Genomic DNA, 72,089 nt, shown 5'->3' on the forward strand with positions numbered 1-72,089 from the left:
CATGCCATTTAGGGCTGTCAACGGATCAGATCTGAGGTTGGGTAAGGTCGGATACCGTCCGACCCAGATTCAAATTTTTGGGTTTGACTGAAAATTTGTGAACCCGGAAAAAAAATTGAGCGGGTTTTGGATTTAAATTTGGAACCCGATTGGGTTCGGATCCGGGTATGAGAAAGTTTCAAACGTATGGGTCGGGTACCCGATCCAAATATGGAAGAACTCGGATATGGGAAAGTATCATGCACATCTGGTACCCAACCTGATAATCTATATATCCATATGCATGAATAATTGACCAGTGATCACTAAGAAAAAAAAATCCAACAATACCTGGATTTGAACTAAGGTGCCCTATGAAGAAGCGCATAAGACAATACTAGAACACTAATGAGCACTTGAAGGTATTGTTGCAAAATATTTTAGAATCAAATATTTACGAAAGAACGTTTGGGTTTAAATTTGAAAATCCGATCATATTGGCTAATCGATGTGGATTAGATTTTCACTAAATGAATATTTATGGAAGGACTTTGATTGGCTGTTAATTGTTGAAAGAAAGTACTGGGAATTGGAACGGTTATCTCTTTGAGTCATTGGAAAATAGAACAATTAAATCTTCCATTCTAAAATTATTACATTAGGAAAAAAAAGAAAAAAAAATTACTTTCACTAAATAAATATTTATGGAAGGACTTTGATTGACTGTTAGTTGTGGCATGAAAGCGGCAATTGGAACGCTCATCTTTTTCAGACATTCGAAAGTGGAAACAATTAAACCTTTCATTCTGAAATTCACATTAGAAAGGAGCAAAGAAGACGAAAGGTTAAGCTGACTCCTTCATCCACCCATCCAGAGTCAGCTGTAGGCTTGCAAGTCTCTCTCTCTCTCTCTACATTCAAGCAAGTGAGAAGTGGGTACTCTGATGCAAGAGCAGAGTGACACATATCCGGGTTCATATGGTTTATTTGATTATTTGAGATTCATATTATTTTAGTTTAGATATTTTCTTGTTTTGGTCATGTAATGGGTATTGAATAGCAGCAGGGGTTTCTTCCCTTTATCTATACAAAATTAAAACCGAACTTTGGAGCTCATAAAAGTGTCCCTACATTAAAAAACCCACCATAGATCAGCTTAAGCAGGACACTATGTACCCAATAATCAAAAGTCAAAAGGAGAGCTAGCCTCCCAGGTCAACATCTTCATAACTTGAAGTGAACCATTTCAATAGATTTTGATTATGGGTATTGATGAAGAAAGGAATCCCATTCTCAATCTCCCATGAAAAGATTAGAACAAGAACGTGGTTTTTTCCCCAAGAAAAGTTAGAGATCTTTTGTTCCTAGAAAACCCACTCGCTATATATTTTCCTCTCCCCATCTTCCATTTCACAAATGGAGAGAGCTGGAGGAAGAAGATACCAACCGGTTCAACGGTTTCCTCCAGTATTTACCTATGAGGATTTCTACCCAACATACGGTTGGACTCAAGATAGTTATGGTCACATCCTCATCATTAAGCTACCCGGTATTATCATTATTAAACTTCTATCCTTTTCACTTTGAGCCTGGTAATATGAGAGAGAGAGAGAGATCAAAACGATCCAGACTGTGCCTGGTGGACAAGTTCTATTTAGCTACCATACGAACACTTTAATTTTTTTTTATTTGTTGTTTTTAAATAACAAGGAAAAACCACCATTATAATTCAGACGTCCTATTACAGGCCAATAGTAGCCTTATTTACCATGGCTCTGTTTTTGTGTACACGGTGTAAAACTCCACAAGTACTGGAGGGAGGATCAGGTGCAATGTAATTGCACACTCTTAGTGTGCTGCTGTACTTGATCACCCTCCATCATTGTTTGGGCCTTCCAGCTGACAAGCTGTATCCCAAAGATGAAGGGTGATTAGACACAGCAGCACACTAAAAGTATGCAATCACATTGCACCTGATCCTCCCTTCCTGGTCCAATATAACCCTTTCAGGGCTCTCATTGTTAGCCTTAATTGCATTGTAAACGTTTGGATGCTAGTGATCATAAACCATTATAGATTAGGGTTTAGTCTTAGTATCACATTGGTCCTCCTCAAAACAGCTAAAGCTTGACCATAACCCATGGATAGCATAGCCAGCATGGTTTTGCTGATCTCATTGCAGAGGCATGGTCATGGATACTAAATCGTTTTCCCTTTATAGGATCTACGTGACATAGCCTTCGTATCTAGGGATGTAAACGGTTCTGAATCCGATTAAAGCGGATGCTGACTAAACGGATTTGGATTTTGGATGGTGAAAAGCTAATATCAATATGTAAACGGATTCAAATATCCATCAAATCTGGATATCCGTCAGTCTCAGTAGCAAAAAATCAAAACCCATCCAAATATAAGGGGAGATAGTTTTCCATTACCGAATCCAGCCAAACAGAGTCGGATTTGGTTGAATGTTTATTTTATTTTTTGGGGTCAGGGTTCACCAAGGAAGACGTGAGGGTGCAGCTTGACAACTTCGGGAATGTAACGATTAGTGGAGAAAGGGTGAGCGAAAGCAAATTCAGCCGCTTCAAACAGGTTTTCAGCGTGCCAGAAGATGCAAATTTCCAAGGCATTTCAGCGAGATTCGACAACGGCCTGCTCTACGTCATTGTGCCAAGGGTTTTACAGTCGATCAAGGAAGAACAAAGAGGTGGCGGTGAGGGTAGCGGGAAAGCCCAACAGGAACAGGAACAGAAAGGCGTAGGCAAGCTCGCCGAGGAGAAGAATGAAGGGATCAGGGAGAGAGTTGGCGAGCAAGGGAGGGAGAAAGTTGGTGGGGAAGGGAGAAGAGAGGAAGAGAGAGAAAGAATCGATGGGGAAGGAGGAATAATAACGGAAGAGAGGAGAGAGAAAATTGGTGGGGAAGGGAGAATAGAGGAAGAAAAGAGAGAGAAAGTTGAGGGGGAAGGAGGAATAATAAGGGAAGAGAGGAGAGAGAAGGTAGATGGGGCAGGGAGAAGAGAGGAAGAAAAGAGAGAGAGAGTTGAGGGGAGAGGAGAAATGAAGGAAGAGAGGAGAGAGAAAATTGGTGGGGAAGGGAGAAGAGAGGAAGAAAAAAGAGAGAAAGATGAGGGGGAAGGAGGAATAATAAGGGAAGAGAGGAGAGAGAAGGTAGATGGGGCAGGGAGAAGAGAGGAAGAAAAGAGAGAGAGAGTTGAGGGGAGAGGAGAAATGAAGGAAGAGAGGAGAGAGAAAAATGGTGGGGAAGGGAGAAGAGAGGAAGAAAAAAGAGAGAAAGACGAGGGGGAAGGAGGAATAATAAGGGAAGAGAGGAGAGAAAAGATGGGAGAGAAGGGAATGGAGCAACAAAGCAGAGAGAAAGTTGGTAGGGAGGAAGCAACGCGGGAAGGGAGGAGAGAGAAAGAGTGGGCAGAGAGTCAGGAAAGAGAAAGTTGGGGGAGAGGAGGGCGTAAGGGAAGTGAAAAGAGACAGAATTGGTGGGGAGGAAGTGAAAAGAGAGGAAATTGGAGGACAGAGAGTGAAGCGAGAGGGGAGAGTTGGTGGGAAAGGGGAGATAAGAGTGCAGATAGAGAGATGGTGAGAGGAAGGAGGGTTGAAGGAAGAGGAAAGAGAAGCACAGAGGAGGGGGAAAGCGAGGTAGGAGGAGTGAGAAAGGGAGAAAGTATAAAGGGTTCGACGGAGAAAAAAACGGGCACAGATGAAGGAAGAGCAGTGAGAGGGATGTGGGAAAGAGTTGGTTGGAAGCGTGCACTGGAAAGCGAGATGGTTGGAGATATTCTCACAAATATCAGGAACAACAAGGTGGCGGTTGCATCAGCTTTGGTGGCGTTATCGGTTGTGTTGTACTTATCCTGCAAGATCAAGTCATCCGGTGATTAATGTAATGGTACTTGTAGTCCGTTCCCTAAAATGTATTACTCAATAAATCCAAGTATATAATAATAAAAAAACATTGATATATAACAACCAAGGGGGGGGGGGGCTGCTTGTCTGGCAGGAGCAGTTAGTGCACGTCACCTTGTGTTGGGACATTGCAAGTTCGAACCCCAATGGGGGTCTGCCCTAACCCCAGCTTTCTCTGTCAGAAAAAAAAAATACATTGATATATAACTAATTTGAAATGTACGTGTGTGTGTCAGTGATGTATGTTCACTGTATATTACTCACCAGGTAGTTGGATGTCCACATTCATCTGAGACTCTAATGAATGCATTCAATTAATGAATATTTAGGTCTAGAGAGAGAGAGAGAGAGAGCTCCAAGAGATGGAGATTAAATTAAAAAAATTAAAAGGAACGTAAGCCTTCATTTACAATAATGATAACAAATGATTTAATTCACTAATCATAATTCCTTCATTTATACATATATATAATTAGCTAATCATAATGCCTCCCAAACTTTATAATCCTTCCCTTGAAGGCTTGAAACCCAATTCTTCGAACTCCTTGGGGGCTCATGATGACCTGGTCCAATTTTTACCATTACTTTCTCATCAATAGTCGCTGCATACACGTCCCTCTCTGCTCTATTTATTTCAACCTGCAACATGAGATCAAAAAATAAGCAAAAATGCAGCATATATATATATATATATATAATGGATAATCCAAGGGAAAAAAACCCATCAGCGACCGCACATTGGCTGGCCTCCGATTGGTAAAACCCTTGAGGTCAACCTGCCCAACAGGGAGTACACGCAGCTTCGACCTTGTGGAAGGGACACCGGACACCACCCATGAGTTGAGTTTAGAACTTGTGACATCCCGCAACTTAGTGGCATTCACAAGTCGCCCCTACCAGATGAGTGGAGCCCTTGTGGGCAATGCATATAGTTTTATAGTTTTCCATACTGCTATAATATGTAGTATTAGTGTCAGGAGGTTTACTTACAGTACTCCGGCAATGGATCTGCGCACGGTTTCGCAATGATATGAGAGCTGCAATTTCTCCTTTTAAGTGTGAAAAAATGTGATCATAGAATACCGCTGGTGTACCTGGATGCGTCAAAATGTACGCATATCCTTGCATTTCTTTCCCTGGAGGAAATCTCCAATGCCCCTTTAGAAATAAAAGTTAATATTATAAGTGGATTGCATAGCAAGCAGTAGACTGAGACATCATATGGAACTCTTCTCAGGATGAGTAAATCAAATTCAGGGACAAAAACAAGAAATTGTGTCATTAAAGTTCCCTTTTAGAAACAAATTCCATCATGTGAAATTTGTGAAGAATCCTATAACCACCATTGAACTGGTTTTTATGAAAAAGAAACAAACATCCAAAAAGAAAACAACAAAATTAACAACCTTTTTCTCTCCATTCTTGGTGATTTTAAATGCACTACTGGAGCAAGATGCAAACGATGTCACAGATGGCATGCCAAAGGCATATAGTTAACTAACGATGACCAACAAGATGGTGAGCATAAACTACACATTTTGGACCATAAGATAGATAATGGTTGTTAAGTTAAAGACCCAGATAACCCGTACCCAGGAGTATCCAGTAAAAGTATGTATACTACATGGGTATGACACCGATATGGAAGCCTGGTAAAAGTACCCATATTACATAGTTGACCGCACAATCATTTAGTAACCAGCAACAAGAAAGGATAAAACGTTGAGAGTTAATCTCAAAACCTGTGTAGAACCAGTATCGTGATTCTCGATAAATGTAACAGCGCGTGAAGGCCACCAACCAACTACTCCTGGAGGCTTCCCCTTCTGATCGCATAACCGCCAATATTCACATTTTTCCAGAGCCTAGGGAGAAGAGAAAGAAAACACTTATCACTTCACAATATAAAAAACATGAACCTAAATTTCCAAGTTGAGATGCATTGAGAAGTGACAAAATTCAACTGAAAATGTCGGAGAGCCCCGGCTTCATACAAAGCAATCATATGCAGGAAACAGAAAGAGTTTGGACCACAACCACAATGCATCTTATTGATTATCTATAAGTTTATAACGCACACACACATATATATACATGAACCTAAATTTCCAAGTTGAGATGCATTGAGAAGTGACAAAATTCAACTGAAAATGTTGGAGAGCCCCAGCTTCATACAATGCAATCATATGCAGGAAACAGAAAGAGTTTGGATCACAACCACAATGCATCTTATTGATTATCTATAAGTTTATAACACACACACACACACACATATATATATATATATATGAACCTAAATTTCCAAGTTGAGATACATTGAAAAGTGACAAAATTCAACTGAAAATGTCGGAGCCCCAGCTTCATACAATGCAATCATACGCAGGAAACAGAAAGAGTTCGGATCACAACCACAATGCATCTTATTTACAATCATCTATAAGTTTATAACACACACACACACATATATATACATACATATATATATATAGAGAGAGAGAGAGAGAGCTCATCTTTGGTTCCTTCTAGGATACTGTATTCTAGTAAAAATCATAGCTGCAGGCATTATTTAGTCAAGCAGTAGATGTTTTGTCATGCTTGGTTTAGTACAAAACATGCTGTGGATATGATTTATTTTTACATCAAAACTGGTTTTCATTTTGAAGCTTCGTTGTGTTGTGGGCTATTGATTTTACATAAAAAATCTGACTACATGTCAAAATCTTTTTACTGCATGTCCTCCACTAAGAAAATTATGAATATCATATCTATATGGTTAGATCCATAAAACAGTCAATAGCAACATTAGAAAAACAATGGGGTCTAACAGCAACGTTAGAAAATTAATGGGGCTATTAGAGAGTATGAAACGGTTATCATAAGCTTGTACCTATCTTGAGAAGCATGCTTCTTAGGCAGTTGCTTTGGAAGATGGAAGTTAGGCACTTCCAAAACTCAGTTCAATTCCCATAGAAAGTACTTTCAAAGATATCAGTTTTTCTACATGAAAACTGTACCTTTAATAAGAAATAACACATTTACATAATTAATGAGTTGTAACTTTTATAAAAAAGGCATAGTTAACTTATTTTAACTAGATTGAAGAGTAAATCTTAAATGATAAAATGTTCTCTATAATCTGTTTAAAACACGAGCATGTTTTAATTTTTATTAAACTAAAACGTATTTCAGGTTATCCATTAAAAGTCAAGGTGAAAATGTTAAAAAAAAAATGCATTATACAAGGATGTACATCATGTACTTTCTTGTATATAATTCATAAGCATGTTATGTCAGCATTTATTTATTGATTGTTGCTTACTAGTTGTTAATAGTATTAATAATAAACGACTTTTGATTCGAAATGAAGACACCAGATTTCTTTATCTTTGAAATATTTATAATAGACTGAGACATATAATCAAAATTATTTTAGATTAATCAAAATTATTTTAGATCCAACGAGTATTATATGAACAAAGGCTTTACGTATTTAAAACAAAAGGATCTTGATGATTAATAGTATTTTCATATGATATAACTTTGACTCTTTTATTTATAAATTTAAAAAAAAATCTTAATTACTTTGCAATGCCTCCTATTTACTTCTCATTTTTTGGTTTTACATGGAGTTACAAAGCCCTAGATTCTGCCTTCTACTTCTTCGGTTGCTTCTCAATTTCACTTCCCTCTTTGTTGAACTTGGTAGAAAACCTTCCGGAGGCATTTGAATCCCTATCTGCTGGATGCACTGAGTGAGGGCCCCACACGCACCCACGCGAAAGAGGGATGCATGGACGCTAAAATGGCGCATCCCGTGGAGGCATGGATGCTGTTTTGGTGTCCATCACTGCTCCGTCCCCCCCCTCCCCCCAACACACACACACACACATGAAACAGTGGCGGACGGACAGGAACAGATGCACTCCAAAAAAAAGTCTTTTTTGGTGCGTGGGCAGGACAGGACAGTGCATCCTGTCCTGTCCGCGAATGCGCGTGGACATCCCGTGCTGTCCTGTCCACGCACGTCCGCTATTCAAACGCACTCTCAAGGGTACACACACATGACAAAATTGTTTCCATGTAGTTGGATAAGGCTTGATGATGATGATAATCATAACACGCATAAAGCACTGACTCCCTATTTTGAGCCATTTGATTTGTTTACATCCAACAACTAACAAGGCTTCAAGATCACTAAATGACAGGTAGATAGAGATGATATGATTTTAGGTTATCTATGAAGTAGCTTAAACGGCAAAATCCTTTCACCAACAATTGGATCTAAACTAATCCAATGGCTGGTAAAAGGGAAAAAGTCAATAATGAAAGGAGTAAAGAATGTCCCAACCTAAAAAATTTGAAGCATGGATGCAAGTCAACAAGATATTCTAATGCAGACTCTCAAAGTATGGGATCAAAAGAATGATTCTAAATGTGAGCTTACAGAATGAAGAATCCCCTTAGTGGTGACATCAAATGCCCCTGCAGTTCCATTTGTAGCATTAATCCAATCAACGATGCGTTGTCTATGTGCATCTTGATTGTGATCCATGTTACCATATGTATAACTGAGGGAGTCCCAATACTCCCCTACAGAAAAATATGGCTCACTTGCATTCAGGTAGTCCTTGACATATCCTCCCCAAAAGCCCCTAACAAAGTCCAACCTCCATCCATCATATCCAATTTCTTTCCTGCATAGCATGCAATTAATTAGAAGCTGTCATTTTACATGGAAACCTATAAAAATAACAATTCTTTGCTAAGAAAAAAGAAAAAATTGTGGCCTGGTAATCAATATTACAATTACAAAAACAACAATTTTTTTTCCTTTTTTTCTTTTTTGAGATGACAAAAACAACATAAGTTAGATATGTTTATGTTCAAAGGTCAGTACAGGAATTTTTGGTTTCAAAATTCCATGATGTCAGCAAGCACATGTAGTGCAGGTGACATGTTCTCTCATGTGCAATACCAAGGGTGTTGAGGGCACAGGCGATTATACTATTTCACTATTTCCCTTATGGGCCACAAACAGTACTGGAAAATGGCCAACGGCTATGCAGTCCTAACAGTGTATAGACAGATGGGTACTCGTCTAAGTGAATAATTGAGCATTACTACTTAAGTTTTGTTTGGCGGTCTTAACCGTGTTCCAGTCCTAACCATGTTCCTCTAGACAGCTGCCTCTAAAGATTCGGGGTGACACTTCGAGTCATCCAACTTGAAGATCCAAAACAGAAGATGAGTAGGAGATGCACCTCCATGGTCATGCTGTCTTTTGTGCATGACAATTCAAAGCTGGAAAAATCACACATTGGGCAGATCATTTATCCGATTGGTTTGAATAACCTCCACATAGGAGACCACCTCTCATGGCACTATCAACTTCTGTAAGTAGGCACATCCAGAGAATGAATTGAGTTTGAAAAGGTTTGCTCTGGCCCAGAACAGATCAGGCCAAGTGCTACACATACCACGTGGCTAGGATTGTGTGACAATCACCCGATTCCTTCCACCATCTTCTATTGCATGTTAGTGCATAATAATGCCTTAAGTGCATCTTGTACTACCTGACATGCACCCCACATCTCATTATGCACACTACTACCTACTACTTGTTGATCCCGTGCCAACCCCCCACTAGTGGCATGCTCTCTGTTCCAGCTTATTATGTTGAACATAATGGCACTACTTGTGTCCAAAACCTCGTGCCCACATATGCAAACATGCTTCAGCAGTCAGCACCCAATGAGAAACAACACCTTGCATCACATCGTCCACAATCATGCCTATCGACTGTGGCCAACTACACCCGTGTGACACATGATGTGGCCCCTTTAGTAACAAGGTTTAGGAATAAACAACTTCTGAGCATTACAGGTAAATGTTCCAATAACACCCATAGTCAAGTTCATTATGCATGTTGCTAGAAGATTAATCAGATAAAAAAAGTCAAGCCACATTCAAAACCATGAATAGGCACCATTCTGCAGTAAAAATTAATCTGAAACACATAAAGCACCAAACCTTAGCCAATGGAGCCATTCTTTTATATCATTCCTCACAAACTCCTGTGAATGGTCTATATTTGGGGCAGCATGAAAATTATCACCACTGCTTTTGTTACCCCTCCCCTGTTGAACATAAGAAACCCAGTAAGAAACACTTTAAATTGACACTGCTTATATTCAAACATGCATTTTAAGAAACTAGAAAATGGATAACCAGATTTCACAATATATATATATATATATGAGTTCTCTTGCATTTCAGACTTAAACTAGTGCAAAATATCCCTGGTTTGATCAATCAGAAAATAATAATGTTCTTTACAAAAAAAGGATACAATATTTAATTTTGAGACATTTCCTTTTTGTAGAGAAGAGATCAGCAAATTATAAAAAGTGATTTGAAGATTCTTAATTCATGAGCGCTATGTATACATAGCAAGGATATTTCTGTCTTTTCCATGACATTATACACTATTCTCTTCATATTGGTTTCAGGCAAGGTTGTTTAACCCTGTGCATAGGGCAGCACTGGGCCAGATGGCCTGGGCCATTTTTTGAACACCACTCTGCCTGTCAATAGGCCGGGCCGCCTGGTCCAAAATGGACCCGGACCATCCAGTGCCCATCTCTTTGAAACAACATGGGCAGCCCAGCCCATTGCCAACTCTCCTATGCATACTACATCAGATTAACATTTATTACCAAACAAACATTATTTTCAAAAGGCACCGAATAAAATTTTCCAGATCTGATTTGCCTAATTGTGATAATGAACACTAGATCACCATTTTTTTTCACTTCCATCCCATACCACACACACACACAAGCCCAGGACTACATATGGAATTGACTGCTAATTTTCTTTCTTGATCCTAGCAATATAATTGGCATTCGACCACATGGGTTTCTAAAGCTTTTTAGTTCTGATTTGAAGGATACAATTTTATGGATCTACTAACACTTTTCTTGTTCCATGTAGGTTTCCAAAGCTTTTCAATTTCAATGTTTGGAGGTTATAATTTTACGGATGTCCTTATACTTTTCTGGTTTTCTTATTCGCACACCGCAACATGTGCATGCAAGTGAAAAGATGCCTCCTGAACATGTAGACATGTAATGTTTATTGTACAATGAAATCTGACTGTTAAACTAGGAGTAGATACAACACTTCAAGCAGAAGCTGAGAAAGATTGCCTTGATTTTGTAAAATACAAATGATACTTGAACTCTGAAACCTTCCCTTGAACAAGATTATAAAATAACAGGTGTCCAGAGAAACAAGAGAGGTTGCTAACATGTAAAATGCATAAAGGAAACCAATAACATTCGGAATAAGTGCACCTGTTGACAATTTAGCTAATATGACACAATGACTAACTTGTGACACGAAAAAACATTAATAATAAAAGTGACAGACTATATTGTTCATGTTCAGAGATGACCAATATTCATGTACCTGAACCTTTATACCATTAGCTGGTTCAGAATTAGCATAAAGAAATCTCATATCAGTGCAACATAACATAATCAAGAACCCTCAAATAACACTGCCAGAAAGTAAGATCAAGTATTCATACTTGTCTACCAAAAGAAACAAACTTTCTGCAAGGAAGCCCATACATTTCATGTTCATTGTCCTCACAAGTATTTCACAAAATAGTATAACAAGCTGAAGATTCAAAGCATCATTAGGTTTGATTCAATACCTGGAAATGTGGATCATCAGCTACAATAGCTCGATCATCCCAAGCCAATTTACCTCCAAAGACATTCCAGATACCATTTTTATTCTGATAGTGTGCACACCGATGATTTAAGACAACATCACCAAGAACTTTAACACCAACATCATGGAATCTCTCAACAAGGCTTTTTAACTCTTCCAGACTTCCATACCTAAAATATATGACAAGTCCATATGAAATTCCTAGTTTTTTATAACAATGAGATCCGATGTGTGACTTAGGCCATGTTTTTATTAGAGAAGATGATGATGATGAAAAGATAAACTGATCTAATTACCACAAATAAGAAAGAAACCCGATAACAGAAAATGTCATCATTTTAAATAACATATCAATTAGCTAATGCAAACATAATCTAAATATGAACACAGTTATTGTCATATAGGCATAAAATTAGCAGGGAATGCACATCTGTTTCCATGTAGTTACAGTGGCTATATAATATTGCACCAGTGCATGCATAAGTAAATGGCATACGATTTGAAATAGGTTATGCTCAGTCTTATTGCTCTAACTTATTCATAGTGAATAAAAATCCTGTAGATGTTGCAATTAAAATTCCTTCACCCTGTCTATTGTTGACCAAAGCACATCCAGCAATAACCAAGAAAATTTTGCAGTTCAAGTTGTACTCTGTGCATTTGAAATTTTTTAAGTAAAAAGCAGAAACTATCAAACTTTTTAGTAGATAATTTATTCCATTCATGCACAGAAATGAATTGCATGATACTTTGTTCATGCAATTCAAAGCATTATTCGTGAAGAATAGAATGCAATACAACAACGTGATGCAAGCATGACAGCAGTTCACATTTCCCCTTCCAACAAAATTAACTATGGCTTGAAGTCATATAACAATAGTAAATTTTGAAACCTAAATGATAATATGCATACCTTGAGTTCAAGTTATATAAATCCTTTGGCATGTAACCTTCCGGTGACACAGATTCTGTTGGAGGTGGCAGCCAGATTACTGTGAAACCAAGTGAAGCAATTTCTGCTGCTTTGTCATAAAGTTCAAGATACCATCTTCCTGATTTATTAGATTCCCAGTTGAAACCCTGGCAGAGTATTTCATAACCTGATCCTGTTCCAGAAGATATTGTTACAGTCTTTAAAGTCTCAGCATCAGCTATAGATTCCTCTGTAAATGTGGACCGAGAACTTCTAAAAATACTATACGCTTCAGAAGCCAGCTTTTCAATTTCTTGAAGAATGCTCTCATGTGTTTCCTTGATAGTAGTATTCATGCTCCGCTCAGAGGAAATATCGCTTACCAAGTTCCTTATTTCATTAATAATCTCATTTGTATATTGAACTCCAGTGGCTGATTGATCTGCATCTCCAGATGTTCTGACAGCAGTCTCATCTTCAAGAGATGATTCTTCCTGATTCCTTCTCTCATCACTCACGATTGCTAGATCAGAATCCACTGTTCTCACAAGATCTTTATCTTCAGATTCCTCCAGAACCTCTTCAATCTGAGTTGACAGGATGCATTGACTTTGAAGCGGGATATAGAAGTCGTCCCCCACATTATTCACCCAAGTGTACCCATTAAGCTTTAAGACAAATAACAGACCTGCAAGCTTCCTATCCAGAGAGAACACACCCCAGCTTCCAGTCCCAGCTTCCTTCGGCTGTACAAGGAAGAGACCCCTTTTAATAAGAACTACCAACAAGATATAAAACAATGATATTCCCTAACTCCATGTTGAACTTGCTGCAAAAATTATTGCTTCAAAAGATGGAATTAGGAAACAACTGACATCATCAAAATTGGCAATGGAGTAAAATCAGCGTATTGAATGACAAATGCAGAAGTGAAAATGACCATACCCCAATCGTAGGCCAGGCAGAAGAGATAAAGTGACACTCCACTCTCTTTTTCTTTTTACCTTTTTAATAATAAAGAACCTTGCCTAAGGGATGCTGAGAAGAGACAGTCTTCGGTTACCATACTTGAGGAGGTATGGTCATATAGATGCCAAAGTGGGAAGCAAAAATAGGAGGCAATGTAGGAATCAGAAGCAAAAAGTGATGGTTGTAAATCTTAAGAAGATTCAAGAAGCACAAAGTAGAAAGGAAGCAGTGTGGAAAATTTATGACAAGCATAATAGGATTTGTTGTGAAGTGATAAAGAAGGGGACTAAGAAGAAAATTAGAAAAATAACAAACATCATAATCAACAAGCTTATACTAAGAAATCCCTAAGGCCCTGTTTGGATGACACCAAAACCAGATTAATAACCTGGTTTTGTGCACCATTTGGGAGATACAACCAGGTTTTACAAACCTGGTTTGGATAAAAAACCAGATTTGTAAAAAGATGATGGGGACCTGTTTTTTCATGTCCCAACTTGGTTTGTCGGGGGTGACTGGTTAGGACCCCCACTTCCACCTCCCATCCCCTTCTACCACCATTACCAACATTATATACCAGCCATTTCTGTCTGGCAGCTTGTGACTAGCCAGAAAATGGCTGGCCTGGTACCTTGCAGCATGGGCAGACCCATGATGACCATTTTTCATCCAGTTACTGCCCAAAACGACCAGAGTTTTTGTTTTTGTTTTTGCAGCCCATTTGGCCATTTTCCCACTGCCCAATGTATGAAAAATAGCCCGGCTAGCACCACCCTTGCTGGATAGTGTCATCCTGGCCATCCATTTTCCAGCCACCCACCAGCCGGAAAATGGCTGGGCTAGCACCGTCCAGCATGTGTGGTGCCAGCCTAGCCATTTTATGGCCGGCGGATCACTAGAAAAAGACGAAGATTTTTTCCTTTCTTTTTTTTTGCTTATTTTTTCAACCATTTTTCCGAAGACCCACCACCCGAAAAATGGTTGGGATGCATTGTCTGGCATTAGTAGTGTCATTTGGGAATTTCTAGCCAGTGGGTGGTTGGAAAATGGTAGACCTTTTCTTTATTTTTGGAAACCAAAAACATGAATAATCAGGTTATTTGTCATCAAACGCATAAAACCCAGGTTTTCGGCAATCCAGGACCCCAGGTTTGCCAAAAACTTGGTTTTAACTTTTAAGACAAAATCTAGATTTCTCACACCCAGGTTTTGCTTCTTGTCTTCCAAATGGGGCCTAAATCAGTTTAATTACAAGAATAACATATGCTTATGGAGAAATGGAAGAAGCAGACAAGTCTTACGATGTTTGGAAAATAACAGAATATGTTTCAAGTTGGACCAAATCCATATCATCAGGAAATATGCACTTACAGCTTAAGAGTGTCGATTTATTTCAATTTGTTATAAATACATTCAGGTTGCATATGTGTGATTAATTGCTTATTAGTTATAATCTTTTTCTTTGTGTCAAATAAATATTGAATATTTATATATTATTTGTTTTTTTGTTATGAAACATTCAAAAACAATAATTATTTGTTAAATATTTGACACAAGAATCATATTTATGTATTAAGCTTATTTTTAAGGCATTAAAAGTTATAAGAATATTTGATGCAATAATTACTACATATTGTATAAGGTCGAACAACACATTTACTTAAACATCATTATGCAATGTGAAAATTACTTTCTAGTAAAAAATTAATAAATTTATCAAATACCCAAGAACAATATCTAAATTTGGAGAACTGTAATTCGCAATAGCAGGAACTGCAAATTATCATTATTTCTACTTGTTCGAAAGCAGGATGCTTCCCAATTTTGTTTCATGCTCCCCAGGAAATGCACTCTCCCCTGCATGAGCACTTAAGTAATAACCCCATCCTACTCTCTGTTCAGGCAACAAGTTTTGCATATTCAAGACATGAAGCTGCAAACAGTAACAGATTACGATACAGAGACCAAACAGATTTCGTGTTTAAGCAATTTAAGGATTAAACCATAACACATTAACCTATTCTACATCCTAGCTAATCATAAATTCGATGTTGCATTGCCTCTAAATGCATGTTATCCTCGAGGCTGTTAACCAGGTTGGTGAATTGGATAGGCCAGAGCATCACCATGTCATGTCAAGTCAAGTGATCAGACTTGTCCAGAAGAGTGCTTGCCCATAGAACAGGTCATACATCAGACATTACCAAACTTCTCATGGTGAAGGCTGCTATTCATTGTCACTAGGCCATTAAAGTGAAGGCAAGTTCTAATGGTATAGGCAGTTATAAACATAATGATTAAAAGCATGAATAACAACTGACTATAAGGAGACATTACAACTTTTATCTCATATAATAGCTAGTGAGATCATTCTTAGTTGGTCACCAATTCACCATTAAAAGATTCATTCTTCATTGTTACATCATTTCTTGGTTGGCCAAGTTGCATTTTTAATGGATGGGCTATTGCATCAAATGTGCAACAAAATGTTTTTCTGAATAAAGGTTTCTATAGAAAAGCTTAAGATGCAGTTTCTTTAGGATTTCTTTATTCCTTTTGACTCAACTAATTGTCCAAAAATGCCCGAACAGTGAGCCACCATACACTTGATTTGGAAAATCAGTGATGAACTCAAGCCCGCTTTCTTTTCCATGATATACAAAGGTTACCCTCATTGTTCAGTCTTATGTGTGTTGAGTTGCTATCCAGTGAGTAAACAGTTTGAGGGCAATGACTATTCTCGTGAGATTAAACTTGCATATTCCTTTCCAGGATCTCTTATCCCAAATCCTACACGATATCTACTGTGAATCCAGTTGCTCCATCTTATATGACTGGATGGGTGATAGATTGCTATCGACAACTTACTGTCAAGGACCAAGCTTTGGATGATAAACCACTTTATAACCTGTATGCACCAGTAAAGGAAGTAAGAGCTAGTTAGTCCTCTTACCTACCAAGCCATAAGAAGCCCAACATCATGCATATACTCCTAAGCACTAATCAATCTCAAAATGCTATCAAAACATAGCAGCTATTCCCGAGTATTTCTTCTAATTCTACTTTAAAGTTCACAAGTACTGACTGCAATTGAAAACCCTATAAAAAAGATACTTCGTCAAAGGTTTCTGCAGGGGCACTTTACATCCATTGGAGATAGAATTGTCCAGCTCTCTACCATCAGAGAAAAATACATAGCTATATCTTGTTAAAATGTAAAATATATATATAATAATATTCATATTATTATTATATATATTTATGTATTTTTATTCTTTATTTTTCCTGTATTTTTTTCTATTTTCTTTTTAGTTTTTTTAGTGTCTAGTTCTAATAGAACTAGACAACTTTAACTAGTTAAGTTCCACTTGGAACTTAACTAGTAAAGTAACCGTTGGACTAGTCCAACGATTACATTTATAACCATTGGACTAGTCTAACGGTTACAAGGAGAGCTCTCCTTTCTCTCTTGTATATAAAGGGGTGCATCCCCTCTTGTAAACTCACTCAATGCTTCTTAAGCATTTTATCATTTCAATAAAGATTATTTTTATTTCTTTTTTGTTCTCATTATACCCTTTTTAAGGGTTATGTTCAAGTGTCTCTCTAGACACTCTCTCTTGCGGATCTAAGTACTTTTGTGGAAGATCCTCACTTCATTTCATGGTATCAAAGCAAGGTTCATCCTATATTGTGAAGATTTCTTGCCTCGTTTTCCATGCCAAGATTGCAAAGGTGTTTCATCACCTTGGTTGAGGCTCCTAAAGTTCTTTTTGAAGAAAGGAAGATTCGTTGCAACAAAATATTGAGTTTGTGTTCTCTTATTCTCCTTTTTTTTCTCTCTTTATCACCCTTGTAAGAAATGGATGATCATGATAAAATCATCATCATACCCATGAAATTAAATAACACAAATTATGTCATGTGGGCTTCGATAATGAAGCAACACATATGGGGAAAGGGGCTTTGGAGAATAGTAGATGGTTCTGATTCGGAACCTAAACTAGTCCTCACCAAAATGGAAGGTGATAAAGAGGTTCTCCTAACCGAAGGAGAGAAAAGCAAAGCTTTGGTCAACTATGAAAAAAGTTGGAAGGAATGGCCGATAGGGCATGCAAAAATTATGTCATGGCTAATCAATAGCGTTGACATCAAAAAATGCTCTAGTCTTGCTAAGTTTGAACATGCTAATAAGGCTTGGGAATACCTCAAAAATATGTATTCCCTCAAAGATATTGCACATGTTGCAATCTTCAAGAAAAAGTTAGGTTTATGACCCAAAGTGACAAAACCATACGAGAATATTACAATGAATTGTCCAAACTTTGGGGAGAATTGGCTCTTTTAGAGCCAAAATGGCATTATCCTAAGAACATTGAGCTCTGTCAAAGGCAACTTGATATGAAGCATTTTTACCAATTTGTAAATGGTCTAAGACTGAAATTCGAGTCAACTAAATTGGCTCTTCTTCATCGGGGAAAAGTTTCCTCTATTGGCCATACTATAGAGGAACTAACTATGGAGGAAAACAGAATACAACAACAAACAACAACAACTACGCTTTCATCCCAAAACAATTGGGGTCAGCGATATGAACCAAAAAAGAAATTCATTTTGGGTCTTCCACATGAATCCTTTTCCTCCAATCATTTCTATCCAATGCCATGTCCTCGGTGAGGTTCAAAGCATTCATATCCTTTCCTATCATCTCCATCCAAGTCTTCCTAGGCCTACCCCGACCTCTTTTAACTAATATATTTTCCCATTTCTCCAACCTTCTAACTGGAGCATCATTAGGCCTTCGCCGAATATGTCCAAACCACCGTAAACGATTCTCTCGCATCTTATTTTCAATGGGTGCAACACCTACCTTCTTACGTATCTCCTCGTTCTGAATCTTATCTTTTATTGTATTTCCACACATCCATCTAAGCATCCGCATCTCAGCTACACTCATTTTTTGAATATGATGTCTCTTGGCAGCCCAACATTCCGTACCATATAGTAAAGCGGGTCTAATAGTCGTCCTATAAAACTTTCCCTTCAACTGCAATGGCATTCTACGATCGCACAACACTCCAGTTGCACTTTTCTATTTCATCCACCCAACCTTTATCCTATGATTTACATCTCCATCAATTTCTCCATACTTTTGAATGATGGATCCCAAATATTTGAAATAATCATTCACCGGTATTTCTTGCTCGCCAAGCTTCACTACACTCCCATCACTACTTCGTTGCTTACTAAACCGACATTCCATATATTCAGTCTTACTCTTACTCAACTTAAAACCTCTAGCTTCCAATGTCTGTCTCCATAATTCTAACTTAGCATTAACCCCAGCTCTAGACTCATCAATCAAAACAATATCATCAGCAAACAACATACACCACGGTACATTTTCTTGAATTGATCTCGTAAGCTCATCCATCACTATCGCAAATAGGAAAGGGCTTAAAGCAGATCCTTGATGTAACCCAACCGTTATCGGAAAATTGGTTGTCACCCCTCCACAAGTGCGGACATTGGTTACTACTCCTTCATACATATCTTTAATTATACTAATGTACTTGAGAGAAACACCTTTCTTCATCATTGTCCACCAGAGAACGTCCCTAGGTACTCTATCGTATGCCTTCTCTAAATCAATAAAAACCATATGCAAATCTTTGTTCCTCTCTCTATATCTTTCAATAAGTTGTCTAAGAAGATGTATAGCTTCCATAGTTGATCTTCCAGGCATAAAACCAAATTGATTCTCCGATATCATGACAACATTCTTCAACCTAGACTCAATCACCCTCTCCCAAAGTTTCATAGTATGACTCATGAGTTTTATACCACGATAGTTTGTGCAATCTTGTATATCACCCTTATTCTTATATAAAGGCACCAAAGTACTCTTCCTCCACTCATTAGGCATCTTATTTGTTCGCCAAATCAAGTTAAAAAAATTTGTCAACCATTCTAAACCTTTCTCTCCCAAGCATTTCCAAGCCTCGATAGGTATACCATCTGGGCCAACTTCCCTTCTTGATTTCATTTTCTTCAAAGCCTCTGCAATTTCTTTCTTTTGAATCTTGCGCATGAAGTCACGATTGATCTCATGAAAAGGAATGGAGAAGTCTCCAAGATCTTGAGCATGACTATCATTAAATAGCTTATCAAAATAATCTTTCCATCTCTCCTTAATCTCCTCATCTTTGACTAAAACCCTTTGCGTTTCATCTTTGATACATCTAACCATACCCAAATCCCTCGATTTCCTATCTCTCATCTTTGTAAGCCTATAAATATCCTTCTCGCCTTCTTTGGTATCCAACTTGTCATAAACCTCCTTATATACCTTAGCCCTCGCGTTTCGAACTACTTTTTTAGCTTCCTTCTTTGCTATCATATACTTCTCCAAATTCTCATTATCCTGACTCTTACTTAAATTTCTATAACACTCTCTTTTAACCTTAATAGCTAAGATGATTCTGTTCTAGCAGTATCTAAACCGAGTAATCATGTATGTTCGTACAAACCACCTCACTTTAACCGACAAAGTGGTGACTATGACAAGAAAAAGGTTATTTGTCATCATTGTCATGAACCAGGACACTACAGGCCTTAGTGTCCCAAGCTTAAAGAACTCAGAGAAAAGAGAGCTACGATTGCTAGATCGGAGCCCAAAGATCAAGATGTATCAGTTTCTATGGCTCAGTTAATGGAGATTCTTCAACCACTCATCAAAGAAGCTTCCTCTTCATCTAAAGCTTCGACTGGGGCAGTTGCTTCATCTTTTTCCGATCCAGGTAACTTCCCTTGGCTTCTTGACTTTGGTGCTTCATTCCATATGACTCCAAATAATAAAAGTTTATCTGAATGTGTTAAAAATAAAACAAGTATGTCAAAAGTAATTACATTTGATGGAACTTCTCTAGAAATAGAAGGAATAGGAAATTTTGAAAAAATCCATAAAACTGAGAAATTTTTTATCCCAGAAGTCAGATATATTCCCAAATTAAATTTGAATCTCTTATCCGTTTCTCAAATATCTGACCATGTTTGTAATATTTTATTTTCTTCTCGTGGTTGTTGGGTACAGGATCGCCAGTCAGGAAAGCTGATTGGGGAAGGCCATAGAGAAGGAGAAAATTATTACATGGATTTTTTAGAAATACCGAAGAATGCCTTTTGTTATAACATTCAGAAAATCGAGTTGAAGTTATGACACAAAAGACTTAGTCATCCACATATAGCCAAAATCCAACATTTTCCAAATCTAAGAAAATTTTATAATTCTGAAAATTTTACTTATTCTTGGTAAAATGAAAAGATTACCATTTCAGAACAGAACTTTTGTTTCTTCAAGACCACTTGAATTAGTACACTCGGATGTTTGGGGTCCTGCACAAATAATTTCTAAAGGTGAATTTGCCTATTATGTATTCTTTGTCGATGATTTTTCCAGACATGAATTTATTTTCTTAAACATAAGTCTGAAGTATTTTCATACTTTCAGACATTTCATAAAATGGTTAAAAATAAGTTTCAAAATGATATTTTCATTTTTCGCACAGATTCAAGGGAAGAATTTTTGTCCACAAATTTTAAAAATTACCTTAACTTATATGGCATCACACATCAAAGGTCTTGCCCATACACACCTCAACAAAATGGGCTGGCAGAATGTAAACATCGTCATATTATGAAAACCACTAAGACTTTATTAATAGCAAATCAAGTCCCAAAAGATTTTTGGGCAGAAGCTGTCTTAACTGCCACCTATCTGATTAATCGAATAGCATCCTCTTCTTTGCAAAATATAACTTCAATCAAAAAACTTGTGAACCTTTCTCCATATTACTCTAGACTGAGAGTATTTGGATGCAAGTGTTTTATATTTACGGACAAAAATGATAAACTTTTTCCTTGTGTGATTCCCTGTGCCTTTTTAGGATATGCAGAAAATGAAAAAGGTTATAGGTGTTTTGACTTCAAGAATGATAGATTATATGTATCAAGAAATGTCTCTTTTTTAGAAAAAGAAAGCTTCTTTGATTTTAAAAAACCAAAGGAAGTTACTGAGTAATCCTTTTTGTTAGATTTAACATCTAAATCTAACGAATATGATCTTGACTATAGCTTTGATAATGATCAAGGTATTATTGATCTTGATCATAATGTTGACAATGAATAAGTCCATAGAGACACGAGTATACAATATTCTAGACGAAGAGAACCTAATCTTCCATGTGCACTTGAAAGATATTATAACATTCCAACCAGAAGGTCATCTCGAGTTTCGAGCCTCCAAGAAAATTTGTGTCATACAAATCCTTCTCACCTACATATAGGGCAGTCATTGCATTAATTCACTCATATGAGGAACCATCTTCGTACTCTCAAGCCAAAAATGATATCAAATGGATAGAAGCCATGAAAGCTGAGTTAGATGCACTTGAAAAGGCTTCTACATTGACTATTCAAGACCTTCCTCTGGCAAGAAACTTATAGGATGTCGATGGGTTTATAAGGTTAAAACCAAGAGTTAAAGCTAAGAGTGATGGCACTCTTGAAAGATATAAAGTCTAATTAGTAGCCAAAGGTTATGCCCAAGAATATGGCATTGATTATAAAGAAACCTTTGCCCTTGTTGCTCGTATGACAATAGTCAGAACCTTAATTGTCTTAGTTTTCATCAAAAAATTGTTCATATTTCAGATGGATGTCAAAAATGCATTTCTAAATGGAAACCTAGTTGAAGAAGTGTACATGAAAGCCCCTCTAGGTCTTAGTATTTCTAAGGGTAAAACTCTTCGTTAAGAAAAAGCTCTTTATGACCTTAAACAAGCACCAAAAGCTTGGTATGATAGGTTTAGTCGTGTTATGCTTGATATTGGTTTTCAATTTTGTTTAACTGACACTGCTTTGTTTATTAAGAATTCTGGTGCAGGAATTATTGTGCTTCTATATGTAGATGATATGATCATCACCGGAAGCGATAAACAGGGAGTTGAAAACATCAAAACACTTCTCAAATCTCACTTTGAAATGACTGATTTAGGTTTATTTAGATACTTTTTAGGCATTGGAGTCGCCTATTCTCCTAGGGGATATTTATTATCTCAAACTAAATTTGCTTTTGAGATTGTTTTTAGGTCTGGAATTACAGATGATAAGAAAGCAGACACTCTAAAAGTTGTCAATGTTAAAATAAAGATTGATGATGGAGAACTTCTTGAAGATCTTACTCCTTACAGACAGTTTGTCGGGGCACTTTCCTATCTATCCATTACCAGACTAGACATAGCACGTATTGTTCACACAGCAAGCCAGTTTCAACATGCTCCCACCTCTGTTCACATGGGAGCAATCATGCGTATTATCAGATTCATCTAATCCTCTCTTTCATGAAGACTTTTTTTGTCTTCCTCTTCCTCAATTTAATTGTATATACTGATGCTGATTGGAGAGGTGATCCCAATAACAAATACTCAACCACTGGTTTTTGTGTCTTCTTAGGTGAATCTTTAATCTCGTAGAGGTGCAAAAAGCAGCAGAATGTCTCTCTCTCATCCACCGAAGCCGAATACCGAGTCATGGCAACCCCGACCATGGAAGTAGTTTGGCTCTGACGTCTGCTTGCCGACATGAAAGCTGAAGCAACAAAAACTTCAAGACTGTGTTGTGACAACACGAGTGTGATCTACATTGCAAGCAACAGAACATTCCACAAACGCACCAAACATATTGAAATGGATTGTCACTAAGTCAGAGAGGAATATCTACATGGGACAATTGATCTGTCATATGTTACTTCAAAATATCAGTTAGCAGACTTCTTTACAAAGCATCTCGCTGCTCCCAGATTTCACTTCCTCTTAGATAAACTTTCGCTCATTGTATCGTAAGTTTGAGGGGGAGTGTTAAAATGTAAAAAATATATATAATAATAATATTTATATTATTGTTATATATATTTATGTATTTTTATTCTTTATTTTTCCTATCTTTTTTTCTATTTTCTTTTTAGTTTTTTAGTGTCTAGTTCTAATAAAACTAGACAATTTTAACTAGTTAAGTTCCATTTGGAACTTAACTAGTAAAGTAATTGTTGGACTAGTCCAACGGTTACATTTATAACCGTTGGACTAGTCCAACAGTTACAAGGAGAGCTCCTTAAGAGCTCTCCTTTCTCTCTTGTATATAAAGGGGTGCATCCCCTCTTGTAAACTCACTCAATGCTTCTTAAACATTTTATCATTTCAATAAAGATTATTTTTATTTCTTTTTTTGTTCCCATTATACCCTTTTTAAGGGTTATGTTCAAGTGTCTCTCTAGACACTCTCTCTTGCGGATCTAAGTACTTTTGTGGAAGATCCTCACTTCATTTCATATCTTTCTTGATTTTAGATGTCTTTTTGATATTTTCCCAGATAACATCAATAACTGAAACCAGAAATGCATTCGAGTAATTCACAAGATTTAAAAAATTTAGCTATTCCAGGGTAAGCCACAAGAATAAATATATATATATATAAGAAATGAATATCTCAAAGATATGGCCCAAATTCATTAAAATGGTCCAGAAATTTACCAATATAAACAACTACAACATGCACAAGAATTATGATCTCCTATAACTACAAAATGTGATGAACAAACATAAAAGTGGTCAATAACGTAAGAATGCACCGAGATGCAGATACACAATACATTATAAAAGATGCCCTCAATTGTTTCAACATATTGATATTTTTAGCTTTTGTAGCAAAGGATATTTTTCATTGCTATACTAAATACTATGAATTCAATGAAACATACATCACAACTTGGAGTAAATAAGGATAGCAAAGGTGCCAGTTTCCAATTTTTCAAATGAATCAAAACTTAAAATTGTAATTATTCTCAGAAGTCCAAAAGACAGCACCTTTACCAATATAAACAACTACATCATGCACAAGAATTATGATCTCCTATAACTGCAAAATATGATGAACATAAAAGTGGTCAATAACATAAGAATGCACTGAGATGCAGATACACAATACATAATAAAAGATGCCCTCAATTGTTTCAACAAATTGATATTTTTAGCTTCTGTAGCAAAGGATATTTTTCATTGCTATACTAAATATTATGAATTCAATGAAACATATATCACAACTTGGAGTAAATAAGGATAGCAAAGGTGCCAGTTTCCAATTTTTCAAATGAATCAAAATTTAAAATTGTAATTATTCTCAGAAGTCCAAAAGACAGCCCCTTTAGCAAATAAACTGTAGCATTAGTCAAATATTTGTTCAGTTCTTTCTGAAGGATATCTAAAACAATACCAGTGGACTAAGAGCATCCATATACAGACCTGCAAAAAAGTTTGAAGTGCCTTTTTCCTGAAAATCTGTGTCTTTGGAGGATGAGGACCAATCGGGACTTCCCATCTTTTCTTGCTGTCTTTGCAAACACCCCAGTGAACAATGACATCACCAGAAAGATCAGTATCAAAAAATACAAGACTTTTATCCATCTCTCTGCTCTCCTGAACAGAAATGCTCAAAGAATTGTTAACAATTGTCTCTTTTACAATGGGGTACTCCTCACAGATTCCCTCATTTCGCTTAATCATCTTCTTCTCTCCTTGACCTTTTGATTGGGATGCTTTTGTTTTACGCAGTATGTTAGGCACCTGGTCAAAAGCTGCCAACAGCATAATAGAGGGTCAGAGAGAGAATCAGGCTGATGATGTGTTGACCATGTCATTTTAGTCGTTCTATTAGAAACATCAAATAAATAAGATATAGACAGAAAGGAATGAGAGTTTTATTAAATCATACTAAGGCATATGCTGCATTCATTTCAATACATTGCCTTTATCAAAGGATTCTTACTAAAAATATAAAAAGAAAATGTAAAGGATTGCAATAAATTGACAACAAAAAAAACAGAATAACGAATATACCACATAGTATCATCACATTTTTTTTAGATTTCCATTTTTTATAAGAAATACAAATCTTCAAATTTTTCAATTTTTACTATTGATCATCTGTTATATTTCCTTGTGATCTTCCAAAAAAATCACCTTTCCAATTCTCCCAAGAAAAAAACTTGCCAATATTATTGTAAATCCATATGTGTAACCAAGTTTCTAGACCAAACTCAAACGTGAAAAAAACTCTTGCTGAAGTACAAAGAGAAGTGAAAGAATAATACTGCAATTCACCTGGCCATATCTTAAAGCCTTTATTATCAGAGGCAGTACCACCATTATCCTCAACACAGTCAATAAAATGCACTCTAAAATCCCGCCCTCGATGTTGATACCATGCCCCTGTTCCTTCTTCCTACAGGAAAGCATAGGATGCATAAAAAGGAAAAACTGAAAATGACAAGGAAATGCATGGACATGTACATGAATCAGAGAAAGAGAAAGAGAGATGCCAAACCCTTAGAACAAAATGTACAGCTGCAATTGAGTGGTTACTGCTGACATCAATCTGAATTTCATAAAGTACTTGCCCTTCCACAGATGATGGTGATTGCCTCAAAGGTGTCTCTATTGCGTAGTCCTAAAAGCACAAAAAGATAAATGTTTCTAGAGCCACCAAAACGAAAAGAGCTGACAAGAGAAAATTGAACCAAATTTTGATAGTGGTGATGTTTTCCTTATTTTATAATTAACCACCATCTTAGAAGCATGTTACTGCCAGCCTACGGAAAGGTAGAAACTTTGACTGCTACATACAAGGTAGAAACTAAAACGATAATTGGCATCTCCAGGTCAGTGCATTAAAAGCTACTTTTCTATATCTAAAGTCAACATTTTTATCTTCATTGCAATAATCTAAATCTTTTCTACAACTTTCGGCAAGTGAAATCCTTTCATTCAGACATACCTTAATAGGAATTGATCCTGGAGGTCTCATCTCAGCAGGAGGTCGATCCCATTCACTGGAAAAATAAAAAAAAATAGAGAACTCAAAATCTATAAAGAGGGTCAACTTCAAAGAAAAAGAAAGACATGGATCTACACATCAAAACACTGTACAAAAAAAGTATCATTAGAAGTAGCATGAAAGAACATATTCTATTGTTCATTTTCAACATACCATCGTCCCATTGCAAATGCATGGTACAAGAGATTGAGCAACTATGTTCAGTTAAAGACTTTATGTTAAAGCAAGCCAATTAAAGAAAAAAGTAAGACATAAATATTCCAGAACATAAAAAGCTCTGCTTCTTGATTTCCATTTTAGTGGCAACATATTTAAAAATGAGAATAAGAGGCTAAGTTTCTGAATAAGCTAATGTAGACATCCTAAGTTAAAAAATAAAGACAAACAAATTTTAAGCAAGGGAATGTACCTGCCAAGTTCATCACAGTAAGTAACACCCCAATGCAAGACCCACTTCCCTGGCAGATTGCATCCTATAGTAAGCTTCCAATTCAAATCATCCTTTCCATTATCTACCCTCACAGATATCTTCCCCTCTACCTATTAAATTCAATAAAAACTTCCTATTCAGAAGAAAGTAAAGCACAACTGACAACCAGAACAAAAGAATTGATCCTACACAAATGATGCAATATAAAATGAGATGATGTCTTGACACAGATGTCTACAAAACCAACATGCATGTGCACACTATGTTCACATTTCTCTACAACCATGCTCTGATTCAACATTAGGAAGCAATAAACTGGTGTCAAAATTATGATTAATGCAAAACGCTGTCATTTAAAAGTACATTATACCATTAAGGGACACAACTTTCTGAATGTTAGTAAGAAAAAGAAACCAATTCTTTATTAATATTTAAGAGTGAATAGTGATCACATCAATGTGAAAAATACCTACCCAAGTTTTGCCCCAAACGTTGCCCTTGCAGGCCCATTTCAGGCCCAGATAAACTCCATATGATATTCTGTTTCTACTATTGTTTAAGGCCATAATGGTAAGCTATGAAAGCATACAGGTTTGAATTTTGTAACTAATGGTTTAAAAGGATCAACTTTGCTGACTTAATGTAAGATTCGAGAGTCTCAATTAGAAGTGACCATCAAGAAAACATTATAGTAGAAAAGATTATTAATAGATACATGAATATATATATATATATATATTTATTTATTTTGCTACAATCGATTGTACCTAGAATCTAGTTGTAATCTCACGATGCAAGTTGTTTTGACTCAATCTAACCTCATAGATGTGTTCCACATGGTTGATTTGGTAGGAAATTAGGAATCGACCCTAGGATCAAGTTTTTTGGATGAAAAAAAATGTCTTTTGAGTAAGGAGAATTGATGCATTCATAGCCACCGATTTTTGGATTACCAGGAAAACCTATATACAAGTCGAATTCCGGCAATCCAAAAGCCGGTTTCCATTAAATAAAATATGTAGATCACATCTACGGTGTTAGATGTGACAAAAAAATATTTTTAAAAAACAGGTTTGCTAAATCAAATATATATATATAGAGAGAGAGAGATCAAGTCCATTGGATCTGTTTCAATCCACCAGTTGTGATTATGATAAAAAGATGCACTACATTTAATATGGAGTACCTTTTCAACTATGCACCTTTATCAGATTATTGAATTCAACATAGGTTCAGTCACTCTTGGTCAATGTAATATTCTCATAAATGCAATGCATTTTTTTCTGAATGATCACAGCCATTGGATCAAAATAGACATGATTAGGTGTAGGAGCACATGATGCACTATATAGAGAGAATCCAAAATCTAAAAGCTTGTTATTTACAAAATTATTTGAGGCATTAATGGTGATGATATTTAGCACATAGAAATGGGTAAAGGCTGCCTAAAACTAAAAGTACAAGGCTGATCAGTTAATCCCAGCATCCAGTCAAAAGAAACAAATGAACACTTCCGTGGATTCCTTGTACAAATTTGCAATCCCAAATGATGATACAGATTTGCTGCTCAAAATACAAATTGCCTATTCTAAGTGACAGCTTACCGCATGGAAAGATGCAGACTCCGCCATCACATGTTAATGAATCTGAAGTAATTGGCATGCTATATACAAATGTTTGAAGATCTAAATCAGAGTTCTGTTAAATAAAGTTGTCCATATTCAGCAAGCCAATTTTCCTGGCATGCATAACGTATATGTTGCATCTATCTCTGTGTCTATACCTAAGCTGAAGCTTTGGTTAGGATATTATCGAACTAACTACTTGGGTCACATACACATACCGTGAGAGGCAAGCATAACAGGCACGATTTTTCATCCTGATAGCCACTTCATGTACTATTTGCATCAAAAGAGGACCTTGTCATCATCATAATTACCATCAAGCAATTCGTTAGGTCTTCCTACATAATCATTAGCAATTAAATTCAAGTGTCCCTTCAATTTATTTCCACTTCTCATCATCATCATCATCGTTAATAGCAATCAGATTCCGGTGTAACATCATGATCAATAACAGTTAGATTCAAACCATCGCCAACGATGATCATCATCGACAAATCTAGACTCAAAACAAATAAAACAAACTTTAAAAACCTAAAATAACAAACAAATTCCACACAATCATCGATCATCGTTGTCCTCGTCGATGGAAAATCGGACAAAAAAAGGAAAAAAAACGAGAATTCATTCTGATACCTTCTGCGTGACCTTCAACGGATACGTCTCCCTAAAGACGACGTCCTCCGACGCGGCCGCCTCCGACGCTTCAACGAACGTCTCCGCGAGGCCGGCACTGACCCTGAACCTACCCCTAAACTTACAGAAACACCGGAAATCCGGCACTTTCCGGGAGAAACTGATGCCGGAAACCCTCGGTCCGCCCAGTTTGTGGACGAACCTAGGGCTCGATCTCCGGAACTGGTGCAACGGAGGTCTCACTCTCAGAGTCGCCATCAGAATTCTCTCGAGCTCTCAGGGGAAAGAGAGAGCCACAGAAAAACAACAGAAAAATCGGAGGGAAATTTCTTCCTTCTTATTCTTCTTCGTTCAATAGTTGGGAACTTGAGAGAGGTATTTTTTTTTTTTTGGATAAAATTTTCCGCAATTTTGGCTGAATAAATAGGGTATTTATAGGGAGAGGAGGATGAAGGTAAGGAGGCCTCATCATTGATCGAGGCTGGCAGAGCAAAAAAAACGGGTGGCGTATATTCTGATCATGTTCATCTGAAAGCGAGAGGTGTAATGACCGAAAAGTACATGACTTTTTTATTTCGGGACGGAAACGATCACTCCTTTATTACTTTTTTTTTAACGGATGTGATTAAGACATAAATGGTACGTGGATCTTTTGACTCGATACGGTGCATTCAAATCCAGACCTTTTTAGGGGTGTCAACGGGTCGGGTTTACCCGGACCAAACCCTATAGGGTCCAGGTATGGTGACAAATAAGAATATCCAGGTTCAGGCCCCAAGATCTGATTAATACATGGATTCAGGTATAGTTTGTGAAATTTTATACCAAATCCGAGCCATGACCCTAGTTTAGATTAAGACCTGCAAATTTTCAATGTAAAAATGATAAAAAAAATATTATTTTATCGGGTATTGTCTGAGTTTGGTTCATGTAGTTCTTATGGGGTCCGAGTATGGTTTCTCTTATAATAGACCCGATTAGACCCTGATCCAAACCCAATACCATACCTGAACATTTAATTAGTTCAAGTCTTCTTTCACCTGGGTCTGAACCAAACCCGACCTATTGACACCCCCTATACCTATGTCACAAGGATACTCTATTTTGTTCGTGTGGTATGTCCTCTTGTATACTATTTATAACAAAAATTTTACATAAAAATGGTGTTAGGTATCCATTTTGTGGTGTTCTTGTGACATAGATCTAGACTTGAGTATAGGCATAGTAAGGTTTATCTTATTAATTAACGCATACTAAACTTTTAAAAAACACTAATAATTTAAAGTATGCCACCTTGACCTGGTTGCAAGCTTGACTCCAAGCCAACAAGCCCGAGCTCACAATGATCCCAATTTAACTATGAGTCTTAAACAGACCGAGCTTGATCAATATAAGTTTAAACAAAAAGGTCTAGGGTTCAATCTCCACAAGGGCTATCCTCAACTTAAGTGGCGAAGCATTTGGTATAATTGTATAACTGGTAGGGGTTAGCTTAACCCCAGCTTGCCTTTCAAAAAAAATAAAAACATTGGCATGTTCGACTCGCACGACAAATGCCGCACATCTCTCTCAGAGATTCTTGAAGAACCAAACCACGTAAATCGGGTGTACATTGTGTATGTTTGGTGTGGTTTCAAGTTGACAGAACATCACAAGTTTGAAACCCACAAGTGACGTTCCTTGTTTCAAGGTCGAAAACGGGTGTACCCCCTAGTGAGCAGGAGAGACCTTAAAGAGTTTTACCAGCTAGAGGCCAATCAAGGTGCAGTTGGTGATAGAATTTTTTCCTTACAACAACAACAACAACTACGCCTTCATCCCAAAACAATTGGGGTCAGCGATATGAACCAAAAAAGGAAATTCATTTTGGGCCTTCCACATGAATCCTTTTCCTTCAATCATTTCTATCCAATGCCATGTCCTCGGTGAGGTTCAAAGCATTCATATCCTTGGATTATAAAAAAAAAACTCAAAAATCTCAGGCAAGTCACTAAGTTTTTGTAAATATCGAATTAAAAAGGCTTGCTCGGCTTAGATGAGCCAAGTTAATCAGACGTTAATGTCAATTGGGTTAAAGTCAATGACCCACCAACAGGGGCTCGGCTTGTCTGGTAGGAGCAGCCATTGCAAGTAACCCAATGGTATAGTTGTATATCTGGTAGGGGTCTGCCTAACCGAACTTGCCTTTCAAAAAAAATAAAAAATAAAGTCGATGACCCGTTATTTTAAATTGAAAGCACCACGAGTTGAATAGCCTTATTGGTCATTGACTAAGATGACAAGGGCAGTGTAGGAATTTTGAATATAACGACCTACTCTTTAACGGTAGCGGCCAAAAAGATTTTAGGACACCATCCAAAAGGCTGCGTCGTAAGCGCTCTCACTGGAAAGACTTTTCTACCCCTATTATGGTAATGTTTTACTGCTTTGCTATTCTGTAGGGTGCCCATGGGTCGGGTTTGATTTCGACTCAAGTAGAACCAGACCCAAACCTGATTTAAGAAGATGGTACCGGGTCTGGATCCGGGTTTAATCAGACTCACAGTAAAAACTATACCCGGATCTTATAAGGATTACATGAACCGGACTCAGTCCATACCCTGTAAAACAATATATTTTTATCATTTAAATTACGGATCTTAATTGGAACTCGGATTGAGCTTGGGTCTGGTATGAAATTTTACAACCCATACCCGAGTCCATATATTAATTGGACACTTTAGGACTAACTTTAATTCTAATTGGACCATCTTATTTATCATCAAACCCTAACCTTATAGGGTTTGGTAAGGGTCGGTTTGGGTCAAACCCGACTGGCCATAACCACATGGGGGGATTGATAGCATCGGGGTTACAGTTCATTTGATAAAATCATAAAGGGAGAGTCGTGCAAAACTCTTTTTGAGAAAAAAAATTGGCCTCATGAGATATATGGTTTTTTTTTTATAGGATAATTTACGTATAGGCGCCTAGTGCATGACAAATTTTTTATTTAACTACTTTGGTTTTTAAATATCTAAAATAAACACCTTATTTTTAACAAATTGCTCTATTGGTCGGTTGAGGCTGAATTAACTTTTATATAACCCAACTTAAGTTAATTACTCAAAATGACATTTTTTTACCTTTCTTTTTTCCCTTCATATTATTGAATGTCACTTTTGCAGTTCTTTATTTTTGTAGGTATAATTTGGCTCAAATAAATGTTTTCTAAGGGTAAAAGTAATACAAGCAACCAATTGAAGAAATTTTGAAAAGTGAAGCATTTTCTGTAAATATCCAAGACAATAGGAATCTAAATATCAATTCACCATACATCAGGTGCCTGTATGTAATTTACCCACCTCAAGAAGTAAACTACTTTATCAAGTCAGAAAAGTATTCCATATTGTCCACGTTTGCATCAGAGGACAAACACCACGTAGGCATAACGTGTGGCACTTATCTTGGACTTGTGAGTCGCACCCTTGTGTACGGGGGTGTCAACGGGTCGGGTTTGGTTCAGATCCAGGTGAAATTGGACTTAGATCAGATTTTTGGGTATGGTATTGGTTTTGGACTCAAGTCTAATTTGGTCTACTATAAGAGAAACCATACCTGGACCCGATAAGAACAACATGAACCAGACTCAGACCATACCTAGCAAAATAATATTTGTTGCCATTTTTACATTGAAAAATTGCAGGTCTTAATGGGAACTTGGGTCAGGCCTGGGTCTGGTATAAAATTTCACAAAGAAAAAATTGTGTTTCATGTCCAATTGCTTCACAAAAACTTGGGTTAGCCTTATACTTCACAGGCTTCTAGAGGCCAAGATCAGGTGCCATCACATGGCATACTTTGAGTGTGCTTCTCTGTACCTGGCTGCCCTCCATCTGCTTTTGGGCTCCACAACTGACATACCATCAGCCAAAGATGAGTCTGGACTGGGTGCAATATGATTGCACGAAAAATTGTGCATTAAACACCCGATCACCCATATCAGGTCTTGAGCCCTATACCTGACAGGCCTTGTCGAAAAGATAGAGGGCAATCATGCACAAATATTTGTACAATCATATTGCACCACCTGATCTTTTCATGCCAAAAATGGAGGTGCATAGGCACACTCAAAGTGTGCCATGTGACGCACCTGATCCTATCTATCTCGGCTTCTAGTGATTCACATGGCAAATTCATCAAATGGTATAGTTATTGTCTCCTTTTGATTTAAGGCCAAAGTTGGTGTACTTTTGGCGAGCAAGGGAGACTTCACCTACCCAACTTTTTGGTTCTTCTGCGTAAGTCCGTTTGTTTTTTCGTGTTAGTTTTAAAGGCATGATTGATCCTAGAATCATTGACTTGACCATTATTTAGTCAAAGAAAATAATTAAAATGTGATGTCATTAATTATTTGTTTAATAGAAAAGCACAAGATGGTTTGCACAATTACATCTAGGTTGATTTTATGTTTGATCAGTATTTATGACAACTATAGCATCCACATCTGACGCGAGCCAAGATCAGGTGCCATCACATGGCACACTTTGAGTGTACCTTTGCACCCGGCTGCCATTCATCTGCTTTTGGGTTCCACAACCGACATACCATCAGCCAAAGATGGAAGGCACCAAGTGCAGCGGCACACTCAAAGTGTGTCGGGATGGCACATGATCCTGGCTCATCTGAGGCTGGTAAATGAGCCAAATGAATCGAACAGAAGGTGTTCAAGCTTGGCTTATTTGCTTTGTGAGCCCGAGTTAGATGAGCTGAATTCGGTAGCTAGTTAACAAAAAAAGAAAAACTTTTAAATTGAACTCTAAAAATTACTAAACCAAGCTTAAACTGGCTCATTTCTAAAATAAGTATATTGTCTCAAAGATGAGCAATAAGATTTGAACTATAAACTTATTGCTTGCAAGCAGTGTGACAAATATTAGCAATATTTTTTTAAAAAAACACAAAAAAAATGAAGAATTACCTTACCATTTTTTGGTAAATATTGGCAGAACTTTTTGTTTTTTGTTTTTTATTTTTTATTTTTTTATTTTTTTGTTGAAAAATGCAAGATTTATAAAAAATAACAGTTTATCACTCTGATTGCAAGTGAAACACTTGAACCATCTATATACTCTACGATATAACATATACATAAAATGTATTTGTTACTAGTTAATAAGTCTATACGAAACAAGCTGAATCAAACACTCATTGTTCATGCTCCGCTAGCCGAGCCTCTTTCACGAGTTCGAACCAGCTCTTCACAAGTCGAACACGACCCAAGCCACAAGCAGCTCATCTTGTTTCCCAACCTTACGTATTTCTGGCAGCAGAAATACCCATACATACTTGAAATGGGTACGGACAATGTTGTCAGTATCGGCACCAGCCCTGAATCGTTTGGGCAACAATTCAGGTGAATCGGCCAATACCAATTATCAAGTGAAATATAGTTCCGAATCTGCTAAAAAATAATTAAAAATATTTTGTATCAATCCAAACGTTAAAACCATTAAAAATAATATTAAAATTAATTTTAAGATTTTTTATATTTATTAAAAAATAACCGATTCAGGTCAGTATCGTATCGATTTCTGTGGATACGACACGTATCGACCGAGTATCGTTCTATACCCACCGATACTGACAACAATGGGTACGGGTCGGGTACTTGACCCGTTTCCAACTGCAAGGGCAATAATGTAGATTTTGAAGATAATGATGCTATTCTCTTAGACATTTACCAAATATACGTACGTACCTTAGCCTTTTACGCGGCTAACTCGCACGTGTAACCGATGTCATTTATAGAAAGTCAAAAAAAAGGGGAAAAGAGAATCCAAACGATTGACACGTGTGATTGACGGACACCAGACAAAGACAAGTCGCCGAGCTGCTGACAGTGTTATCGTAGAGGATCCAGCATGGCATAACGGTGCTTGAATGGTGACAAACGCATCCCCCGGTCACCGTCGTGACAAATATCAGAGATATTTCGAAAAGATGACCAGAAAAAAAAAACGATATTTTAGCGGCCGTTCAAACCGATCAAAATAACGCGATATTATCATTAAATTAGAAATATTGGGATTTTTATTGGTAAAATCTTGTAAAAAAACGGTTAGCGTATTTTTGCATATATTTTTTCAATTTTTTATGCTTTCAGCTGTGCTGCTTGTGTCAAGATTTTCTGAGTTGAAAAATATGAGAAATATAAAAAGTTCAATTTCCCACGATAAATTCAGGACGGTCTAATTTTCTGTCTTAAACGTTTTTCACTATGCTCGATTCCATACACCCCATCATGGTGAGTAACATTGCTATGTTAATTTTGAAAATCTCACAAAAATTCTGCTGTTTTTTACGCCCGGTTAAAATGCTCAAAATATTGCGATATTTTCAAATTCATATCATGATATTTATCGCTTAAATGAAAATATATTGGTTTATTGCCAAAATATCGGAAACATCTGTTTTATTTTTTCGTTATTGTTTTTTTTATATTTACACGGAGAAACCATTCTCAAGATCAAAGATCTAGCGGCGCTGGCTTTGCCTGCCTGCTTGCCTTATGGTTGCTGTCCTGACACCGTAAAATTCGGGTTTTGTACGGATATTACTTATGCCAGCCTACCATACTCTTCCGGAGACGGCCGTCAATGGATCGGGTATCAGACCCACCAGGGTATACTCTAACCCGCCCAAATAACAAGTGGTCACATTCGGGTTTTATCGGGTAATCTCAAACCCGGATTCATATAATTTCAGAAGTTTACTTTTACTAAAATTACATATAAAACACTCGGGTCGGATCAGATATATGGCAAAAATCATAACCAAAACCCGGCCTGGATATTACTGTCTCACTTTTTATAGCCTTACTCAAAAATTGGGGTTGGGTCCGGTCGGGTACCCAACACAAACTTGACCCATTGACAGCACTAGTGCTCCTTAATTTTAACACAGAAAATGGCTTTGAGGAGGGTTACCCAGCGCCCATGTCGTAGATTGAGAAACGAGGGCCGTCCATCTTCGAGACTTGACAAATTTTCGATGGATTAGCTAGAGAAAACTAGTCGTCCCTAAAATTGGAATTAGTTGTGGTTCTGGAACCTGATCCATCTTTGAGGTGCTGTTACTAAGACACAGATCGGTCAAACACGGGTCCTGGTTCTGACAGCCCACGCAAACTGGACCGTTTTAAATCTTTATTTTTATTATATTTTCCATTGGAAACTTCTGGCTCTTAATCCAATTTCAAGTGGGACCTGGGTCTGGTCTAAAACTTCATAAATCAGACAAGGGTCCCATCGGATCGGATCTTGGTTGGTATCTGGTCATTTCTGAACCGTTGTCCATTGATAGTCAATCAGAACATTTGGACCCATATGTAGACCAGGAACCGAAGAAAAGAAGTTTGATTTGGATAAAACTTGGCATAATATTTTGGATTAGAGGAAAGATGATTCATTGAGGACACTAATCATACTAATTGAACGCCCTGCCCAGCGATGCAAATGGACCAGATTCCATGGGACCTCCAACCCTAATCTGGCACATTATTTTAGAGCATTGATCATCAAATAAAGAACTCATATATTTGACACAATAGTTTGTATGTACAACCTAGTTGGAATCTTATAATGCAAGTTGTTTTGCCTTGATCTAATACCCTAGATGTGTTCAATATGCTCCAATGAGTAGGAATCGACCCTTGGATTATGTTTTTTTAATGAAAAACATGCTTTCTTGAGTCAGGTAAATTTGATGCATTTACAGCCGTTGATTCTTCTATCACGGAAAAATCTGGTGATCCAAATGCTGATTCCCATTAAATAGACCATGTAGATCACATCTATGGTGTCAAAATGACAAAAAATAGAGCCTTGTAAGTTTTTTTTAAGTTTGTACATATAAACGAATGTAGCAAACTTTGGATGCACAAGAAAGAGAGATTGTTTTACATTGCAATATTATTGTCTTTTTTTTTTGAAAAAAAAGTGTAATATTATTTTGTCAAACAAAATTTGTGGTTAACTCTCTCTCTCTCTCTCTCTCTCTCTCTCTCTCTCTCTCTCTCTCTCTCTCTCTCTCTCTCTCTCTCTTATCAATTAGGTGCTGTAGGTGCAGGTACCGGGTCAGGAACCACATCTCATCACCGGGTTGGCTCGGTGCTTATGTTGGACCGGACACAACGTATGCTTAATGCTCATACCCAGCTTGACATACCAGGCATTACTGGGTTTGGACAAGGCTGGCAGTGGTCCAATTAGAGCTGTCAACAGGTCAGATATCTGATCCATCAAGGTGCACCTAAACCCGCTCAAACGACAAGCAGGCTTGTTGGTTCAGGTTATGATTATGCCTGGCTGAGAAAATGGAAGCCCAAACCAGATCCGTATAATCTAAAGAGCATTTAAAATGCATACTATACCTAGTGCCATTAAGAATAGGGGTGTCAATGGGTCGGGTTTACCCGAACCCTACCCGGATCAAACCCTATAGGGTCCGGGTATGATGATAAATAAGAAGACTCGGTTCTGGACCCAAACGTCCGATTAATACATGGATCCAAGTATAGTTGGTGAAATTTTATGCCAGACTCAGGCCCGACCTGAGTTCCGATTAAGAACCGCAAATTTTCATTGTAAAAATGATAAAAAATATTTTTTTACTGGGTCTAGTTCATGTAGTTATTATCGGGTCCAGGTATGCTTTATCTTATAGTGGACCCGATTAGACTTGGGTCTGGACCTGATACCATACCCAAAAATAGGGTCCAATTCTGGTTCCACCTTGGTCCGAACCAAACCCAATGCGTTGACACCCTTAACTAAGAATATGTAAACTGGAAATATGAGAACTAGAGTGTGAGCTGAGATTTTCATGGGTTTTTTTTTCCTTAAGTCTGACCATAATATACTTCGTTTTAAAGGGACTGGCTCTTGAATAATTTTTTGCGATGCATAAGCAGGATTTTTTAATGCTTGAAAATCGATGGCTAAGAATTTTGAAACTATTCAAGTGTCCTTGGTCGAAAAACATGATCCAATAGTGGATTACTTGCAAATGAACTATGTTGAACACATCTGCAGGGTCAGATTTGCATAAAAAGTATGGTATAGGGCCAGTAGAATATGAGAAATAGTGTGAACTTGGCATTTCCGATGCTTTTTTTGCAAATCCGGCCATGCAGATGTGTTCAACATGGTTCATTTGCTAGGCTTTGACTGCTGGATCATGTATTTCCGACAAAAACCATGATTTTTGGATGCTTGAATGCTTATAAAAATTTTGAGATGCCAATTTTTAAGCCTTAAAATATCCTGCTTATGCATCACAATGCCACAGAGAGAGGACACTATATATGTTTTCCCATCTCTAGCGTGATTATTAAAAAAGATGAAATGGGTACAGATATACAAGACTTAATAATGAAAACTTCCCATATAGAGTAAATTCCATGGTGCACATATTCCCTTTCTTTTACCCATTTTTGCTAAAAGGCTAACTTCTTCAGTGTTAAAGATCTTTTACTTTAGTGTCTTGCTTACCCATGAATTTACTCCTTTATTCCAACCAACATGGATTCCTGACCACGAATTAAGACCTGAAACATTGATATCAACCACTAGGAAAAGGCAGCTAACGATTCCAGCCAGATCTAAGCGGATAAGTGTCATTGTAACTAATATAAATATGCAATTCAAATTGGTAAAAAAAAAAGTTACTGTTCTCTCATACTATGAAAATGCAGATATATAAAAGCACACCATTGCACAGATTGATCAGATAACGCTAAAGGATTTTTATAAGGTTCTACTATTAGTTAGTTGCAACCTTTACTTTCTCACAACACTCGATTATACTTTTCAATGCTTAAGCAAATGTATGGAAAAGAAAACAGTAACAAAAGATGTCACTCGAGTTTTAAATCTAAAGGGCATTAAATTTTAGTTCTGCTAACAGATCTTTTGAACAAATAGCTCCCAATATTAGATGGCAGCATCACCTTTCTCCAATGACAATTGTACCAAGGAAATATTATTGCCAACTTTAAAGTGAAGCTGAATGTGTCAATTATCCTAGAAAATAAGATTTCAGAAGAATCATTTACTAATCACAGGATTACTGCATCACCCAAAGCGGCAAAGAGTAAAAGACTATGAGTCAGGCCAAGCCAAGTGGACTAAATAGAAGACCTGCTCATGAAGAATCAGCAACTTTTCTTTCAGTAGCTCTTTCTTGTAGGCTCAGTCACATCTTTGTCTTTTGAACTGTATAATTAACAAGACATCTTTTCATGTATAAATCGTTAGAAAACCTAAATCATATTGGAAAATCTGCAAGACATCTTTAACATAGCTGTGCCAATTCTGTCCCCTCTGAATTCAACTTTAGTCTGGTAAATAAATCAAAAGAACCTGTGTGGTGTTTTAAAAGTTTCTTTCAGAAAAAAATAGGGATGCCCAGTGACTACAGCCAGTTCTTTTCTCCAGATATTTTGGTGGGGTTTAGCAGAATTTCCTTCTGGTCAGCATCTACCAAAATGGGATGATGGCAAATTGAAAGATAGCTTGAATTGTGCCAAAACTAAAAATAGTTGCCTTGCCAAGCCAATATAGAAAAATCAGAATATTTTGTTAACAACAATGAGAATTTTAGATTTCAATTTTTTTTCCCTTTTTGATCAACAAATCTATAAAAGGGCAAAACTGTCTTAGTAAAATCAACGGAATCATTTGAGCAACACCAGAGAAAGAAAAAAAAGAATATACAGAGTTATTTTCTTGTTCTGCTAAAAGAAATGCCCATGAGCATGGCCTACATTCTAATGGTTAACAAGATCTAGAAGCTGGCATAAATACTGTCGACTGAAATAGGCCATGTAAAACAAAACATCTGGTTTTTCCCAGCCAAGCAACAATGATTTCAGATGCAGATGTTTACCATGTTGTTACATCAACAGTGCCACTCTACGTAGCCATGATCTTGGCCTACATTTCTGTAAAATGGTGGAACCTCTTCACGCCAGATCAGTGTTCTGGAATAAACAGATTTGTGGCCATGTTTACTGTTCCCTTACTGTCATTCGATGTGATTTCCAAGAACAACCCTTACCAAATGAATGTCAAATTCATAATGTCAGATTCCTTGCAGAAACTTCTAGTCCTTCTTGCACTAACAGCCTGGGTCAAACTTAGCAGTAGAGGTAATTTTGATTGGTTGATAACTGGGTTTTCTCTGTTGACACTGCCAAATACTCTGGTTATGGGGATCCCACTCCTAAAGGCCATGTATGGTGATTCTGCCGCTGCCTTACTGGTTCAGATAGTGGTTTTACAAAGCATGGTGTGGAATATACTACTAATGCTTTTATTCGAATTTCGGGCGGCCAAGGTTGCTGTAGCTGACCATGCAACAGTTAGTCCAACAGTGGTTCCTGGTGCTGTGCAGATGGGTTCACTAGAGGAAACTCACACTCCAGAAATTACTGGTATGTGTTTCTATTTGTTTCTTTTGAAATACTGGGCTTCGCCGTGTATTTCTAAAGGTCGGTTAACCAGCAGCATAACAAAATCTGAGTCACATGAATCATCCATGATGTTATGTCATAATATGTTAATGAAACCATCTAATAAGTGCTCTGGTCAATGAATGGATTAACTTTCTGCATATATTTATTGTAATAAGGCAAGCTTGCAGCATAGTTTCTACACGTTCACTTCAGACAGCAATCCACAACAAATGAGCAAGTGCTCCATGAGTACTAGAACTTTTTAGTTTGAAAGATCCTACCCCAACGTACCAATGTCTTTGGGCCCTGGTAACTCATGAATCATGCCCAGTGACCCTCGTGACTGTTTTTATCTAACATGACCAAAAGAAATACAAGGCTTTCCCTTGATGTCTAGACTTATAGAGCTTCCATCAGAAGCCACAGACAGTTGTAAATGGTTTATCGACAATTGTTTCTCTAGTGAAGTAATGATTCTAGTAGCTACATGCATCTCTGAGTTATTGTAAGGATAGTTACATGCACATTCACAGAATGACATGATACTAAAAAAGAAAATACAGAAATCTATTTTGGTCATGCAGTGAGTCTTCACATTGCATGAATCAAACAACTATACTGCTTAACAAGTTCTAAAAACAAGTGACTCTTCCCTTAAAGAACATGCTAATGCTGATAATTAAATTTGCACGTTCCCATGGTTGTTGCATCAGAAAACGTCTGTTGTAAATTCAGGAGCTAGATCAAACTGCAGGTTCTGATCCACCCCTGTCTGTGACTGAACATACATTGCAAAATAAACAATACATAAAAGAGCGCACTTTAAAAAAGAAAAAGGAGAGAATAAGCCAGTTATCCTTAAATGATTGACACAAATAGAACTGATATTTTGAAAATGTCATGATATTATAACTCTCTTAGAAAAACAACTACATAGGTAAAATACCATGACATTTTCAAAATCTAGGAATCAATAATACCACAATATTGATATTTTTTTCCTTTTATTGCCTACATTTTAAACACTTTTTCTTTTTTCTTTATCTTTTGCCAAAAAAAATCGTCTTGTTTTTTTTATATATTTCATATTTCTTCAAATTTTAAGTGTCATTTCACAAGATTAATCACAAACTTATAATGTCCAGAGACTAATACAAGTGACCATGATTTAAACAAAGGAAAGGAACAAATCTACTTGTAGAAAGCTGGCTTGTGTGTGAGTTTATGACTGATGTAGGAAAAAGAAGAGAAAAAAAATTCTACTTCTAACCACAAGCAAAAGGCATGCTCATGATTGCAACAACTATACATCATCATCAAGTTGTATTTTCACAATATCATATGTCCGTTTTTTTCTGTGTACATGGATTATTCACATTATTATATGATTGTACTCTTCTAAAGGTGAAATTGATGATCAAAGAGCACGTAATCAGATGGAATCAAGGATGAACAATGTCACAAACTCAAGAAAGAACAGTGCAAGACTTGTTTTAGTGATGGTGATGAAAAAGCTTTACAGAAACCCCAATACTTATTCCAGCATATTCGGTCTTATTTGGGCATTGATCTCCTTCAGGTAGGTCAAATATTAGTTCTTCCATGAACAAGGGAAAATCAGGCATCAAGTAGCTAACCTTCTCGTATTTCTCTACTTTGAAGACAAGTTAGTGAATCTACCGACATGAAAAATAGAAATTTTGCCCCATATACTGATTTCAGGTAAGCATAATTGCAGGTTAGATGTAGCAATGCCAAAGCTGATTGAGAAATCTCTGTCCTTACTATCAGACGGAGGCCTTGGCATGGCCATGTTCAGCCTAGGTGAGTTTCTGGGCAAGTTCATTAGCATAAGATCTATCTCAGTTCAATGATTCAATCATTATTGGGGTGCATGTGCTGGCAGGTCTTTTTATGGCATCTCAGCCCAAGGTAGCAGCATGTGGGAAACGAATGACAGTTACAGCCATGGCAGCAAGATTCCTCATAGGACCAGCTGTGATGGCAATCTGCTCCACAATTGTGGGGTTGAGAAAATCATTATTAAAGATTGCTATTGTACAGGTGAGAACATAAGAAGGCTAAGAAGCAAACTAGGAGCATTAGACATTGCAAAATACTGATGAACCACCATTACGCATGCAACTGCAGATTTGTGTGTGTTCACACTTCACACACATGCACAAACACACACACACACACACACACACACACACACACACTCAATGTCTGATTGTGACAGATTTTGCCCCTAACAGTAGCCTTGCCAATTGATAAAGCTACTGCAGGATCAACACATTTGAACCATTTTATCATCATCCACTTCACAAAGCAAGTATAAACATTCACATCCATGAACACAAATAGAAGCATGTGCAAAGTCTGCCCATGTCTGATTGCCTACACATGCACATATGTACCACAAATGTGCACACACAGGTACAGACTAGCCAAAACTGTCTATAAATTAAAAAGGTTACTATTTTTACCTAGTGATGGATTTTAGGTAAATGAAAAAGGTTATATTTTTTACCTAGTGATGGATTTTAGGTAAATGAAAAAGGTTACAATTTTTTACCTAGTGGTGGATTTAGGCTATGTCACAAATATAAGTCAAGAGTCAAGACAAGGACACATGATGTGAGCTCTACTCACAAGTTTTTTAGTTTTTTAATCAATAAAAATTTATTTTTGATATTTTATTACTAAACAACACAACAACAACAACTACGCCTTCATCCCAAAGCAATTGGGGTCGGCGATATGAACCAACAAAGAAAATCATTTTGTGTCTTCCACATGAATCCTTCTCCTCCAATCATTTCTATCCAATGCCATGTCCTCGGTGAGGTTCAAAGCATTCATATCCTTTCCTATCACCTCCATCCATGTCTTCCTAGGCCTACCCCGACCTCTTTTAACTAATATATTTTCTCATTTCTCCATCCTTCTAACTGGAGCATCATTAGGCCTTCGCCGAATATGTCCAAACCATCGTAAACGATTCTCTCTCATCTTATTTTCAATGGCTGCAACGCCTACCTTCTTACGTATCTCCTCCTTCTGAATCTTATCTTTTATTGTATCTCCACACATCCATCTAAGCATACGCATCTCAGCTACACTCATTTTTTGAATATGATGTCTCTTGGCAGCCCAACATTCCGTACCATATAGTAAAGCGGGCCTAATAGTTGTCCTATAAAACTTTTCCTTCAACCGCAATGACATTCTACGATCGCACAACACTCCAGTTGCACTTTTCCATTTCATCCACCCAACCTTTATCCTATGATTTACATCTCCATCAATTTCTCCATACTTTTGAATGATAGATCCCAAATATTTGAAGCAGTCATCCACTGGTATTTCTTGCTCACCAAGCTTCACTACACTCCCATCACTACTTCGTTGCGTACTAAACCGACATTCCATATATTTTGTCTTACTCTTACTCAACTTAAAACCTCTTGCTTCCAATGTCTGTCTCCATAATTCTAACTTAGCATTAACCCCAGCTCTAGACTCATCAATCAAAACAATATCATCAGCAAACAACATACACCACGACACATTTTCTTGAATTGATATCGTAAGCTCATCCATCACTATAGCAAATAGGAAAGGGCTTAAAGCAGATCCTTGCTGTAACCCAACCGTTATAGGAAAATTGGTTGTCACCCCTCCACAAGTGCGGACATTGGTTACTATTCCTTCATACATATCTTTAATTATACTAATGTACTTGAGAGAAACAACTTTTATCATCATTGTCCACCAGAGAACGTCCCTAGGTACTCTATCGTATGCCTTCTCCAAATCAATAAAAACCATATGCAAATCTTTGTTCCTCTCGCTATTTCTCTCAATAAGTTGTCTAAGAAGATGTATAGCTTTCATAGTTGATCTTCCAGGCATAAAACCAAATTGATTCTCCGATATCATGACAACCTTCCTCAACCTAGACTCAATCACCCTCTCTCAAAGTTTCATAGCATGACTCATGAAACTTTATTTTATTACTAAAAATTACATTTTATTGAAATAATATTAAAATATTATTTAAATTATTTAAATAGTATTTGTATGTGCCCATGCTCATGTCAGCATGTTGGCTCGTGTCACCAGGGACATGCACCCAAAATAGTGTGTCCTTGCGACCTAGGATTTAGGTAAGTCAAACTATCAAAGTTAAGAGAACGAAGAACAACCAATTGGGGCTCCACCTGGTTGGTAGGAGTCATCAGTGCATGTCTCCTTGTGGTGGAACGTTCCAAGTTCAAACCCAATGGTACTTTGAATAATAACTGGTAGGGGTCTGCCTAACCCCAACTTGCCTTCCCAAAAAAAAAGAGAATGAAGAACAATAATTTTTTAATCCCTTAAAAATAAGACACCAAACACGTGTGTGCTACATTCACACAAAAAGATTTAGATGCCCCTTATCTCATATATATATATATATATATATATATATATATATATATATATATATATAGAGAGAGAGAGAGAGAGAGAGAGAGAGAACTGAACATATTAGGCCCATTTTTCTCGTTCGGCCCCATAGTTTGAAGTGTTTTTGTAAAGGCCCGACAGATTTTAAACAAAAACTACTAAGAATTTTTTTAACATGTTATTGATTTACTTTTTCTTTCTCAATATGTAATCATTCAACGGTCTCATTAATGGACACGTTTCAATTGTACCAAGTACTAGACGGCCCCGCCTAAGCGCAAGTGCGAGTGTGTCTTAGCCTCCTAGTACCATATCCAGTACGGAACCATCGTTAACAAATCTGATTGAACCACTATATAAAAAAAACTATATAGTTTAAGAATTTCATCATTGGCATTGCCTTAACCAAAATAAGCTCTAAGGAGTCAGCCTCGCATGCACCAGCGTTTAATAGTTTCATAGAACAAAGTTCGAGAATAAAGCATTCAAATGATAAAATCTTTAAGTTATTATTTATGTAAGCAAACACAGTGAAAAATATTGATTTCGAAATCAATTTAATAAACAATTTTTTTTGTTAAACCTCCCGAACAAATTACATTTTAAAAACAAACATTGTCATTCAATCATCCATAAGAAGAATTAATTGAAATATGAAATAGTTTCATTTAAATATTAAATCACTCAAGCAATTGTTCAAAAATAAACAATTAAATAGTCAATGAATATCAAATAAAAGAAAAGACAAGTAGCCCCTGAAATCTCAAAAACATCAGTCCTCACAGCCACCTCCAGCATCCTGCTCTCGCTCTACAGATTACATATTACCTGAAAAATATTTTTATTTTAAAAGCATGAGACTTTGAAGAGTTTCAGTAAGATTCACACAACTAATGCAAGATACTATACATAAAGCTTACAGAATAAGCATCAATCACCGAAGAACTATAATATTTCACATTTAATAAACAAATAAATAACTAAACAGGAAGTTCATGCATTCATGATCCTACAAATATACACAAGTATGATATGACAATTTCAAGCATACATAACTGCATCATAATTGAAACCAAGACATTTAAAAATATGCATGAATCCACATAATCATATGAACATAAATAAAAGTGCAAAAAAATAAAGTGAGCAAGTATTTTATATTCTACTTGATTATCAAATGCCTATCGGGTATGCATAGGACCAACACGAAACAGACTAGACTACTTGAATGTTTATTATGCTATGTATTTTAATTTTCCGAATAGCTGACTGAGGCGACTCCCCCAAGAGCGAAATCAGGTTGTGAGAGGTAGTGGTGTGCTCAGAGAGAATCTACCCGAAAGCGTAGCTTCATGCCACAACGATGATCATGATCACTCATTTCTGCAGAAGTAACAGGAACATGTCCGCCTAGGATATAAGAAGCAGTCTTGGTCCCCCTAAATTCTCGGGGATGGGGGACCGTCGAGGCATTGTCCCTCGATGAATAATAAGAAAGAATAGGCCTAGAGAGTTCATACCGTCTACCCTCTCTAAGGTAGACCACCAGTCATTCCGGTTCAACATACTTCGATAAAGGCATATCTAGAAATACATCACAAGGTTATCTTTATTAATTAAGCTATAGGTAAATTCATCTACTATTTAGGCTAGTGCATTGGCATCTCATTGTTCCCTCTTTGGAACCATAAATTATTATTTTATCAAGAACCCCAAGTGCCTATGCAACTCTATGAAATTTATATCATCCTGCAGGTATTTCACAAATATTGCATCTCAAAGCATAACATGCATTCTCATAAGCAAAGAATCATGTCAACTTGTTATTCAATAATTTACTCAAGCAGTATCACATAATTTCAATATTCAGAAATAAGCATGCATCAATAACACAAATATAAATCAATCTGAGAACCATAGTTCTAACATAACTGTCAAATTATTTAGGTCTCGTGGCTAGAGTGGCCTGAAACCGCACAACTGAAACATGTTTCCAATTCACAACACAATCAACATATTCATATTCATCTTTCGCATGCTTTGCAATTTCAATCAAGCTCATGCTCAAATTATCATGGAAATAAACACACTAAACTGCCATAAATAAATTTATTCATGAATCTCAATTACAAATCGTGTAGAAGCCTTTTCCTAAAAAATAAGGCATCCTCACACCACAACCATAACTTACCAATTGCAAAACTAACTCGCCTTTATCTCTATCATAAATATTTATATCAGATCTAATATGATTCAAAACTGAATTTGTAAAAAGTTTAGAGAAAACACCAAAACATAATTAAACTCATAAACCCGGCTTTCCCGATAAGAGCTCCCATCCCATAAACCCTCACCGAGCAAATCACCATAACTCCAATTAATCTTGATTTTTCTGTACTCAAATCATATCAAACCTAATTAAAATATTCATGATAACATATTAAATCAATGAATCCACTACAACTAACCCATAACCAACAACACATAAGTCAATTTCCCAATTCAGACCCTTATAAGCCTGAAACAGAAAGGCTTATATATTTTTAATTATGTTCAATCGTAGTCATGCTCAATCAATGTAAATACACATAACTTAATTCAGTTCATGTTGTACATAACTTGAAAAAATCATATCTCAACAACATATGCATTTAAAAAGATCGAAATTCAAGAAAAAACACAAAACCCTAAATCGATTTTTGAGAAATTGGGGTTTTTATTCTTTCAAATACAAACCATTAAATCTTCATTTAATTCAAGCATGAATTCAGATATTAAATAAGCTAAACACGATGAACATGATCATATAAACAAAGATACTCACTTTTGGAATCAATCAAAACAGTTAATTTATAAGACAATCAAGATTTGGTAATGTCTTTCAATTTCAACTTGCATAAATTCAAACTCAGATCTTTCTAAATGTTTAGCCCTTTGTTTATAATTTGATGAGGTTTATAAACGCTGATAATATGTAGAATATAACAAAAAAACAGTAAAAACACAAGATTCAAACACATTACAGACTAATCATAAGCATGAGTTGTCAGGGAAATTTGGATCCCTGATGACCCGTTTTTATAAAATCTATCAAAAATAACATATCGCATAACAAATCATGATATTTTTATCGTGGCTGCCTGTACCTGTCAAGAACACAACCCAACAAACCGTTCAAAAAAATAATAAGTACAAAATTAATTAAAAATCTTTTACGAAACTCTGTTCTAATAGAGTTTTAATTCAGAATCTGTAAACTGTAAGATTTTCATCAAATTAATGTATTTCTTGGAATTTATATAAAACGTTTTCGACCAAATCCTTTTTATATGGTCTGCTACTATATAGTAATCTTCACCCAAAATTTTTATAAAATATTCGGAGTCATTTTTCGTGGGCGTTTATATCTTTTATCAGATATAGGCCGAAACAGTCCTGTATCTAGAGCCAAAAACTGTAGTGTTGTTAGAACGAACGTTTCTCCCTCAATACGAATCCAAATCAGGTAAAACAAGATTCAAAAATCAGGAGCAAGATGCGTAGATCAACCTAGTACTTTTATTTAGATTTTTTGGACTGATATTCGAAGAGATATCCATTTATTTTTGAAACTGGTCAGAAATAACATATCAGTCATCAAAGACTTAGGTTTCTAAGAAAATGATTTTGTTAAAAATCTTCTTGAGCTCATAAAACCTTTGAAATCTCAATATTTTATATTTGATCAGATACAATATGGATTAACTCATAAATATCACCAACAATAATCAATTTATGACTGAATCTAAAATGAACCAACAAAGAAACCCTATTTAGGCTTGTTTTTCAAAATCGTTTTTATGAAAAACTCATGATTCGCCTTCTTCGAATTTAAATAACGATTTTTTCATAATAGAAAACATGTATAACTGATCCATACATGTAAATATGTTGCTGAAAATAAAATATAACTCAGATATGCATGCTTAATGTACGTAAAAAGCATCTACTACGTAAATCTTACCTGAAAATTTGATAATTTTTTAAGACAAAGAAGAAATCGGGTAGTCTAATCTCTACACCACCACAACCACCAAAGTTTGTACAGGTTTAATGGCTACACACCCTACTCCAGACTTCCTAGACATTTTTAGGAGAAAAGGAAAAAGAAAAGAGAGAGAGAGAGAGAGAAGAAACAAGAGAATTTTTCTGAAAAAGAATAAGGGAGGGGTGTGTGGGGGTACATATAGCCCTCTACACAAATCCCTAACCTATTGATACGGAACTCTCCTCTCCAAAATCGTGTGGAGGAGAGGAGTCCTTTCTTGAAAAATTTAATTATCTTCTAGACTCCATCCTTTAATTATTTTATTTTTTTATCAATTTTATTTAATTAAAATTATGAAGTTTGACTATTCAACAACCAACTCTAACAATTCTAATTAATATTGACTCCTCAAAAGGTGTGGGATGTCTCACCCTCTTAAATCTCTCAATTAGTAATTTTAAATGAATTTTCTAATTAAAATCTTAATTATCACCTTTATATATTTATTTATTTATTTGTCTGAATTAAACCTAGATATTATTTTAATTCATATGGACTCCTATATCCAAATTGGGGTCCACATAGGACGTCCCCTATGAGAGTCAAATCCATAACCATTGGATCCAATTGATATTTTAAATTGGATCCAATTCAAACAACACCTCAAATCCATATTGGATCCAAATGGCGATTCTAGATCCAAAACCGAAGTCTAAGATCCAAAAACCACACCAACTCATTTAGTCATCATAATTCAACTTTTTCAATTATTCATGAATTATTTTTTATAACTTGAGACAGGTTCATAATTAATCGAAATCAAGAATTCACAATTATAGTCATAAATGTACCAATAATTCATCATTTATTTATTTTAATTATCAAGAAAAAATCTCGGGTTTTATAGTTTTATGATAGATCTGAACCGTTAGATGTGTTTAGCATGCTCTATTTAGTGGGAATAAACTCTTGGATCATGTTTTTTTGATGAAAAAATATATTTTTATGAGCCGGGAAAAATTGATGCCTTCATATCCATTGATTTTGGATCACCGTAAAAACCTATATACAGGTCAGATTCCGATGATCCAAAAGCTGGTTCCCACTAAACAAAACCTATAGATCACATCAATGGCATTATATGTGAGAAAAAATACCAAAAAACTACAATCTTGAGGGGGAAGAATGGGGCAGAACGAGAAAGTGGGCAGAACCAGTGCATTACTATATATATATATATATAATGGCATCATATTCCCAAGAGCTTCCTATGTCATTTTCATATATTTTTTTATAAAGCAAATGATTTTTCACTAAACTACTTTTGCATTAACTTTAACAAGTGCTAAGATAGTTTGTGCGTGAGAGAGAGAGAGATTCTAACATACCATTTGTATATGGACAGTGGAAACAAATTCTTACAGGTATATCCTTCTCTCGGTCAGCCTTTTATCCACTTCAGACCACCAACCAATGTAATTTTGTTGCAGGCTGTTCTTCCTCAAGGAATAGTACCATTTGTATTTGCAAAAGAATATAATGTCCACCCCAATATCTTGAGCACTGGGTAAGCAACATGTTACATTGAGACTCCACTGAAGTCCCTATATTACCACTAAAGACCAAATTCTGTTTTTGATGTAGGGTCATCCTTGGCATGCTCATTGCAATGCCTATAATGTTGGTCTACTATATCCTCCTGGGCTTGTGAATAACTACAGGAAAAAAGGAAACAAGAAGGCTTATTTACAACTTTATGAAACAAGTATTCTGTAGGTATGGGAACTTGCAAGCTTTAAATGCTTAAAGGAACCACCGTAGGAGTAAAACACGATATCCTTCTTTTGGCTCACCCAATATAGCCAGTGGAACTTGTTTCACAGACATAAGCAGAAGAAGGAACATCAAAATAAACTCTACTGTCATGGTTTGTATATCTGATTCATTACAAACTACACATGTATTGGTAAATAATGTAGCAACAGCAAGTGAAGGAACTTGACAAACCATCCAGCAAATGGGCATCTACTTAGTAAATATTAATAAATGACAAAATATGCTTCGGAAACTATTTAAAGCATTGAATCGAGTGCAGTTTGATCATCTTTCTGCAAAAAGGTATACATGATATCTACGTTCTCAAATCAACCTCGCGATGTCCACCTGGATTTTACACAAGGGATCTTGCTCCATTTTAGTCTGTACATTTCGCTTAAATTCTCCCTCAATGACAGAGTTGAATGGCAGCAGCAAGAATCAAAAGCCCCAGCTATGCAAATCTCTGATGGAACATGATGCTCTGGTCAGGGGCGTAGCTAGGATTCATGTGAGGAAAGGGGCAAACAGGGGTGTAGCAAAAAAAAAAAATCGAGATAAAATAAAAAATGGCTACAATTATTAATAAAAATCTATTTCATATGGACAAATCAAACTATTTGCTGCAGTCAGGGCTGGGCTAGGACTGGGTTACAAAAATGGATAAAAATCTATTTCATATGGAATCAGGGCTGGGCTAGGACTGGGCTTTTAAAAAAAAAAATTAACTGGGCCGGGAGGCAGGACTGGGCTACAGCCCAGTTCTGCCCCCCCCCCCCCCAGCTCCGCCTATGATGATGCTGATGGTGGATGAATGTCCCTCTTAATGCACAATCCCCTCAAATTACAAGCTTCCAGATATTCATTCTTCCACCCCTCCCTCAGCTCTGCAGAGTCTCTGTACCACTGTCTGGAATAGTTATTAAAATTGTTAAAACCATTCATTTCTTTTTTCAGTAATGAAGCTGTTATCTAAACAAAAAATAAAAGATATAATACGAAGCCGCTGCTCACGTTCATAGCAAAGTTTCTACGGTTCCCCTACTTCAAAATCCTAAAGTTGGGGGTTGCTAGCAACCAATACGTATAAACATCCTAGACTACAATAAGGATACAACATTTACAGAACTTTTTGCGTATTCCATGCAATTTTAAAGTCAGTACCCTCACTATTTACAAAAAACATTATTGGTTGATTATTTACATGGATCACTGTTAAGTTGCCACAATTGAATATCAGAATTTCCTCGCAAATTCTATCGATTAGAGAAAGATGGGTGTTCGATCGAAGCAAAATTTAAGACAAAAGGATTAATTTGTGGAAGAAATTCGCAAGCCTTCTGCTAAAGAAGAGAGTGGTGAAGCTCAAAATGGAGCTGCAAACTGACCATAAGAAAATAGAAACGATTTCCTAAGGGGAATTCAATCAAGAATCAAATCCCACAGAGAATATTCATGAGAGAGAGAGGGGTAATTGCAGACGAGGGAGCAATGGAGGAGATCAACACAATCGAGTTAGGAGAAGATGCGATTGATAATATCCTTTGGAGGTCGAAGTGCAGGAGGCAACGCCACGCTCTCTCTCTTGCTCTCCCTCTCCCCTTCCCCTCCTCTTCCTTCCTCTCTCTCTCTCTCTCTCTCTCTCTCTCGTGCCTCCTCATTCCCTGTCGTATAAGGAGCTGGGGAGACGAGAACCGGATCAGTGATCCTGAACCGGTCAGAGACTCAAAGAATCGGATCAGTGATCCTCACTCGATTACAGAAAACTGTCCGTCTTGAGTCTTGACTTGAGGAGACATGATATCTTGACTCGGAGTCAGGATTGAATCGGGAAGTCAACTCGGTTCGAATTATAAAGGAGCCAAGTGTTGATTGAGTGAGACAAGTGATTGGTCAATTTTGAAAATTCCCCTCCGAATCAGATTTTTTTTTGTAAGGGCATGTTTGGGAAGAAAAGTATTTTGTAGGAAAAGCTTGTATGAAACAAATCTTTGTAGGAAAAGCATGTACGAAAAAAAAATCTTAATACTAAAAAATGCTCCTATCAAAATTTTGTGTTAAATGCCTGAAGTTTCAGATACTTGAATAGGAACTTCACCAGTAACCTTTCAAAACCTCTCTCTCTCTCTCTCTCTTTATGTTTGAGTTACTATTTGGTAAGGAAATGCTAAAACTGATGTTTGTTAAATCCAGAAGTTAGGTTTTGAAGGATTTGGCATTCCCCGTACTTTGAATTTGAAATACCTTTTGAGATTCTAGCATGCAACTACCAGCTCCCAAACATCATAGGGAATGTTTAGGGATGTCAATGGGTCGAATTTAGGCATTACTGAATCTGGGTTAATTGGATTTTGATTCAGAGTATGATGGAAAAAGATAGAACCAAATCTGGATCTGACTAGTGTAAAACCTGATATTTATACTTGATCCAATTAATACTGGATCCGAATTTTAATCGGATCTGGATTTGACTACCAAATCTGACTAATGGGATTTGAGTCGGATATCAGGTTACATCCAACCCGTTGACATCCCTACGCATGTTTGCATTGCCCTGTGATTCTTGGATCTTCTCAAGATCCTATGAACGTAAATCACAATCACAACTTCTCAAGGTTAGTGAAACATGAGAAAATTACAGGTTGTCATTGTGATTTCTAGATGAAAATGTTTTTGTCTTGAATCGTGTGAAAGTCGGTCACAAGATTGACCATGTGACCAACATTCACAGCTTCTACTTTACCAGCTGTCATTGTTTATCCCATATGTGACCAAAGCAACCATGCCCTCTAATGTCTTTGGAAATCCATGCAGGAGGGCTATCCAGATCCCAGTCATCCTCCCGCAAGGGTGCAAATGTATCAGGTTTTGATAAACTTTTGATCTAAATCCAACACTACAAACGGATCAGGCATCTTTTATTTGGACCAGCAAATTTCTTGGTTCTGCATTGGACCTGGACAAAATACAAGACCTTTGCATTTTTTTTCATTTGTAGAATCCCCTCTTTCAGTGTCATCCAAATCAAAATTCCAAAATCAAAACTAAATGTAAAACCGTTTTGGATTTCAATCTATAATCAAGTCTACCACATAGGATCTCTAGTTTTATTTGCATTCCCTTCAGATTTGTTTCACAATATTTAGGCTTAAATTAGGATCTACTACATAGGATCAAGCAGTCATAAAGATATTTCAAATACATTATCTGTATATAATTGTAGGTTTGGGAAACAAGCCAAGCCGCTCATGGCTAGGTTCATAATGACCTTGTTCAAACTCTTAAAATAAGCTTTTTTTTAGATAGTGCAAGGGAAAAAACCCCATCACTGACCGCACATTGGCTGGCCTCCGGTTGGTAAAACCGTTAAGGTCCTCCCTGCCCACCGGGGAGTACACCCGGGTTCGACCTTGCAGCAAGGAATGCCATCCGTGGGTTTCAAACTTGTGACATTCACAAGTCGCCCTACCAGATGAGCAGAGCGCTTGTGGGCAACTCGTAAAATAAGCTTAGCAAGCAGAATATGAACAATAGGTACCCCCGTCTGAGTTGGACATATAAGCTCATTAGGTAACAAGAAATATCTTTTAGACATATTTTACATGTATTTTTTAGTAATCCTATTTCTCCCAGCTCTAAAGCGATGTATTTTTTCCATAAACAAGCCACCTCAAACTTGGCTCATTTAACTCAGACTGGTTATGAGCTCTAAGTCAGTTTGGCTCACCACAAGAATGAGTCAAGCTTGAACACTTCAAGCTCGTCTCATTCAGCTCATTTACCAGCCCTAGGTGCAGAATAAATAATTGAAGCGATCTAGTTGCAAGCAATAGGTTTAGAACTCGGATCCTTTTGCTTCCAACTTTGAGACCAGTGCATTTTTTCTGTAAATGAGACCAGTCCAGCTAAGAAACAATGCATTTGCTCAAGCACAGCGCGACTCACTGCGAAAGTGAACCAAGCTTGGTACATTAACCTTGTTCACCAGCACCTATCTCTGATACCAGGCTCCCAAACAGAACTTAAACCCCATTGACCACTGGAATGTATACTAACCAGAACCATTTTCTCAGGAGCCCTTATCCCACGCCTCCTTCCCAGAGGGGGCAGCCTCCATGTGGATTAAAAGATCCCAACAAACCCATAATTCATGCAGATTGCTACACCTCGAAGGCAATACATGTTCCACCAACATGCAGTATCAGAACATCAAAAAACTCGGGAAGGAAAGGGGGTGGTGGGAAACAACAGATGAAAACCTTGACATCAAAATGCAGTATCAGAATGTTCGAAATCTTTCAGAAAGTAAAGAAGACTAAACAGGTGAAACAAAAAAATCTCATCTCAGAGCATTTATAGGTCAAGAAAACAGGAAAAGGAGATCAACTTTAAAAAAAAACACCATTTGGTTCTCTGATCTTTTACCATGGGCACAATTATTTTTTACATTCTCAAAGCTCTAATGGCAGACGAAAAATACTACCCTGCAAAATCCAGAGTTCCCGTTACAACTTATTTGGGTTTTCCCCTGCAAGAGATTCAAGCTACCATCTCCTTAAACATTCATGGCTTGAGAGCTAAGGAAAGCCCAATTTTCGCACTCTTCTCAATGGCCCTTGTGTCAACCTCGCCAGAGATCGTGAACAAAGACTTTGGCCTCCACTCATGCTGGATAAGTGCACTAGCCTTGCCGTAATTGTTCAACCGAGCCTTAACCAACGTTAGAGGGTCTAATGCGTGCTGAGTGCCGATTGTCAGAGTGTTCTCGTTGTTCGAGAAACTGTGAGAAAGCTCGGCTCCTACAGCTGTGCTCGTTAGGGGGCTTACACTGTGAAAATAGGAAGCAATCAAGGTATCCCCCTTGTCATTCCTGCAACAATATCACATTGTACCATCATCGGCAGTTCTTGGGCACAATATTAACAGCATCAGCTGGCCAGAGAAATGAAGGGAAACAAGGAACAATAGCACAATCATATCAAACTCAAGAAGAGAACAAAATTGCAGGCACTCAGGATTCTTATCCTTTGCTCTTGACAAAAATAGAATTCAAGTATTCAATAAAACTTGGGTCATCCATCTTTTAGCCCCACTTAAAGGCTTATATTCACAATCAGCAAACATGAGAAGACACCAAAAAGGAATATCGTACAGATACCAATTCACGACCCGAACAAACAAAACAAAGAAAAAAAGGAGCTCGCCCAGGTTGAGCTAAATAAAATGCAATCCAGACAGATCACACAGAAAGACTTGTATGGACACCAGAAACGTGTTTACACAAGTACACCTTAAGCTGATGACTCAAGTAACTAACCTCAACCTCCACGTCAAATTAGGTGTGGGTACTGGTATGTGGTGTACATTGGACACTACTGGTAGAAAACAGTTGTTTTTCATCCAAAAGAAAGGTGCAAGACTGTGGCTTGGTGGTTGTGTATGGTTGCACACACGCACACAGTCAAGACCACCCATCCCACACACACGCACGTGGGCGCATATGCACTGCAAATTGAAAATTAGTAAAATATAAAAAAGAGAGAATTATGAAATATCCAAAGCATCTTACACAAACTAGAAGTACCAGTATTGACATGGGTGTGCTACACGTGTTGAAGTACCCAGTTATGCACGTACTAGACCATTATTATAAGATTCAACCAGCTCAACCACATCAGATGGTCAACCTGAGCTAACTGCACCTTATGGGACCTCAAAATCATGGTGTGTCTGTTAACTTTAAGCACAATCAAATACTGAGAGAAGTTGTTGAAATAGGAGGTAGCATCCACCATGATTTAATGGTTCAATAAGAGCACTTCTCTGCTCCAAATAATGGCGTTCAATTGTAAGATAAATGGAATTCCATGCATCTGCATGCCTTTGGTGAGAAGTTTTAGTATAAGATCTACAGTGTGTTGGGCCAAGGTTCCACTGCAAAGCAATGTCACAAAAGCATGATTCAGTTCTGGTTACCACATTTTCTATTTTAGCCTGCAACCCAAAGTTTCCTTTCTAGTCCACATGATCCCTGTCACAAAGATACTAAGATCGTAAAAGAAAATAGATGAAGTTAATGACCCAATGTTGACTGTGTGTGAAACTGGATTTGACTGTCTATGAAGTGCAATGTTGTGCCATGAAGTGCCTGAGTGTCATGTCAAAAAGGAATATGCATGCTAAGTGAAGTGTCCATGTGACATAAGCATTCAGGTTGTCACCTGGGACACACGGCTAAAATGGAGTGTCCTTGTTGTTAGAATATGTGTGCTTATTTATATATATGTGTCCCAATATATATATATATATGACTGTAATGTGTTTCACCCTCCAGGGGTATTTTGGTCCTTTGACCTGTGTGATAGGAACATCCCGTTAGGGGCTGAACCGTTTTTTCTGTATTTATTTTTTGTTGGACATTGTTATATTGTCAATGGCATTTAAGTCCTTCACAATATAACCGTTGGGAGCTCCCCAACTGTTAGATTTCTAGTTGTTGGGAGCCCCCAAGAGCTATATTTGGGAGCCACTCACACCCTCTTTTGTCTATAAATATGGGCCTTAAGCCCCTTGTAAAGTTATGCATTTTACCATCAATAAAGATTATATTTTTAGCCCTTGTGTGTTCTTTATTGTCCCATAAATGGCCCTTGTTCTTGGAACTACATGTGTGTAATTGTGCCTCTTGCTTGAAGTGTGTGGAGGCTTTTTTATCTCATTACATGGTATTAAAGACATCACTATTTTGATTTTGGTGAAGCTTGTTAGTGTGGATGTGAGATCGTGGACTCGTGGTTACAAAAAGAACTTGCCCTTTATTGTCGCCTTCTTCCCCTTTATCTCTCTATCTTTCTCTCTCTTTCTCTTCTTGCATCTATGGAGAATTAACAAAAAATGACTGTCACCATTCCCCATGAGACTCAATGACACGAACTATGTGACGCGGGCATCCATAGTAAAGCATAAGATTTGGAAAAAGGGTCTATGGGGCTTGGTAGATCAATCCGAGAAAGAATCAAAACTTGTTCTTTCCAAGAATAAGAATGGCAAAGAAGTTGTATTTCAAGGAGAAGAAATGTACAAAGTCGTTGCCGGCTACGAAAAGAGATGGAAGGAGTAGAAGATGGGTCATTCCAAAATCATGGGACGACTCATTAATAGTGTTGATATAAAGAAATTTTCTAGTTTAGCAAAATTTGAATTTACTAGTGATCTTTGAAAATATCTCCAAGTCCAAGATATGTACTCCCTAAGGGATATTGCTCATGTATGTAACCTCTAAAAGAAAGTGAAGACTATGACCCAATGAGACAAGAGTGTAAGAGAATATTACAATACTTTTTCTATCATTTGAGATGAACTTGCTCTCCTAGAGCTTAAGTGTCATTGCCCACTTGACATAGAGCTCCATGAAAAACAAATCAATATAGAGCATATTTTATCACTTTGTAAATGAGCTTAGACCCGAATTTGAGGGGACCAAATCGGCTCTCCTTCATAGAGGAGGTGTTCCTTCTATAGTTAAAAGTTAAAACTATAGAAGAACTAACTATGGAAGAGAATAGGTTGAAGAAACCCTCCTCTAAAAATAAAAAATTTGTGCTTGCTATGTCAAGGCCCGGAAATCACATGACCTACAAGCCTCCTCACTTTGGAAGAGGCTCAAATGACTATGGAAGAAGCTCCAACGACTATGGAAGAAACTCAAATGACTATGAATACAAGAGTTGTAAGATAATATGTCACTTTTGCAATGGGCCACATCAAACCATTTTGCCCAAAGAGGAGAAGAGAAGATCGAAGAGATGAAAAGAAAGTGGCATCTATGGAGCCATCAAGCAAGAAAGGTAGTGTAGATAAAGGCACTAAAAATGTCTCACTTGCTCAATTCATGAAAATCCTTCAACCACTATTTAAAGGTCAATCTTATTCTTCTCTCTATGTTGCGGCCATCTCAACATGTGTGAACCCCAGTAAGAACTCTTGGATTCTTGATTTTGGTGCCTCCGTATGACTCCTAATGAGTCCATAGACTCCATAATATCCAAATGTGTCATAAACCCCAATGATTCTTATGTTTCAATTGACAATGGAACATCTTTGAAAATCAAAGGTTTTGGTACTTTGAAAACTCTTCTAAAATTATGGTATGACCGTTTTAGCAATGTGGTAATTCAACTAGGATTTCAATCTTGTTATACTGATATTGCGTTATTTATTAAGTCCTCTGATATAAGTATAGTCATTTTACTCCATTATGTGTACGATATGATTGGTGAGCAAGAAATACCGGTGGATGATTGTTTCAAATATTTGGGATCTATCATTCAAAAGTATGGAGAAATTGATGGAGATGTAAATCATAGGATAAAGGTTGGGTGGATGAAATGGAAAAGTGCAACTGGAGTGTTGTGCGATCGTAGAATGCCATTGCGGTTGAAGGGAAAGTTTTATAGGACGACTATTAGGCCCGCTTTACTATATGGTACGGAATGTTGGACTGCCAAGAGACATCATATTCAAAAAATGAGTGTAGCTGAGATGTGTATGCTGAGATGGATGTGTGGAAATACAATAAAAGATAAGATTCAGAACGAGGAGATACGTAAGAAGGTAGGCGTTGCAGCCATTGAAAATAAGATGAGAGAGAATCGTTTACGATGGTTTGGACATATTCAGCGAAGGCCTAATGATGCTCCAAGTTAGAAGGATGGAGAAATGAGAAAATATATTAGTTAAAAGAGGTCGGGGTAGGCCTAGGAAGACATGGATGGAGGTGATAGGAAAGGATATGAATGCTTTGAACCTCACCGAGGACATGGCATTGGATAGAAATGATTGGAGGAGAAGGATTCATGTGGAAGACCCAAAATGATTTTCTTTTTTGGTTCATATCGCCGACCCCAATTGTTTTGGGATGAAGGCGTAGTTGTTGTTGTTGTTGTTGTTGTTGTATGTGTACGATATGATTATCACAAGAGGTGATAATCAACGAGTTAGTCATATCAAAGATGTTCTAAAAAATAACTTTGATATGATAGATCTTGGTTTTCTTAGATATTTTCTTGAAAATTGAAGTTGTTTATTCGCCACATGAATATTTTTTGTTTCAGACAAAGTATGCAGCCAAGATAATTGAAAGGTCAACACTTACTGATAAAAAGAGAGTTGACACACCAAAGGTCATCAATGCAAAAATAAAGAAAGATGATGAATCTCTGAAAGATCCAACACCGTATCACCAAATGATTGGCGCCCTAACTTACCTTTCTATTACTCGCATTAATATTTCTCAAGTTATTCATACTACTAGTCAATTTCAGCATACTCTCACTATAGTACATATTAGTATTGTAATGAGAATAGTTATATATGTTAAAAATACCATTAATCAAGGTTTATTTTTATCATCATCATCTCCATTAGATGTCATTGCATATTCTGACTCTAACTGGAGAGATGTAAATGATCGTCGCTCAACCACTGGATTTTGTATTTTTTTAGGTGATTCTTTGATATCTTGGAGATGCAAAAAGCAACAAAAGGTGTCCCTGTCCTGAGTGTCCTCTACAGAAGTCGAATATGTCATGACCACTATGGTTTTTTAATTGATGTGGTTGTGACAGTTACTATAAGACTTACGGGTTTATATAACTGAACCCTCAAGATTACGTTGTGATAACAAGAATGTCATCTATATTGCAAGCAATCATATATTTTATGAGCGAACAAAGCATAATGAAATGAATTGTCATTATGTCTGTGAAAGATTCCTGAATAAGACTATTATTTTACCATATGTACCATCTGAATGTCGACTAGCGGATTTCTTCATTAAGACGCTACCCTTTTCTCAGATTGCACTTTCTCCTTGGCAAACTCTCAGTTATGATTCCATGAGTTTGATGGGAGTGTTAAAATGTGTGCTTATTTATATATAGATGTTATTACAAAAAACAAACATATATATAGATAGATATAGATATATATATATATAGATAGATAGATGGATAGATATAGATATATTTAAATGACTGTAATATGTTTTATCCTCAGGGGTATTTTGGTCCTTTTACCTATGTAATAGGAACATCCCATCAGGGGCTGAACCTTTTTCTGTATTTAGTTTTTTCTTTTTTTTTGTTGGATATTGTTATATTGTCAATGGCATTTAAGTCCTTGACAATATAACCATTGGGGGCTCCCCCAACGATTAGATTTCTAGCTGTTGGGGCTCAACAGCTCTATTTGGGAGCCTCACACTCCCTCCTTTGTCTATAAATATGGGCCTTGAGCCCCTTGTAAAGTTATGCATTTTACCATCAATAAAGATTATATTTTTAGCTCTTGTGTGTTCTTTATTGTCCCATAAGTGGCCCTTGTTCTTGGAACTACTTTGTGTGTGTGTGATTGTGCCTCTTGCTTGAGGTGTGTGGAGGCTTCTTGATCTCATTACACCTATGACAAAACACGTGATCCAACCCAGTATACAGATCTTTGGCCACTTCATTGGCAATGCTTTGCTACAACTCTGGGACTATTAGTTCAACCATTCAAGATATATCAAGGTCATTATTTCTTCCACTGTGAGGTTTATGACGTATCATCTTTATTATTTCTTGAGCAATATAATACTAAAATAAGGGCCTCCACCCCATCAAAGTGTTTTGCCATCAAGACGTCTAAACATTCACCTTTTCATTGTTTGGGAATATAAATTTTGAAGTTTGACACAGGTCAGGAATCTGATATAGTCTAGAAAAGGTCTAGGATAACCACTCAGATGCACCAATGTAACACACGTAGGGTAGAAAGGAGTAAAAAATGCACTTACTCAGTAAAGAAAAAGACACTTACAAGGTCAAGGAAGTAATCAGATCATCATTAGAAAAGCTCAACCCAGCATTGTACTTGGTGAAGTTTCCTGTTACAGTGTCAAATGCAACATCAGCCCCAAGGGTAACAAGATTGCTTCCAATGACACCAGAGAAATTTACAACAGGGTTTGCAGTTAGGCCAATGCTTGTGCTGATCCCTGCATACTCTTGCAAGTACTGAAGTTCAACCTGTACATATAGAACTTCATATCAGAAAAACAAGTCATTATATGAGCATTCAGAATTTTGATGCACGGATTCACATATTTAGGGTCAAAGATTCATAGGCTTCCTTCCTAACTGATCTAAAACAAACATCAGAACTAGCATATGACCAATAAAAGCCTGCAACAGAACCAAGACATTAATATGACATGACCAATTTTTTTTACCATAAAGCTGACAAAGAGAAGAATAAGCAACGATTGTTACATACCTTGCCAGATCTCTGGTCTGGAACAACAAAGCTAAAAATAGTTTTGAGTCCTGGTGCTGGCTCATCAACGGTTACAGTTGTTAAAAGCTGGCAAGGACAAATACTTATCAGCAGGCTATACATAAATAACAGCTCATACACCAACTCTAAGTAAGTTTAAAGACAAGACTGTGGCCTTATATTACAATTTCCATAAATGACTGAAAATGCAAGTGAATTCATACAAAGCAAACAAATAGATGTGTTTATGCGTGTATTCAAAATCAGAATTAACTACAATGTACACGCCTGTGGCCTTATATTACAATTTTCATAAATGACTGAAAATGCAAGTGAATTCATACAAAGCAAACAAATAGATGTGTTTATGCATGTATTCAAAAACAGAATTAACTACAATGTACAAGCAAATGTATTATCTTACCTTTGAGTTAGTGTCCACTTTAATGTCAGTGGTGACATTCTTATGCTTCAGCTGAGTGTTAATATCAGCCAAGAAGAGATCGCCCTTCTTTGTTCCTGTTGATGTGATTGCCTGCAATGTCAAGAGATCACCAGTCAAATACAAAAATAGAAAAGACGACTTAGTATCTGTATATATGGTGGTTCTGAACCCTGAAACCATACAGTGGTACACACTTTTGTTTGCATAGATCTAGCCACTAAATGGCAAATCTAATTGTACAAATGTTTTTATCATGGTTTATTTAGTATATTATAAGGTTTTATCATGCTTAATACACCATAATATTTCATTTTTTGAGATTGTGAAAATCAACGGCTCAGAATTCATGAAAATAAGGGTGGTTTAAAAATGGTATAAAACATCATATTTGAGTCAACTTTAACGCAACAAAAATAACAAATAGAATATGCTAAACATGATCCAATCGTTAGATTTTGCTTTTGGAGCTTACATCTATGTAAATCGAGTGTGTACCACTACAAGCTATGGTGGTACAGCACCACCATGGAGACACCCTATACATATTTTATATTTATATATATATAGGAAAAGTGGTAGCTGCCTAACACTTTTTTAAAGGGGTTTTTGGGTTTTTGCAAATCTGACCCGGGAAATGTGTTTGGCATGGTTGATTTGCTAGGAAATGACACTTGGATCATGTTTTTCGATAAAAAAAGATGATTTTTAAGCATTGAATATTTTTAAAAATTGTACGTTGTTGATTTTTAAATCTTATAAGAACCTAATTGTGTGTCGGAATTGGATGATCCAAACGACGATTCCTATAAAATCAAGCATGTAGATCACATTTGTGTGGTCAGATTTTAGAAAAAATAGAAAAAATCCTTTCAAGCTGGCGGTAGGCTCAAAAAGTGTTAGGCAGCAAACGATTACTCTATTTATATATATAGTCACAAATATCGGTATCGGCTATATCTTAGCGAGGCTATTTCTCGTGATATTATAGGTTTGATCTCAAAAAAATCTCAGGGCTTAAAAAAAATAATATATATAAGAATAACAAAAAATAAGCAAGCAAATATCATGTTTAGATAATAAAATACATATATAATAAAATAAATAAGTAAAAATACAAAATAAAGAAGAAAATATATTTCAGATGTAGAAAATAAATAAACAGTAATTTGATAATATCACAAGAATATTGTGATATTCTCGTGATATTATCAAATTGGTGATATTTTACCTATAATATCGTTTGCTGAAAATACAGTGATAATATCATGATACTTTAAAATATCATTTATATTTGTAACTATAATATATATATATACTGCCTACCACTTTTCTGGCCTACCGCCAACCTATAGGGCTTTTGAAGGGTTTGTCCATGTTTTTTCTTAAATCTGACTGTATGGATGTGTTCTACATGCTTGATTTTATAGGAATCAACTTCTGGATCGTCCGGTTCCAACACACAGGTAGGCTTTTATTGACACTCTAAAATTTTCATAAATATTCAAGGCTAAAAAAATCATGTTTTTTATCAAAAAAAATCATGTTTTCAAGTGTAGTTTCCTAGCAAAATGACCGTGCCGAACACATCAGAAAGGTCAGATTTGCAAAAAACAACATCAAAACACCTGTTCACTTGCAGTAGGCCAGAAAAGTGGTAGGCAGCTACCACCTAATCATATATATGAACAATTCCTGAAAAAGAAAGGGGATGCAGCACTCTAATGCACAAAATACTAAAAGCATAAGAAAGACCACCAACAATAACAAGAAACATTTCATCTGTTGAGTAAGTCCTTCACCAAATAAAACTAAAGAACTACCCAAATAGAACTCAAACATCAGGAGTTGGATGCCATTTGACAAATAAGATTGTGAAAGATCAGGTTAGTATTTACTCCATCAACAAGGCAAGACTGAGTGTCCCTAATGAACAGGAATTTCCACAGGCATAGATCACAAACCCAAAGAGCCAGAATTGAACATCTAACAGCATATACAATGGATGAATGTTTAGCTAGAAAATCATACAGTGCTTAATATTATTATTTTGTGTTTTTTTTATTTTACCCATCTCATGTATTCATACATGGTGCATATATGCACATGACAGTCTCTGCATTATTTGTATTTGAGGATAGCATTGTCATGATTGCCAACCTTGTTAAGATGCAGATGAACTAAATCTATAGTCACATTCTTGTAATTTTTACTTATCCAAACTCATATTTGTCTTTTCATTACATTTGAGACATATAGGTAATTACCCCTTTAAGGGTATTCATATGAAAAAAGTGTGATCCCATGGCTCACTTGAGAACTTTTGGGGCCACCGGCTACTCTTGTCCTCTACTTGGATGGTTTCATTTTTTCACCTCCAACTTTCATGGTATCATTAGTCACACTTATTTTCAGGTTTAGGTCTACTAATCTCTACACTCTCTATCAATACTTGCTGTTTTTTATTTTGTTTCCCTTATTAATCTCTTAATTTCATTGAATCTTTTCTCTGTATCCCCTTTCTCTTTCTTCTTCCTACATCCTTTTTCTTTTATTTTTCTCAGATTCTTCCTCTTCTTTTCCTGCTTCTTTTCTTTCTTTCCCACTGCTTCTCTTTTTCTTTTTTCCCTTTTCTTCTTTTCTTCTTTTCTCTTCCTCCTTCCTCTTCCTTTTCTTTCTTCTTTCTTCCTTGGTTCCTACATCAACTAGACCTCTTGTTTTGTTTTTTGTTTTTTGTTTTTTGTTTTTACAATCACAAGCAGCTTGATGATCTAGTTTTCAAAACCATATTTTCAAGGTTTCATATGAATTCACCAAACAAAGGACTACAAAATAGCATACTAGCATTTTAATGACCTCTAGTCTACATTACAGTTTTAACACCCTTCCTCCCTGTGAGCCTGTGTGTTTATGTGCATATGTGCCCCCATATCTAGTTTTTTCAATCCTCAAAATTTCCAATATTCCATCCCCACATCGAACACTAACACCCATATCCAATTATCTATCTATGTAAGAAGATAATATCAAAATAAAAAATACATAGAAACCTCATGTGTTTCTGAATCTGAAGGCATAATTTACACAAAACATATCATAACTCATATGAAAAGAGAAGGATGAAGAAATAAGAATGAAAAGCTAATTCATGGTGATGATCCATAAGAAGCTGAAACGGAAGTGCACTCCGCACAAAAGAATAAAAGGCCACTGGTATTCAGTGTTTCTCAAACTGAAGCCACATAACAGTACTTCAGATGAAATCTGGGATACCAAATTGTGAAAAAAAAAACACAAATTATGTGGAAGCAAAACATAGCTCATAAAATACCCAAAAAAAATTAAACAAATAACAGACGAAAAAAGAGAAAATCCAGAGAGGATACTCACCACACCGGTGGATGTGTAGGTGGTGAGAGTGAATTTCTGGTCACTTTGGTAATCTTTGTACAGAAGATCTGGAAAAAATGAAAAAATTAAGGGAAAAATCGAAAAATTAAGAAAAAATCAAATTATCACCCCCCCTACCCCCCGGCACCCCTTACAAAAGAAAACAAAAAAAAAACAAAAAAAAAATACCTCTGGCCTTCTTCCCAATGTCGGAGTAGAGCCCTGGACCCTTCACCATCTTCGCTACAAGGGATCGATCAATCACCAGAGACTCAGAGAGAGAGAGAGAGAGAAGATTTTTTTTTCTGTTTTTTTCCTTTTTTTATTTTCCACTGAGACGGTTGACAGAGAGAGAATGGAAACCCTAGATTTCGATGTGGAGGACGTATCTCAACCGTCGGATGGATCTTGGGGCCGAGGATACCCATTCCTGACCGTCGATCTCAAGTTTTCGGTCGTGCGGTGTTTAGCTATTTGCGTTGCGATTGCTTTGGGTCTTGTTTCGGGAGAGTGGTGGTCAAGGACGAAAGTGAGACTCGTGCCTCCGAGATGTTGGCTTTGACTTAGTAAATGACGGAAATGCCACTAGATTTGGGCCCTTCGCTTCCGTTCGTCTCAAGTCATTCCGGACATTTTACGTAGGGGTGGCGTGTCGGGTTGGCGGGTCGACCCGACGGGTTGGCGGGTCAGCATACCTCAACCCGAACCCGACCCGTTTATTAAACGGGTCGGCTGTGGCAAACACGAACCCGGCCCGTTTAATAAACGGGTAACCCGACACGACCCGCCAACCCCTTTAATAAATGGGTTGGGTCGGGTTGGCGGGTTGGCGGGTTGGCAAACCCCTAACACGAACCCGACCCGTTTAATAAACGGGTTAGGCGGGTCGACCCGTTTATTAAACGGGTTAATTTTTTCCAAACTCGAACCCGCCTAAGAGGCGGGTTGGCGGGTCATGTCAGGTTTTGCCACCCCTAATTTTACGTTGTCCCCTAAGCTGGTGATTAGTGTTGCAACTGGCGCGAGACACCTCTTGATGGGTCCGGTCGCCAACTCCCAACAAAAAGGGGCCTTAAATGGATCGGATATGATCCGGATTATCATCAGATCCGGATTATCATCAGACCCGGATCCTAATCCGGATAGGACTCAACATGTCCGGGTGTACCCGAACTCGCCCAAATAACAAAGTGTGGGGTTTGGGTGCCCCAAAGAGGTTTGGTAGAGTGGGATTGGGTCTAGGCCGCTTGTCAGGACATCTAGGTTCAAATCACATGGGCTTCATCCCTTGTGCAAGCCAAAGCGTGGGAACACAGGGATAAGTCAATCAAGTTTTAAGCTATCAGGACCAGTGTTGTGAGAGGCGTATGCCTCAGTACCTGAAGCGTATGCCTCAGAGATGAGGCGCACGCTCAAGGTACTGAGGTGTTGTTGTGATGCACTTAAAGTAAAGTTTCACTTCTAATATGCCATTAAGTCAACTGTACTCCCCATGTTTCTGGCATTCAGCAGTGCAAGTTAGTGAAATGTTTCACTAGTGTGAGGCCTTGAGTGTGATGCCACGTATTTTTACCAAGGTTGTTAAATGCGATGAGGCGAAGCGAGGCGTTGAGCCTGCGCTTCGCCTCTGAGGCGTACGCCTCAGGTACTGAGGTGTACGCCTCTCACAACATGAGTGTGATGCCTCAACGCTAAGTATTATCTAAAATATCGTAAAAAAAACGTGGCATCACACTCAAGGCCTCGCACTAGTGAAACATTTCACTCACTTGCACTGCTGGATGTCAGAAACATTGGGAGTACAGTTGACTTAATGGCATATTAGAAGTGAAACTTTACTTTAAGTGCATCACAACAACGCCTCAGTACCTTGAGCGTGCGCCTCGCCTCTGAGGCGTACGCTTCAGCTACTGAGGTGTACGCCTCTCACAACACTGATTTTTATGATATTTTAGATAATACTTAGCGTTGAGGCATCACACTCATGTTGTGAGAGGCGTATGCCTCAGAGGCGAAGCACAGGCTCAACGCCTGGCTTCGCCTCATCGCATTTAACAACCTTGATCAGGACAGGACAGTGATCATATATGTATGGTAGGCAAAGCCAAAGCAACTAGGTCTATGATCTTGGGTATGGTTTCTTCATGTTATTTGAGTTTTTTCGGTAACGAAAATGAAATCCAAAACCCGAATGAGTATAATTTCAGAAGTTTACTTTTACTAAAAATACATATAAAACACTCGAGTCGGATCGAGTACCTGGCAACAAATCATTAACCCAGACCTAGCCAGAATATTGCTTGAGTTGACTCGAATATTATTCAAGTCGATATTTTTTTATGCCCATACCCGAGAATTTGGGTTCGGGATGAATCGCATCCATGGTACAAACCCAACCAGTTGACAGCTCTAAATCTGGATATGAACTAGATCCGAAATAGTTGAGTTGAGACCAAAACGGATTCAGCACTTGCATGGTAATAATGAATCCTGCAAGAAAAAGGTTAGAAACAAAGGCCTTTTAGTATTTATATTGGAATCTTATGATCAAGATGGAGGAGAAAACAAAGAGGATGAAGAGAAAAGGGGTTTGTAGCAGTGAATAAAGACTGTTTAATTTTTATTCTAAAACAGCTTTGTAATAAACATATGGAAACGTTTTGGATTTCTTTTGTGTGATGATTTCACTTTTTTGTGGTTTTTGAATTTTTATTTGTGAGGCCTAAACCCCAGTGTCAGTTTTGTATGAGAGTTTTGAGCAGAATCCAGCTTTATAGTTGGCTATATTTGGTGCTTGGTTATAAATTAAATATGTTTTTGATTGCTTGGGACCAAACCCAACCTGCTTTTAAATGTTATTCACAATCTGTTTGGAGTTTTCTCATGGAGCAACTTATGGGTAGATTTTTTTTTTTTTCACTTATGGGTTGTGATAGCTTTCCACAATGTCTGATAATTTTGGTATGAGTTCCAAGTGCCTTTTCTTCTGGTATGAGTGTCTCTTGGCACCAGTTATGTAAGATAGGTAGATAATAGATGTAAGCACCCAGGCCAAGAAATTGTGTCCTTAAAAAGGAACCTCAAAATCATTTTCTGGATGAGTCCATTTTTGACAGACATATTAATGATAGTATGACAAGCCTGACTTAAGCCCTCACCAGTCAGCACAGGACCCTTTTAAGTTAATAGGCCTAAATAAACTGGTGGTACTATTTTCAGAAAAGTTAGGCATTTGATTTTGAATTTTTTGAGGGGTTAATATTGGCTACTAATGAAAGTAGAGAACTAATGAGTAGAAATCAATTTTTTTCTTCAAAATTTTTTAATTTTTTGTAGATCAGATGTTACATATGTGATCGTAAGAAACTTGTTTTGAATCAGGTGATTATGACAAGTAATTAGGTTTTTAAAAGGGTATAAAAATCAACAGCCCATAATGTGCCCAAATTGTATAACTAAAAAATCACATTTTCACGTCACAAAAGCATGATCAAATACTTGATCCTTAACAAAGAAACCATACTGAATACATCTATGTGGTTAGATTGAACCTATACAATTTACATCTATGATTTATAGCTCATTAGTTCCATACCTTCATTAGTAGCCAATATTAACCCTTTTTTGAGAATGGACAATTAAACATAAAACCTTCATGCGAGAGAGACCTATTTTCTAAAAAAAAAAAAGTGAGAGAGACATTTAACTTTAATACTATTGATAGTATCGTACTATCAAAAAGCTTACTAATTTTTAAAGTTACCTATAAAGACAGAGATGACACTAGCTTTTGGGAACAACATCCAGATTGGCCACGAACAAAAAAATATAATAAAACTGATCAATTAATTGTTCTTCCTACAGTAGTTCTGCTCTTTTATCTCCTAAAAAACTAAGTGTCTTGGTCAAAACCACTTATCTAAGTTCTCACTTCAAACGCCGCCATGTAACTTGCCAACAGAAAAAATCAGGCACCATGATTTCGACCAAGACACCTGATTTTTCAAGCGACTAAAGAGTACCGTCAAGAAAAAAAAGTAAATTAGCAACATTTGTCTATCAATTTTTTTTGGTTCGCGACCGGTTACAGTATTAAGAGTAATGCTAGTATCATCTACATCATTATCTGTTAAATTTATATTGGTTGTTTTGCTTATTTTTTTAATTTATAAGCCGAAGAAACCGCAACCAGCACAATGACCCAGTCGTGCTGGCTGCCATATATACCTACAGTCATCATGCCAGCAGCATAAAACTCAAGACCTTGCCCTGAGAGGGTGGTGTATGTTCCCCCTGGAACGCGGGGCCGCATGTTCAAGGGTCTGACGTGGCACTCATTCGGCTGGTTGTGTACGGAGGAAGGAATATTGCAAAACCCAAGATCTTCCTCCATACATAACCAGCCGAATGAGTGCCAAGTGGCACTCATTCGGACCCCTGAACACGCGGCCCCGTGTTTAGGGGGTAACATACAACCTGCTCGGCCTTGCCCTCGGGACCTATGTTATGCATTGGCTTACGCAGTCGCCAAGGCCCCACCCCACTGTGCCCCACACCCCTCCCCCCCAACACACACACACACACTTGGGCCTTGGGGCATTGTTTTCCTTATTCGATCATGCAAACGTAATTTGCATGGCGCTCTTTATTTTTAGCTAGGCCAAGAGAACCCACTACCGGTTGCACATTGACAAGCCTCCTGTTGATAAAACCTCCCCACCACCAAGAAGTATAGTCATCTACATCCTAGTGACCAGGGAGGCTCTCGTCAACTTGTTGACATTCACAAGTAGCTAGCCCCTACCAGATGAGCAGAGCACTAGCGGGCTTTCATGGACTGTTCTAGTGGAATGCATAAAAAGAAATTAAAAGATATTTGTTCAAGTTTTTGGAACAATTTACAAATCAATGGTGACATGCATTAAAATTTCGTCATACAAGGAATTGTCTTGAAAGCTCAAGTACACGAAAGCATGGTTGCAAGTATATCTAGTTTTGACGGCACTATTGGCTTGTATTTTTTTATGCTTCTAATTTATTGCATGTTTTCAGCTAGAAGGCCGTGGAGATCACATCCGTATGGCTGTATAATCCAAGCTATAAAGCATTCATAGATATTGAGGAGTGTATACAATAAGAGAGAGAGAAATTATGGCCTAGTCTTTTTCTTTGTATTTATAAGGAGAAACGGCCCCCAGGATCATAGACCTAGACGTGCTTGCTTTGATTGATGTACTTATTGTTGTTGTCTTGACAGCGTAAAACTCGTGGGTGTAAGCCCTTGCCCTCAAGGAGTTGCCACCCTCCGGCTTGCGCAAGGGATGATGTCCATGGGATTTGAACCTAGATCACCTGCCTAACGGCCTAGGTCCCATCCCACTATGCCAACCCGCTTTAGGGATGATTATGGTCTAGCCTACTTGCCAAATATGAACCTTCTATTAAGCATGCCAAAAGATTGATTCAAGACTAAATTTAGGCTGCAATGAAGTGGCTCAAGTGGGTGGGTTTGACTCCAACGAATGTTGAAAAGCAACAATAGATGTACTTTATGTAGGTTGCAATATATATATATATATATATATATATATATATATATATATATATATATATATATATATATATATATATATATAGCGAGAGCCAAGTTGGTAGTTGCTAACCACTTTTATAGTTAACCGGCAGTAAATTGGGCTTTTCAAGGATTTTTTCTCAATGTTTTTCTTAAATCTGACCATACAGACGCATTCTACATGATTTTATAAGAATTGACTATTGGATCATCCGATTCCCATACGTAGGTAGTTTTTTATAAGATTTAAAAATCGATGGTCTGATTTTCATAAATATTCTAGGCATAAAAAATCTTGTTTTTTATTAAAAAAACATGAACAAATGGTTTTTTTCTAGTAAATTGGTCATGTCAAACCCATATGTACGGTCATATTTAAGAAAAACAAGAAAAAACCCTTCAAAATCCCAATTAACT

The 72,089-nt window shown here is 37.0% G+C and overlaps 4 protein-coding genes across 4 annotated transcripts; 2 read left to right on the plus strand and 2 right to left on the minus strand.

The window, feature by feature from the left end:
* Positions 1 to 1,395: 1,395 nt before the first annotated feature.
* Positions 1,396 to 3,879, plus strand: LOC149833729 (uncharacterized). The gene is made up of 3 exons (XM_090009207.1): positions 1,396 to 1,528; positions 2,474 to 2,812; positions 3,515 to 3,879. The coding sequence occupies exons 1-3, from the start codon at positions 1,396 to 1,398 to the stop codon at positions 3,877 to 3,879; spliced, it is 837 nt and encodes a 278-aa protein (XP_089865333.1).
* Positions 3,880 to 4,193: 314 nt separating this feature from the next.
* On the minus strand, positions 4,194 to 29,568 carry LOC149833730 (alpha-amylase 3, chloroplastic-like). The gene is made up of 13 exons (XM_090010980.1): positions 29,162 to 29,568; positions 26,883 to 27,013; positions 26,414 to 26,468; positions 25,964 to 26,086; positions 25,741 to 25,861; positions 24,883 to 25,214; positions 12,557 to 13,302; positions 11,624 to 11,813; positions 9,934 to 10,040; positions 8,348 to 8,597; positions 5,646 to 5,768; positions 4,894 to 5,061; positions 4,194 to 4,542 (listed from the first exon to the last, which is right to left on the minus strand). Exons 1-13 carry the CDS (start codon positions 29,417 to 29,419, stop codon positions 4,384 to 4,386), a joined length of 2,763 nt encoding a protein of 920 aa, XP_089867106.1. The 5' UTR covers positions 29,420 to 29,568; the 3' UTR covers positions 4,194 to 4,383.
* Positions 29,569 to 40,066: 10,498 nt separating this feature from the next.
* PIN8 (Auxin efflux carrier family protein) lies at positions 40,067 to 50,851 on the plus strand. Its single transcript, XM_090009208.1, has 6 exons — positions 40,067 to 40,637; positions 42,063 to 42,237; positions 42,397 to 42,482; positions 42,565 to 42,722; positions 50,631 to 50,707; positions 50,785 to 50,851. The coding sequence occupies exons 1-6, from the start codon at positions 40,067 to 40,069 to the stop codon at positions 50,849 to 50,851; spliced, it is 1,134 nt and encodes a 377-aa protein (XP_089865334.1).
* Positions 50,852 to 55,279: 4,428 nt separating this feature from the next.
* On the minus strand, positions 55,280 to 66,409 carry LOC149833732 (mitochondrial outer membrane protein porin of 36 kDa-like). The gene is made up of 6 exons (XM_090010981.1): positions 66,290 to 66,409; positions 66,101 to 66,168; positions 62,693 to 62,803; positions 62,269 to 62,355; positions 61,813 to 62,021; positions 55,280 to 55,825 (listed from the first exon to the last, which is right to left on the minus strand). The coding sequence occupies exons 1-6, from the start codon at positions 66,336 to 66,338 to the stop codon at positions 55,519 to 55,521; spliced, it is 831 nt and encodes a 276-aa protein (XP_089867107.1). The 5' UTR covers positions 66,339 to 66,409; the 3' UTR covers positions 55,280 to 55,518.
* Positions 66,410 to 72,089: the final 5,680 nt, after the last annotated feature.

Source organism: Nuphar pumila, chromosome 6 (genome assembly GCF_984573655.1).
Source record: "Nuphar pumila chromosome 6, dmNupPumi1.hap1.1, whole genome shotgun sequence".
Classification (NCBI taxonomy): domain Eukaryota; kingdom Viridiplantae; phylum Streptophyta; class Magnoliopsida; order Nymphaeales; family Nymphaeaceae; genus Nuphar; species Nuphar pumila.

What these genes read in the sequence shown, in the direction of transcription:
- PIN8 (XM_090009208.1), top strand. Translation starts at nt 40,067, where the DNA reads ATGATTTCAGATGCAGATGTTTACCATGTTGTTACATCAACAGTGCCA. An exon ending in CATGGCCATGTTCAGCCTAG is followed by an intron (nt 42,483 to 42,564) that starts GTGAGTTTCTGG and finishes ATGTGCTGGCAG; the next exon opens with GTCTTTTTATGGCATCTCAG. An exon ending in CCCAATATCTTGAGCACTGG is followed by an intron (nt 50,708 to 50,784) that starts GTAAGCAACATG and finishes TTTTTGATGTAG; the next exon opens with GGTCATCCTTGGCATGCTCA.
- LOC149833729 (XM_090009207.1), top strand. Translation starts at nt 1,396, where the DNA reads ATGGAGAGAGCTGGAGGAAGAAGATACCAACCGGTTCAACGGTTTCCT. An exon ending in CCTCATCATTAAGCTACCCG is followed by an intron (nt 1,529 to 2,473) that starts GTATTATCATTA and finishes TTTTGGGGTCAG; the next exon opens with GGTTCACCAAGGAAGACGTG. An exon ending in GCAAGGGAGGGAGAAAGTTG is followed by an intron (nt 2,813 to 3,514) that starts GTGGGGAAGGGA and finishes ATTGGAGGACAG; the next exon opens with AGAGTGAAGCGAGAGGGGAG.
- LOC149833730 (XM_090010980.1), bottom strand. Translation starts at nt 29,419, where the DNA reads ATGGCGACTCTGAGAGTGAGACCTCCGTTGCACCAGTTCCGGAGATCG. An exon ending in AGGCTTTAAGATATGGCCAG is followed by an intron (nt 25,215 to 25,740) that starts GTGAATTGCAGT and finishes TGCTGTTGGCAG; the next exon opens with CTTTTGACCAGGTGCCTAAC. An exon ending in CACTTCAAACTTTTTTGCAG is followed by an intron (nt 13,303 to 24,882) that starts GTCTGTATATGG and finishes TTCCTTGTACAG; the next exon opens with CCGAAGGAAGCTGGGACTGG.
- LOC149833732 (XM_090010981.1), bottom strand. Translation starts at nt 66,338, where the DNA reads ATGGTGAAGGGTCCAGGGCTCTACTCCGACATTGGGAAGAAGGCCAGA. An exon ending in CAGACCAGAGATCTGGCAAG is followed by an intron (nt 62,022 to 62,268) that starts GTATGTAACAAT and finishes CTATATGTACAG; the next exon opens with GTTGAACTTCAGTACTTGCA. An exon ending in CTGATTACTTCCTTGACCTT is followed by an intron (nt 55,826 to 61,812) that starts GTAAGTGTCTTT and finishes ATATTGTTGCAG; the next exon opens with GAATGACAAGGGGGATACCT.